General features: G+C 36.5%; 2 protein-coding genes across 7 annotated transcripts in view; one reads left to right on the top strand and one right to left on the bottom strand.

Annotated features, from left to right (window-relative positions):
- Nucleotides 1-2277: 2277 nt before the first annotated feature.
- LOC121493255 (microsomal triglyceride transfer protein) lies at nucleotides 2278-47167 on the bottom strand. The gene is made up of 18 exons (XM_041759021.1): nucleotides 47011-47167; nucleotides 41471-41658; nucleotides 40026-40169; nucleotides 34210-34317; nucleotides 32888-33004; nucleotides 32435-32574; nucleotides 30314-30464; nucleotides 28037-28194; nucleotides 24075-24243; nucleotides 23142-23249; nucleotides 18089-18298; nucleotides 16322-16533; nucleotides 13959-14056; nucleotides 13720-13841; nucleotides 12101-12328; nucleotides 7292-7416; nucleotides 5107-5277; nucleotides 2278-3603 (listed from the first exon to the last, which is right to left on the bottom strand). Exons 1-18 carry the CDS (start codon nucleotides 47069-47071, stop codon nucleotides 3432-3434), a joined length of 2682 nt encoding a protein of 893 aa, XP_041614955.1. The 5' UTR covers nucleotides 47072-47167; the 3' UTR covers nucleotides 2278-3431.
- An 11784-nt stretch (nucleotides 47168-58951) lies between these two features.
- TRMT10A (tRNA methyltransferase 10A) overlaps nucleotides 58952-61380 on the top strand; it is a 16950-nt gene continuing 14521 nt past the window's right edge. Inside the window, exons 1-2 of one of the 6 annotated variants that reach the window (XM_041759964.1) lie at nucleotides 59370-59480; nucleotides 60022-60111. In XM_041759964.1, the coding sequence (XP_041615898.1) occupies nucleotides 59472-59480; nucleotides 60022-60111 (99 nt within the window). In that variant the 5' untranslated portion in view covers nucleotides 59370-59471. The other 5 variants (XM_041759963.1, XM_041759967.1, XM_041759966.1 and 2 more) reach the window with 5 other exon arrangements.

Below are 61380 nucleotides of genomic sequence, written 5' to 3'. Positions count from 1 at the left end.
TTGATACGTAGGTTCAACACAATCCCTATCAGATTCCTTGCTAGCTTTGTAGAAATTGACAAGCTGATCCTAAAATCCATATGGAAACTCAAAGGACTCACAATACCCCAAACAATCTTGAAAAAGAACAAAGTAGGTGAACGCACACTTCCCAAATTCAAAACTTACTACGAAGTAACAGTAATTAAGACAGTGATGTATTGGCATAAAGAGACATATAGATCAATGGAATAAAACTGACATCCGGAAATGATTGTTTATAGTTAGTTGATTTTAAGCAAGGGTGTTAAAACAATTCAATGGGAAAGAACCATCTTCCAATAAATGCTGCTGGGACAATTGGATATCCATATACAAAGGAATAAATTTGGACCCCCTACTACACACAATAAACACAAATTAACTCAAAACTGATCAAATACCTAAATTTAAAGCTAAAACTGTATACTCTTCATGGAGGGAGCATTACTTGGCAAAGAATAGAAACAAAGGTCTCTGAGTGGGTAAGGACTTCTGGTACTATCAGAGAAAGAGACATAAGAGCCATAGAGAAAGGACACTGGCTCTGGAACTTTGTAATAAGGCTTAAAGCCTTATAGATGCTGTCCCATGTTTGCCATTTTCCTAACTACTGTCTGGATTCTTCTAGCAGCAAATTTTTTTAAACCAAAAGACTCTGGAAAGTATAGTATAGTGAATTCAGAGAGCAGGTTCTGGGAAAGACCACTTATATTTGAATCCTAGTTTCACCATTTTCTAACTGAGAAAATGTCTTCTGTGGGGTAAATTAAATGTCTTCTATGCCCCAATTTCTCCATCTATAATTGTCCTGTCCAATTCAGTAACCACTAACCACAAATGGTTATCGACTACTTGAAACGTGGCTAATCCGAATTGAGATGTGCTATACAGCATATACAAATTATATATCACGTTTCAAAGATCTAAGCCTCCCCCCCAAACTATTTAATACTTTATATATATATTACTTGTTGATATAATACTTTGCACATATTGGATTAAAATATATTATTAAAATTCATTTCACTTGTTTCTGCTTATTTTTTTAAAGTCACTACTATAAATTTAAAATTACTTATGTGGCTCACATTACAGTTCTATTGGACAGTGCTGATCTTTAACATGTAAATAATGATGCTATCGTTTAGATGTAGTTATTGTGAGAATTAAATAATTTGATACATATACAATGCTTAAAATACCTGCCATATAACAAGTACTGAATACGGTATTTTTGAAGGTGGTCGGGTTCAGTGAGGCAGGGAGCAACTTGTCATGGGCAGAAATCTAATGAGATACAGGAAATGCCAGGAGCACTTCACAGAAGAAAAGCAGCCAGGCTAAATCCTTAAGGTTTGCAGAAAGGGCAGAGGACTCATGTCTGAGGGCTGAGCACTTCTCCGGCAGACATGTTTTCAGAGGACAAAGCTGTCTGAACACTGATGTTTGAAACAGTGAAGTGGTGAGAATTAGAGATTATATATATATATATATATATATATATATATATATATATATAGTTATATTTCTGGCTCCAACACGTCAGAAATAGTGCTGCAAAACATGGACTATCACTCCAGCCCTCTTACATTTCTACCTTGTTCATCCAGACAGAAGTCAGTGCTTGTCCTAAGTTTCAGGTTTCTTGTTTCTTTGGAGGAAGTGAGAGTTGCTAAGTACGATCTATTCTCCAAATGGGTGGCAGTGTTTGACTTGGCCAGGCAGACACGCAGTTGGGAAGTAGCATAACACTCATGTCCAGGACACCACAGTCATCACTCCTGAGTAAATTATTTTGTACTTTCCAGAAGCAGTTGTGATTTGTTAAGCATCACATGGCTGAGCTTCCTTGGCCCATGACATATTTGGCTTAGGCCCTACACCAACTTACTTTCGCTGTAGCATGAGTAACTTTACAGAGTGCTTCTTCCAAGGTCAATGCCACCACCCATGACACACCACCCCTTTCTAGTTTTTGATTCCTGTCTCTCTTCCTGGTATCATGACAATAAAGGCGCCAGTCCAAAGCCTTATGAAAACTGGAATTAGAACTCATTTTCAAGTTTACAGATCCTGAAGAGGTTCTCACTGTTGGTATTCTGTGGCTCATATTTCCAAGGGCTCTGACATCTTATTAGAGAATCTGGCTTGTTCTATAGAGTGATAGAGGATTAGTTGTATATGTATCTGGGCTCCAAAAGTGGCAGAAACAGAGAAATATGGTGTTTGAAGTAATAGAAGACAAAGGCAACTCAATAGGATGTCCATATATTTATTCCATCACACATTATTTAAAATTTACAACCAGTGGTGGGCTAGCTGAACTTCCATTGTGCACCCGTGCACATGTGCGTGTGTGTGTTTAATGGACAAATGAGTACCTATAATCTGTTTTGAGTTTATCACTGTCAACACATACATCTGGTTTATTAATGGATATTTAAAAATGTTTAACATAGCTCTTTTACTTTGTACAAATAAAGACCATCTTTTCTTGATTTCTTATTTTAGAAGTCCAAATCCATCAGTATGAAATTCTCTTGGCCATTCTGGTTTTTGTACAGACTGTAGTCAAGCAGACTAGATCCCCCACCACAAAACACTTGAATGAAAGAAAAAATAATGAATATATGAAGATGTCCCTTATAAAGGACAGTGTTCCACATTATAGTCTCAAAGAGACACAGCACAAGTAAAATCAAATGGAGTTTCTGAAATTCATATTTCTAACTCTTACATGCTAAGTACAATATTCTTGCAGAGCAGAAGGCAGAGGGCAAAATGGCTTCCTTCTAGCAATCTGACCACATGGTCAGCAGAAAGATGATGCTGTTTTAATTCTTCATGCCTTCTACCTCAATGTTTAGTAAAACAAATGAAAAAAGAGATAAATATTCCCTCTTGAAGCTGTGACAAAAGTCTTTAAAAAATCTTATTCCCTCCCTCTACATCCTCTCAAAATAAAACAGTCTGGGTTTTTTTTTTCCCTGATTGGGCAATATATTTGGTAGAAACAAGCCATGCAGAAAGTCTTCAAACATACTGATTGAAAATCGTTGAAACAAAATTGGGTTCTCCTGAGTGTACACGTATTTTGTATTGTATTTTATAAACAATTGTTTCTTCTAAGAACAATACTCTTCTCACTGTACCAAATGGGATTTGATAGAGGTACCAGAACACCAGGAATGTTTCTGGAAGTGTCACATATGTTGGCTCAAAATGACACTAAAGGTAGTATACTGAATAGGCCCAAATTTAATCATTTGAGGTTTTTTCAGAGCTTTTTACAAAAATCTTAAATACGGGTAAATATGTAAACACCGTGCTCTCAGAGAGCAAGTACATAGGCATGTCACATCATATCCCTTCTGGGAAGACAGATTCAAGTGAAACCCCACCAATAAGTTTCAAAACCAACCACTAGAAGCACTCTCTGGTTCAGGGGCAAACACCACGTTGCACATCTCAGAGTTCTCTTGGTGCAGCGGGAATTCAGATCCTGCTATGAGACTTTCTTTTCTTCTCCGAGAGATGTAACCTCTGCCTGTGGACAGCCTTTCATACTTGGTCTCAAATTGCCTACATAACAACAGCAACAATAACAAAATTACACACATAATTAAAGTTACCCCACACCCCTTAGAGCCAAGCTACTGAATGTAGTACACTTGAAGCTTCTGTTTCAAAGCAATTTGAGAAAGGATGAGAGTGCCAAATACTACCAGTTTCCATTCCCATGAATGGGCTGATTGTTTTCTTCCCATTTCTTTCTACACCAACAGATATACTTCAAATGCCTGGAATATAGGAGTCCTGCCATACATTTTTCTAGAATGAAGGACCAAATTCCTCTCAGCTTTTTGGAGATGCTGTTAAGCTTTCCAGGCTTTGCTATGTCTCCCACCCCTCATTCCAGGAGCCCCACCTTAGGAGCACTCCCCTCTTGAGTAAGTAGTAGGTCCAACTGGGTTTAGGCTGAGAATGCTGACAGGCAAACATTCCTAGAGCTCTGGGCCAAATGGAATGTGGAACCATTCCAGTTAGCCTGGTGAGCCTGGCGAGCCTGGCTTGGTGGTCACTGCATTTTGACTATTGGAAAGTTGATTTTTTTAAAATTCATTAATCGAGGTTTAATTCTAAACTAAGTTAATATAAATTGAGAATGGCTTAATATTCTGATTATAATCCACTTTTATTCTTTAAAAATATAACATACTCATATTTGTACTTCTATCATCATGTATACATTTCTTATATGGATCATGAAATGTCAGTACAATAAAGAAAGTGCTCAACTTTGGTCTACTTATCAAAGGAGATGATGTAAGATATGCTTGCCATTTTGAATATATAAATCACCTTCATGGTTAATAATGTGTGTCAGGGAGACCCCCTACAACTAATAGAAGAATCAGTGCTAGTTAGCATTCTACTTCCATGTGGTAGTATTATTATAAATCACCATTATAAGATTCAAAGGACACAGGGTAAATGAGAAGATGTAAGGTAGAAGAGGTGCTAGGTTGCTTACTTGAACACATATTTGGCATTTGAGACACTAAGAATTCTACTGAAAGCATTTTTTTTTAATTCAAAATCCCAAACTCTCAAGCTTGAGCCAAAACTTGAACAAGTTGCTGTTGTAGGATTACCTAAAAATTGTGAATTAATTGGAGCTCTTAAACCATGGTAAATGATTGTCGGGTGTTTTGTTTTGAATGTTCTGTACAGGAGACAGTTGTGAAGTTAACTGATAGCAAGCACACACCCACTATTTTTGCTGAAACTACATGGCAACTCTAACAGAAAATCAAATCCCTTTGTTACTTTGATAAATTCTTTCTGGACTAGAATATAATATTATCCCCAGAATCAAATGAACTAGTCCTCATATTTTCTTGGTATCCTAAAAACTGACTTTTTTTAGCCTTATCAATTATTCTCTTATTTAAAGGAAATTTACGTTTCACTCTCTTCTTACCATTTCTTTTTAAATTTCTGAAACTAAATGCTCAAAACTGAGTGTAAGCTCCTGGAGAACTGGGGACTACCCAGGAACAGGTCATGAGGACTGCTTCTTACCTGAATGGAACTCCATCCTTGTCCATCTGCATGCAAACCAAGAAGGGGTACTGCGAAAACTGTACGGTGGAAATAAACTCCAGACCCGTTTCTGTTTCTGCACTGATTTCCAGGCCAGCTTTCACAAAAGAGGAGTCCACAGTCATGCTGCCAATTATTGCCAGAGCCACCCTAAAGATTTAGGCAAAAAAAAAAAACAAAAACAAAAACAAAAAACCCTGTTAATATCACACTTAACTAATCTGGAACAATAGCTATAATTTCACAGGGTCTGAATTCATGAATGGAAAGAAATGTGTAATAGACTACTATATGACCTAAATGCACATGGAGTTCTGTTGGTCACCAGGGGTTGGTTAGTCCCAGGGATGAGATAGTGAAGGTCTGCCCTTGTCCCGAGCCCTCCCATAGCCTTCAATCTAGATGAGGGAATGTAGAGTCTATCAGGTACTACTGTTTGATAGGGGCATACCAAGAGCTGAGGGCAAAATGTGTCTAGAACCCAATCCTTTCAGGGAGCCGGAAATACATGAGCTAGCTTAAAACAATGTCTAAACTCACAAAGACAGCTAGCTGACGTTCATAACAATTTTCTTGGTAAATATCTCTCCGTGGGCTTCTGCATTGCTATTTCAATTCCATTTCATTACTTTCTCCAAAAGGTCTCCAGAGACATAAGTCTATGGTTGCCAAGATATTTGAAAAAATACTGTGCCCACCAAAAGCTATTCCTACAGTGGGGCACGTACCATGCATGCCCAGAAGGGACAAATATGGTGGGTTCTCCAACAGTCGCCTAGAGAAATTAGGCAGATTGGGTTGACTAGGGAACATGGCTTGGATGATTATGAGGAGCATAAACAATCCCAGTAGAAGGCTTACCTCTAGGATCACTCTAATTTAATTGTAGACTTTAAATGAAACTGTGGGAAATTACTCCCCCAATTAAGTCTGAGTTCTATGCCCAGGCTTTTCTGATAGAAGGATACTATCAAAGTTTGCTGTGCAAATTAAAGTCCCTGCTGTTGTTGTCAGTATAAAAGTAGGTCAGAGGTGATATCATGTAAATCCTTGAATCCCTTACATACCTTCTAATATCTTACACTCAACAAAGGCTTAAGAGATATTTTTTAAATGAACAAATGAAAAATTGAAGATAGATTGGCTACAATGTGGATACCAGTAGATTCTTAGGGATACTGTGTCCTTTTTAAAAATCCAGATAATTTTTGATGCGGCTCTAGATGATTTCTTTCTGAAAAGAATTCATTTCCATTTAATTTGGGGAAATGTCTATCTAGAAAATACTTCAGAAAAGGAAAAAGAAGACCAGTTCACCGGGAAATCCTAAATTATACTCCTGATCTCTCTGATGGCCTATCCTATTTCTCATTCTTTGGTTCCTTTTAGTAACACTGTGAGTCACCTTTCACATTAAAATGATGTGTTTAAATTCTGATTTCTCAATTCCTTTGCCACAGGTTAATAGAAATCAAAACTTTAATTTTATCACTCCAATCTCACTTCTGTCCCACCATAGTTTTAAATATCAAAAGGTAAAAATTCATTGCACTTCCATTTCCTTTTCTTCAATTCCATGACAAACAGAAGAATAATTCTTTTGATTATCACACTGGTTTAGAAACATTGTCTTATGCTCAAAATAAAACACTCCATTTGATTGGACATGAACGTTACAAAAACTAAAGGAGAAAATTTTGTTTAGAAAAATGAACGCTAATGAAAAAACTTAAGGACTCCTAATGTTTAAGACTACGATTCTTCACAAAAGTGACCACTTTTTTATTTTTCTCCACTGAAGACAGCAAAGGAGGAAAGATTTAAAATCTCAACAAGAGTGATAAACTAAAAAGTTTACTTTGGAGTCATATTTTCTGACAGTATTGTCAACTACTGAAGTGGAATACCAAGAAAGGATGAATTTCTCATCCACAGGGCATGCTGGCTGTGGATGTCTTTAAAAGCGTGATAATTCTTGGCTGAGTTGATCAGATAACTGGCCCTCTCAAGAGAAGCTATGGAAAGAATGACTTCCCATGGTTTCTTCCTACCCTGTGATTTAATGATTACAAATAGAAGACATAGGTTTTGAAAAGTCAGAGAGCTAAACAATTCCAGAAGCATCTCTGCAGTTCATTGCATCGAATATTATACACATGCTTACCGATTTTTCACCCGGGTTTTAGACTCACGATACCACAGGCTAAACTCCATTGCACCTGAAATGTCAATAGCTAGACCACCCTGGACATCCATATTGGCCTTTAGTCCAGATTGCAACTGAAGCTCCTAGAAGCAAAAATACATAACAGTAGTAATAATAAAAACAAATAAATTTAGCCAACTCCTTTCCAAAGGCACATTCAATCTCCTGCTATAGATAATACCATTTGAGTTGTGCTAATGTTGGAGTCTTCCTCTAGGCTTGGAAACACATTGTTCTAACCTTGATTACTGGAAGTAAACTGCTGATTTGCTCAAGTATTTAGTCAATTAAAATACTAGAAAAGCGAAGTGCCAGTTGAGATGGGTGAGATTTTTTTTTCCAATCATTGCCTCTCTTTGAGAGAGGCAAAGGTTTTCAGAGTATAGTCCCCTTTGGAACAACATCAACATACTAGGAACTTGTTAGAAATTCAAGTCTCCTACCTACTGCATTACAAACTCAGAGAATGGGGCCCAGCAATCTGTGTTTTAACAAGCCCTCATGTGATTCTGATGTACCTAAATTTGAGAACCACCTGACTGGGGAAACTGAAGGCATCTTCACCAGAAATCCAGCTGTGGCTCTGGGATGGGGGGGAGGAATTGGGCTGGATGATCTCTCGTGTCCTTCAGCACTTCTCTGGTTATGTGCTGTGTCAAATATAGGCAACTGCATCCTGCTGGCAAATGAAAGGCAGAATAAAAACTGCCGGTGTACTATACAAGTTCTAGGGATTGCCTAGATAAAGCTAGGAAGGGAAGGTACAACAATTTAACTCAGCCTTTACACCTTGCTGTTTGACATTTGGAATGACATCCAAATAAACAAACAAGTCCAACGTGAAATCAACAGTATTTTCCAGAGGGACTCATTTACAAACATAGTCTATCTTGAGCCATTTTGCAATTATCCAAAACCCATTGTTTTGTGTTGTCTGTCAGCAGTTAGCCTTTAAGTCTTGCATTTTCTGAGTGCATTAGCTGGGGTGATGTTGGCTGAAAAGTTCTTCAGTTGGATTGCAATCAGATTACCTGGGGACGGTGTTGGAAATGATAATGGCTCTGGGGGAAAAAAAAAGGCTTTCTATCCTTAATTTTGATATCCCTTCAAAGATCTTAGGTTCATGATAAGTGGCAGCATGACTAACTCCCTTATATAACTGCCCTACTCAGACCAAACAAGCCATGCTTTCACCAACTATAAATGCCATGATTTTGCTTTCTAGAAAGGATCATATTGATCTCCCTGAATTCTCTCCACTTTCCAAAATATGTGGCAAGAAATCTCAGTCAAAGGCCTTGGTTTATCACCAAGTATACCAAAAAAGTCTCACTGTGGCATAAAGCAACTTTCAGTCTAAAAGGCACTTGAATGAAAGCATGAGATTCTTGTAACAGAGCTCAGGACACAGTAGGAGAGAGCCCTAAGAATACTTACAGCTGCATTTAGTCTAGAACTAAATGTGATTGTAGTAGGACACAAGGGTGTCTTGTGCAATGTAACTAATATGAAGGAACACAAATTATCCTCAGAAAGCCAGAATAACTATGCTCAAATTTTAACCTATGCCTATGAATTACAGAACCAAGATTTCAGCATTCTATATTTGTACCATAATTGTGATTTTTCCTAAATGAATCCTACTGTGTACCTTATCGCAGAGGTATTTCCTTCTGGGGCACCTGGGTGGCCCAGTCAGTCAAGCATCCAACTCTTGATTTTAGCTCATGATCTCAGTGTCATGAGCTTGAGCTCTGCACTGAGTGTGGAGCCTGCTTAAGATTCTCTCTCTCCCTCTCCCCCTCTACCCGCTCAACCTCACACATTCTCACTCACATGTGTATGTGTGCACTTGTCTCTCTCTCTCTCCCTCCCTCTCTAAAAAAAAAAAAAAAAAAAAAGAAGTATTCCTTTCTTTGGAATTTCTCCTCTCTTCTCAATTTGAAAACTATAATCCCATTAGTCTACCCAACCAAAAAAGGGTCTTTGATGTAAACTTTGGCTTTCCCACTGGCCATACGATAGGTAGAAGTCAAAACACACCAGGTGCCATGAAAAAGAGTTATTTCACAGCTTTTAGATAATGTGCCTTTTGTGGGGAGAGAGCATTTTCATTGCAGTCTGGGTTTTAAGGAGTGCCTTGGTTTTCTGGGAAGATTCCATTTCTGTCATGCAAAGGGACCATGGAAGAACTCTTATGTATAATCACAGAGGAATTTTCTTGAGCTCTCATAGAAGGACAGAGCACTGACCCTTGTAAGAGGACAGACCACTCTTCCTTGTGAAAGGGACTAAGCAAGGGATGCTTGGGTGGCTCAGCAGTTGACCATCTGCCTTCAGCACAGAGCGCGTGATCCTTGGGTTCCAGGAACAAGTCCCACATTGGGCTCCCCTCTAGGAGCCTGCTTCACCCTCTCTCTCTGTGTCCCTCATGAACAAATAAATAAAATCTTAAAAAAAAAAAAACAAGAAAGGGACTAAGCCACATAGTGCAGTGGTTCTAATTTTTAAGGGTATAAAATAAGTGGAACTAAGAGTTTGATTACCTACTGTGTCTCCAAAGCTCGACATTTGGTATCTCTTTCAATTCCCATACTAAATCTTCCATGGTAAGCATTATATCTGAAGATTGAAAAGGAAATCAGGCCTGGTAGCCACACATGGAGACAGAATGAATACCCAGCTGTCTCTAGGGAGGATACTTTTCTATTACCACACATGACTATCACAAATCATAACTGTCTTTTGTCTCCTGGTGTGCAAGAAAGCATGTTCTGAGAAATATCATAAAAAAGATCATAGGCTTATGTCCTTGCTTGACCCAGATGCATATTTATTTAAACTATTACCTATGACCTACAGGAACAAGATACTAAAGCTTTACATTTGTAGCTAGTGTGACCTCTTGATCTTGTACCTTTGATCCCAAAGGTGTCTCTTATAGTTCAAACACGGATATTTTGACAAATTATCCCATTGCTTCCATTCAGGAGAATATGTTCTTTGCTGGCTAAAGAGGATCTCCCTTTTAAGCTGACTTTATCAGACATCCTTCTCTGAAGAGTAATCCAATTAGCCGAAAAGAGAGAGCGAGAGTAGGCACCGAGTAATTCCATCTGCCTTGGTGGCTGTGACAGGCTATCCACTGCCAAAATTTCCTTCAATGTCAGCACTTGACCTAGAGTGGTATGTGCCTCTGAAGCTGGGATGGCATTACTGGGTTGCTCTGCAGAACCAGGGAGCCTCAAGCAGCTTATTTGTATAGTAACCCCTGATCTGCCAAATGTTCCAATAGGAAACACACAAACATCGGGTTAAGTTTTAATAGCCATGGGGTGATCTTTGCCTTAGAGTACATCTTAGATGCCCTCTCTTAATGAAAAGAACTTTACAAGATAATATAGATCAGGGGTTGGCAAACTATGAGCCTTCAGGCTAATCTGACCTGCTTGCTGGACAGAGTAGGAGAGAGCCCTAAGAATAAAATGTTGGAGAACGGCCACTTTCATTTGCTAATATACTGCTGAGAGCTGTTTTCACTCTATAGTGGCAGAGTTGAGTAGTTGCAATAGAGACCATATGTCCCACAAAACCTAAAATATTTGCTTTCTGCCCTTTACATAAAAAGTCTGAAGAGCCTGATCTAGATTACTGTGTTTTCATGAAGATTTACAGCCCAATTCTGACCATCAGAGATTGCTCATAGGTAGCTGAGCACACACAGGTGGAGTTGAACCATCATTATTCCCATGTCTTAAAATGTAGATCACTTCCTCAGCACTCTATGGCTTCTTCAGAGATGTTTTTCATTAAGAATTCATCTCCCCTTAGGGGTGCCAGAGTGGGCTCAGTCTATTAAGAGCCCAACTCTTGATTTCAGCTCAGGTCATGATCTCAGGGTTGTGGGATTGAGCCCACATCAGCCTCTGGGCATGGAGCCTGCTTAGGCTTCTTTCTTCCTCTCCCTCTGCGCCAACCCCACACCACATGCACCCGTGGACTCTCTCTCTCTCTCTCAAAAAAAAAAAATCATCTCCTTAAAGTTAATACTGCAATGGATATATGCAATGCAAAATTCTTATATAATTTACTATTTTTTCATATGTGACTTTGAGGATTAAAGGATATGACACGTACAACTGGTTGTCCTTGTCTTCATTCATACTAACTGAAACACAGGCTTATTCAGGGTGACACGGCACCCATTGAAAAACTACGTTTACCAGTTTTCCTTGCACCTAGAGATATCCATATGACACAGTTTTGATGAACAACAAAAGGGCTTAGGTTATTTTCTCCGTAATTTCTTGTTTGTGTTAGCATTAGTCTCTTCTCTTCTCTTCTTTCTCTTCTCCTCTTCTCTTCTCTTCTCTTCTCTTCTCTTCTCTTCTCTTCTCTTCTCTTCTTCTCTTCTCTTCTCTCTCTCTTCTTTTCTCTTCTCTTCTCTTCTCTTCTTTCTCTTCTCTCTCTTCTCTCAGTTTTATTGAAATACATATAATCTTATTACTCATATTATATTGACAATTTTCTCTTTTGCCTCAATGTGAGGAGGTGACTTCACCAGCTAACAAAGATGAAAGAAAACTCTGCTTGCCTATAACAAAGGAGAGAAGGAGAAAGGCCAGCAATACCAACTGGGCGAGTGCTTAGAATGTGACCTGTAGATGGGTGGAACCTTGTCCTGTATCCTCCAAGCATTGGGCACATTTCAAATGTGCCTGGAACACGTTAGGGATTCAATAAATACCTGCAGAATGAATAGATTACCTGAGAATGATCTGTCAGCAGAATGAGTCCCTTCACCACACTAACAGGGTCACCAGATGCTGACAGCATTTTGGACATCAAATCACTGTATCCATTGAAAAAAGTGACAGGTCTGAGCTGAACATCAAAGAGGATGGCTGACATGCCAGCATAGGAGTCAAGGTTCTCCTCCCCCTCATCAGGAGTAGCTGCAATCAAGCCCTCCAGACCTTGTGCTTCAATGACCACCTGTGAAAAAATGGAGATGACAGTCATGACAGAAGCTCCCTGCCTGTTCTGTCAGTGATGGTGAGGCTTCTGAACTATTGCTAGAACTTTCCTCAGGGTCAAAAAGTCAGATATCTGCAGCAGCTAGGCAAACAAAAACAAAACAAAAATAGGAAACCAACTCTATGCCTGAACAGAAGGTGAATTTATTTTCTTCATTTAATCCTTAAAACCTTTTATCTATTTTGTAGTGAGGCAAAACCAAAAACCAAAAAACTCAAATGGCCAAGGCAGAACTCAAGCCCCTTCTGTCTGACTACCATGGCCAAGAGCTTTCCATTGTATGATGTCACTCTCGAGACCCTTAATCCCTCTAGGACTGTCACACATAATGAATCAGCTGTCCTTCAGAGCCCCTAAAAGGAGATGGAGAAATATTGGGATAGTGGCCATAAGGCGGCTGCTACAAGAAGGCGTGGAACATGCTAAGCCGTGACTCAACACCTTTCCTGTCAAACTTTTCTCTCAAGCTGAAAGAAGAGATGATGGGGGCTCACATCAAGATCTCTCCCATAAATAGGAATCCTATATATTCTCTGTCCTCCATACCCAGCCCTGTAACCACTGGGTGTTTGACATTTCGGAGTGCATATCAGCAAACAGATGGTGATTCCTCAGGCAGAAGGACATAGTATTCTGACTGGAGTCTCATCATAGGGAATAGTAATATGATATTGATAAGAATTCAAGTTTGTGTAGTATTGGATCATTTTTAAAGCTAAATGAGCTTAATGAGAAGGTTATAATCTGAAATGCATAAAAACTAAAAATAAAGTATGTTTTGTAATTAGGAAGTCATTATAGACTATAACGAAATTTTGGATAAAAATAAAGAGATGTAATTCAGCCAGTTGTCAAATGCCTCCACTTTATTCTTTTCTCTCCTATTGGTACTTAAAAATGTAGATGGACTCTTTAGAGAGTCAAAGTTTTTATTATGAGGAATCAACCCCCTTTTCCTAGAAACATCTAGAGAAGGAAAATATATTCCAGGGTTAGGTAAGTGGAGCCTGAAGGAATATATCTATGAATAAAAATAAAATATTTTTAAAGCATAAGTAAAATATATTAGCACAATTTCAATTTTGTGAATAGGTTTGCCTTTGAAATGACAAATAGATATTTGGCAAGTCCACTAAATCAAATCACTTAGGTTTCAGGTACATACTTGAAACTCTCTGGGGTTATAAACCATATATAGCACCCTGCAGATGATGGAATCATGAGCAACTTAAAATAGAAGCTACCATTAGCTTACACATTCTATAGTGTTACCATCAGTATGTATTTTATTCTCTTTGGACTAATTTTTTATATACTTCATTAAGCAAAACTAATGGAAAATGAGTTACCTGGCTACTGTGAAGATGAGACTTCCCAATGTACTGAAAGATGTTCAGGTTACTTCTCCTTAGAATGCCAGAACCAGAGTAAAGAATGTCAAGGCTGTAAGTAGATGCCAAATGGGGAGCACCTAATGACAAAGCAAAACAAAATAAAACAAACCCCCCATGTGATTTAGTAACAGTTCTAGCAATACCAACTTGGGGAAGGGCAGAGTCCAGGGAGAACCCCTTTCTGGGTGACATACGTGTTATGTAGCCAGTATAGGCAGAAGAGGATCCACTCTTGGAGAAACGGTCATAATTATGAGCAAGCATATCCTTCAGAACTCGACGGACCATTTTGCTGTAACACAGAAAAGGAAGAAGCTGCACATTCATTGTAATGGCTGCTTCCCATATCAGATTTGGAAAAAAAACAAATCCTCACTGGAAAAAAGAGGGGGCCAAATTTTCCTCATGCCGCTCCAAGACCGGGGAGGTGCCAGCTGGAGTACCAGCATTAGGATTAGGGCTTTCCCTTTCATTCCTCAGATATTTGAAATTCGGGTTGGTATCAAAATGACAGCAAGGCGAGGACACCCAGCTATGAATGGCTTAAACCAACTGATGACACACCTCAGGAGTGGAAAACACATGTTCTATGAATCATCATGGTTCTATTGTTAAATAGTATATACTTTCAAGGAAAACTGTACCAAACTGGGGGGGAGGGGTTGCCCAATGTTTCTTTAAACATTTTCCTATGCCTTCTAATGTTATCATTGGCTGGTGATATGTTATAGTTCATTTCCAGGAATTTTTTCTACTTAATTAATTAAAGAGATATCTCAGTAAAACACATATATGAAAGATTATCTCAGTAAAACACATATATGAAAGATTATCTCCTCTAAAGTAAGTCCTCAACCTTACCCCATGCCTCTGTCTTGCCTGCCATCTAAGGAGTGTTGTAATCTTTCCAATCTTGACTATTTAACACTAATCATATCAGTAACAATAACATTATGATAATACCACAAAACATATCCAAATAATCAACTAAAGAAATCTGGATCTAAATCTGAGGTAGAAAATTATTGAGGGGAGGGAATGGTTACCCTATTGGTACCCCCCAACGCAATATGACTAAGTTATATTAGCCTGAAGAAAAAAGGATAAGGAGGTCATGATCGCTATCTTCAAATATTCAAAGGGCCTGCATATGGATGAATGATTAGACCTGCTCAGTCTGTTCCAGAGATTGGGGCAAATAGGGCCAGAAGGAAGTTTTCAGTTACACAAAGAAGAACTAAGTGATAGTCTCTGAATAATGATACAAATTCCCTCAGAAGAGGTGAACCCCACACCCCTGGACAGGTGGAAGCAAAAATTAGACTCCACTTGCCAGAAGACTAGACCCCCCGACACTGAAGAGAGAGATACCAAGCAAAGTGGCCTGTAATGTCCTTTCCAACTCTAACCATTCTGGCCCTGAGACTCTGACTTGCAGTGTTTGTGACGGCTTGCTTGCCTTTCCCTCGTTGCTCTCTACCCCACTGCCTCCTCTTTTACTGTCCCCTACATCATTCGGTTCACAAGACAAAGGCAGCAGACTGGTCCAGGGTCTCCTCCACAGAGTGTCATAAAAGCAAACAAAAAGATAGAAGTCAAATTCATTCTACTTGGAATACATGTCTACTGGCAGACTTTGCTTCTTCCTCCCTCACTCATCTGTTCCTTCTTCATCTGTCCTGCTCTTTTCTACCTGTCTCAGTCTTCCCACACCCTCTTCTTCCACTGCCTTTAATTTTTTTCCCCTTTCTCTTCATCTATTTTCCAACCTCCCCCATGTCTGTTTTCCTTTTCAACCAGAAACACTCAAATTGGACCTTTCCTGGGGATCCTGCTGTGCAAGGATCAGTAACTTGACTGATAACTCGGAAGGGGTGGGTGGGTAGAAATTTCTTTTCCAGCCCTCTCATTTAGGTAAGGAAGTACAGAGAGCTCTGGGGAAACCTCACTTTGAAGGGAGACATCAGTGAATTCAGAAGAAGAAACCTGGGGACTGGAAGGAAGATGAATCCAGTAAGAGTTCTGAGAGCGATGAAGTCTGCTGATCCCGCTCTTCATACCTTGCATAGGCCCAAAATGTGAGCCATGCCTGAGGTTTTTAACTTAAATGGTAGATTCATTTGATCTGTGATAGACAAGGCTTCAATGTCAGATCACTAACATTTGAAAAGCTAACAGTGAAGACCATTTGGTGAGAATTTACATCACTTTGCTGTGCTATTGATAAAAATCATCCTATTAAAAATGTAGCTGGGTTTTAGAACACTACAAACAAAATATATATTGGCAATATATATTTATCAGACTAAATAGGAGACGTAAAGTAAAAATCATACCCTGGGTTTCAAATCATAGTGCCAAAGTGAAGTATCTGGCCTGCTAAATAGTTCTCATGGGAGATTTGGCAAACTCTGGTTTTATGTAATATAACCTAGCATAATGACCACATCATTATTATTAGCTACATGTGTGCTACACCAATATACAAACAAGCTTGAGCAAATAAAATAAAAAAGCTTGCTTAAATAAACAGAAAGGCAGGTGCACTCTATCATACCTTGCAGGAGTTTCAAAACGTAGGATGTCCTGAACAACAGCGAGCATGTATTTATTCATTTCTTTGGGAAGCTCCCCAATAGAGAGCAGAATGTTTTTGACTTCCATGTAGGACGGATTGTTATTTAAAATGATAGTGGCTGCAGTCGTGCGTACAGTCTTTTCATGAACTTTACGATTCTGGTGGTATATCCTGTTCAAAGTCTTCTTTACCTGTTCAAAAGATGTCCAAACATAGTGCACATCTAGATGTTTTAAATTGGTATTGGGAGGACTAGTTTGTGCTCTAAAAAAATATGTGTGTGTTCTTATATTTTCCAAGGTTCTTTACAATTAGTTTGGGGCCAAAATTCTGGCCAATGGGCCATGAACAGAATTGCTGTGGGTAACTTCTTGTGGGACCAAGACGCTTAAGAGCTGCTTCTCCCTCTCTTTTTACTACAACGGTAGTAAACTTAGAGCCACATTTCCCATTACCTACATGAGGCATGGCATGAATGGGAAACAAATTTCTAATAAGCTGAGATTTTTTTAAGCTCACTTGTTATTGCAGCATATCATCATGTTACCTAACTAATAATGATTTTTAAAGAGAATACTGCCACATGTCAATGGGGCTCTGGGGAGAGTAGGCTATATTAAGTGATATTTCCTTCCATGAAGTCCTTCATGGTCTTCCTTTACCCTTTTTTTTATTAATAAATCTGATTTTGTTTTGTTTTGTTTTGTTTTGTTTTTATAAATCTGATTTTTAGGGCACTTTTAGGCTCACAGCAAAACTGAGCTGAAAGTACAGAGAGTTCCTATATGTCCCTTGCTTCCAGACTCCCCCCTGCCCAACACACATGCAACCTCCCCCTCTAGCAACATCCTGCAGCACAGTGGTACATTTGTTACATTTGATAAACCTATACTGACACACCATTGTCACCCAAAGTCCACAGGCTACATTGGGGAATGCTTTTAACAAAATATTGACACCAAAGAAAATCTGCCAAAATAATTTCTGGGGACTGGAAGGACTGGAATTTTGTTGGCTACTAGCCTTGCCTAACAATATGTGGTATGGGGGGTTCTGACCTAGGCATTTATAAGCAGTCCTTTCAATTCCACTTCCCTCTTCTCTTTTCTATCTCCCCCAAATGTTGGCCTTGTTCTCGAGTATATAGAAGTTAAATAACTCACCTGAGCACAAACAACTGGGAAAAAAATAGACAGAATTTATATGTAGGTCTGTCTGTCTGTCTCAAAAGCCCTGACCCTCGCCATGATGCTTTGCAGCCCACCAACTTTAACACAAAAGTAGTGGGAAGGTGCTCAGATGCAAACTGGAAATATTCTCAGCAGGCAGCTTATCTTGAGATTTATAAACTTTTCTGCTCTAACAGAAGTTTAACTTAGATGGCTTCCTGAAAATGTAGCTATAGGAAACAACACACATACTTAAGCCAGGATGTTTCAGTGTTAAAAAATTTAAGAGCATCTTAAAGCTTACAGAAGTAAAGGTATTTCTGGAAAGAATTTGTTTCTTAAAATAAGAGGATGTGCTTCAATATTTTGCTTCGGGATATAGGACATTATCTATTCAAATGTAAGGCTGCTTCAGAATAGCCTTAAATTCAATTTAAGAGTTATTTCTAAACAGGAAAGAGAGATGGTTCATTTGGGGAAAAAAATAGGGTGACTTCAGAGAACTTTGCATTTAACTCAAGTTTAGACATGCTTCTTTTCCTTTTGTGAATGTTGCAAATACTCTTGGGGCACTTACCTCATCAGTTATGAAATGCACATCGTATCTCTGGAGAGTGGTGGTAGCGAGGTGGCTGACAGGCCCTTCTGCCTCTGCATATTTCAGAAGGAGTGGGATGCCTTCCGGAAGCAGAGCATTCTTCAGTGCCAGCAGGTACATCATGGTGTCCTCTTTTTTCTCTGTTCTTTCAAGTCCTCCCAGGATTAACTTCTTGGCTTCTATCACTGCCTAAAAGAATCACACACTACCTCAGACATACATATAATAATACATTAAATAAGGCTTGGACAATACTGGCTTCACTGTTGGGGCCAAGAAAACAACCTAAATTCTTAGAAAGTTTTGCAGTGGTTGACTGACTGAGATACACAATGAAAATGAACAAGTATACTTGATAAAGGTGTTTTTTCAAAAATCCATATATAAACATATTCTTAAGGAACAATGAGTGCAATTAATAAGATACATTTTCTTTTGAACACATTCTGAATGTATAAAATTATTTTTAAAATTCTCTTGTAATTGATTACTCATTGAACTGCCCACTCATTGAATTTCTAAAGCAAAAATTAGATGGCACCTTTGTGACACCACACACTTTTTCTTAAGTAACAATTTGATGAAAGTACTTAGACCTTGACCATACGGTCTTGTTCTAAATGTTTAAATTTGGAATCAAGTGCTTGTTTCCGCTTAAATCCAAATTTGATTAATGCTGCCATACAGTTCAGGAAATATTTCTTAAATGCCTTCTATGTGACAGATATTTTGATAGGTACTTTTCAAATATGCTCTTTAATCAAAAAGGCCCCCTTTTCTGGCCTAGAATAAAAAAAGATTTGAGCATAAGTTAACAGTTTAATGGAAAAGCAAATTATAAAATAGGGACACCTGGATTCTGGTCTTTGCTACTACATCTTTTTAGGGGCTTCAGTTTCATCTTCAAAGATTCCTAAGATCTGATTCATTTATAGGATTTGCAAATTCTGAAATTAGGCAGCAGGTACACACACACACACACACACACACACACACATACATAGTAGAGGGAGAGAGAAAGATAGGAGTGGGGGAAGATATAAAAGGTCTCCAATAGAAGGAAAGATACTAAATTTCATCGGTAACCAGAGAAATGCCATTTTACAACTATCAGACTGATTAAAAGATTCAGAAATTTGATAATATACTTTCCCACTGAGGCGATGGGGAAATAGGCATTCTCATGCGTTATTGGTGAAAACATAAAATGGTACAATTCCTAAAGAAGATAATTTGGCAAAAGCTGACATATCTGCATTTTGTTCCAGCAACCCTAGCCCTGAGGTTCCATCTCCAACAATAAGAAAAAATATGCCTAAGATTATTCATCTCAGCATTATTTGTAATTGTAAAATGGCAGAAATCACCTCGTGACCATATGCAAGAGATGCTTGAATACACTGGTATATAGTACCAGTATATATATAGTGTATATAGAATGCTGTATTTTATGAAAGAAAAAAGAAACAAAAATATGTGTGTACATCTGCTTACTGTCGCAAGAAGAAACACAGGAAGGAGAAACCAAAAACTAAGGACATCAAGTATGTGGAGGAGGCAGGTGAGAATGGGTAGAAGGGCTAGGAAAGGAAATAGGATCCCTTTGAGAATGCTTTTAAAAGGTAGTTTTGACTTTTGAACCATGTTATTATTTCACATATTCAAGAAATAAAATTAAATCAACAAGGATGGAAGATTGCCAAAATTGAATTCAAACAGAAACAAACATAAGTGTATATCAAACTGCTAACATCATTAAACAGAAGAGAATAACAAAGACTTGATGCAAGAGACTTCTGAATATAGAGCTCTGGCTGTACCCATTTGGTGGATTATTCTAAGAACAAAAAGAACTGTGATGGTCTTAAACTTTATTTAGTCTGACTTTTGTAGCAATACTGGTATAGCAATTCCCAAACTATTTCATGTGTGTTATAGGAATGAGCAGATGAATCAATATATTGATGTTCTTGAACACCAAGGTTCTCGCTGTAGAAGGAAGACAAACATATGGAATGGAAGGAAAGAAGCTTGTCGCATTGGGTTGGAATTAAAGATAGCAGTATGAGCTCGCCACATAATAAATATAGATATATATATTTTGTCCACCATAAGGGCCTAGATGTAATAGAACTCAAGTAATGTGAAGTAAAAGGGATTAAGGGATAAAATGCCAGATGTCTCCAACCCACTCTCACCTGGTTCAGTCAAAATACAAATAAAATGAGATAAAACAGAATGAGATACTAGAAATATGCAAGATGTTAAAAATTGGCAAACCTAGGTGAAGGATACATAGAGTTTCAAGGAATTATGCTATTTTTACCACTTTTCTGAAGGTTTGAATTTTTTCAAATACAAATTTGAGGAAAAATGAAATTAAGGTGGAAGGAGGTCAAAATGTAGGCAAAAAACTAATAAGAAAAAGAAATAGGAGGCTTTGTATTCAGTGAGTAAACTTGTCTGGCTGTCACAGGGCAGGTGAGAGTTTTCACATTAGTAAATGCTGAAAAATTTCAGCAATCGACAGGATAGCAGATAACTTCGGGGCAGTAAAAGTAGTGTATGTCCTGTAGATACCCTAAATTTTTCCTGAGAGGCAAGATAGATAGATAGATAGATAGATGATAGACAGATAGATATTTCATCACAGAAAGTTGAAAAGCAAACGTCAACATTTACAACAGTCATCACGTGGCTAATTATCTTCAAAGATACATTTTTTAAAAAGTTGCCCCAAAACATTAACAACTTGAATGACAGTGGTAGTGGATAGTTTTAAGCTACCTATAAGATAACTTTTAAGATTTGATGAGAACTTGGCTATTCCAATTTCAGCAAAACTTTACCTTTAATCCTTTGTTTGGTATCCTTCTCATGCTACATTCTATTCTCTCCCAAGGTTGCAGCCACTCTGTTCCTGGCCCTAACTCCTCTTCTGGGCTGCAGGGTGCTATGGCCATCTGTCTTTTGGACATCTCAACTTGGCAGCCCAGAGGATTTCAAACTTAAACATGGCCAAATCCATAGTTCCACCTTCCTCCCACCCCCAAACTAAGTTCTATAAACTGTTTAAGTGGATAACATCACCACACCTAGTATCCTACCCTGGAAGCATATTAGTCACCCAACTTAGCCTCTTTCATACTCCGCCCCCCTCCCTAGCCCATCAGTCACTGTGTAGTATTAACTCTACCTCCTTAATGACTCTTGAATCTGTCTCATTCTCTCAACCCTACTGCTTCTCTGTTAATTCAGACCTTTACTAATTATTGCCCATTTGTTGCAAATGTTTCCAATCAGTTCTCACTGGCTCTAATTTGGTCAACAGCCAGTCCATACACTCTGTTTCTTTACAAATAAAAAAATATCTGAGCATCTCATTCATCTGCCTAAAAACTAACTGTTTTCCTCTCCTTCTACGGAATGAAGGCCAGACTTGTGAGCTTCTCATTAATAAAGATCCAACTTCTTTTCTCTTTTCTCTCTTCCCTTCTTTCTTGCAGCTATACTCTCACCTATCTGACTCACAAATATGAATATTGTGCTCCAGCTCCACAGAATTTCTCACTGCTCTCAGCATACCAGACCTATTTTGACTTTGGACCTTTTCATGCATTGTTGTATTTCTCCTACAATGTCCTTCATTCCATACTATCATCTCTTTACCTAAAAAATTCTTCTAGGCCAAGCTCAAATATCCCTATTTTGGTGAAACCTTCCCCAGTACCTCCAAACAGAATAGTTTGCTATATGTCCTGTATTCTCAGAGCACTTTGCTTTATTTCAATATGATTTTTGTTTGTATTTGATACATGGACTGGGAGTTTTTTGAGGATGGTTTTTTAATGCATCTTTATCTTATGCATTTTATGCATCTTTATATTAAAGGATTAATATACCTAGCACAAAGTAGATGCTCATTAAATATTGCTGAATGGATATTTTCATATATGAGTTTTGTCTTTAGCCAAAATATTTGACATATGATTACTGAAATAAATTGGCTACTCAAATAATTATGGAAATTGAAAAATATGAGAAGTCATATGACTTTGATGTCATAGAAATAGTACAAATTTGATCTCTGCCAGAACTCACTAGGATGATATTCAAACATTTTCATTGCCATTTCTTTTTTTAGTGTTCTTTTTCATACTTAGTTTACATTCTAGTTATGGGTTGCCTCTTTCAGCACTATTTCAAGAATGTTCTCCCTGTTATTTTTAAGGGCAAGCACTCAGCAGGAAAAATAATATAGTGGTGTCCTTTTTGAGAGAGAAGAAAAATGCTGACTAGAAGCTGGCTGTGTAATAAATGTGGGCCAGAAAAAAAAAAGACTTTTTATATATTCAGTATCTTTAACTTATTTGCATTATAGAAAGATAGGCTTTGTTGGATATTAATCCATTTGGGTTTCCTATATCTAGTTAAGCTTACAAAGTGAGTTTTTGGTTTTTTATGAGAAAAATGTTAAAATTGATAGTCCACTCAAGCAAATGGAGAAGCTTCGAGCAAATAAAATTAAAAACAAAATGTAAAGTTCTGTGTAATGAGAAATTCCCTCCATCAAAACTCAAAACTGCAAACCACACTTCTTATAAAGTTGTTCTCAGGGCGCCTCAATTGGTTAAACACCTGACTCTTGGTCTGCTCAGTTCATGATCTCAGGGTTGGGAGATCTAGCCTTGCATAGGAAACTGAGCTCGGTGAAGAGTCTGCTTGAGATTCTCTCTCCTCCCTTTGCACCCCCTGCTCATGCTCTCTTTCTCTCTAAAATAAATAAATAAACCTTAAAAAATCTTCTTCTCTAGGAGATAGTCCTAGAGTCTAATATTTTTCTTAAAAAAATGAAATAAAAGGAAAAATGAATAACTGAATTATAAAGTATGTTAGATGACAATAATTGCTAGGAAATAGGGAAAGTGGAGTAGGGTAAGGGAGATTAGGAGTGCCAATGATAGGCAGCTCAGTGTGTATGACATAAAATGATCTGGAACTATATAATACATGAGATTGGATTTGCACTTACTTTGAGTTTGCAACCTTCATTCTGACACAGCTTCCTGACGAGGGCCCCAATGATGATCATAACAGTTTCTCTGATGTCATTGCTCCCAAAGGAACCTTTGAACTTACTCTATTAGCCAAACAGAGATAAAAGAGATTATCAAAACATTTAAACATTTCCAATGGACATTTTAAGAAATGTTTTTTAAGAAACAAAATAACCAATGTCTAAGAAAAATGTTTTTATGTTCCTAGATAGCAAATTCAAAATTTTGATTTGGGGACACTTAAAAATTCACTTTCTAACTTTGAATTAAAGAGTTATTAGAATCTCTCCTTTCCAGATCTCCTTAACATAGGTCTATGAACTTCTGAGAGGTTTATGGATTGGGCTCACTGTGTCAGTGAACCAAAAAAAAATAAAAAATCCGTAAAATTTTGCATATGGGTAAAGAGAAGCTTCATTGCTTTTATCAGGTCCTCAAATGGTTTCATTTTCCAAAAATATTATTATGAGTTATTCCATTAGTTCATAAGGGGATAAGTGCACATTTTGTTTTTTAAATCTTGAACCCAAGAGAAGTCTAGCTTTTATTTCCAATATAAATTTTTTATATTGGAAGATTGTATCTCTTCAATGCATTGTATATTCAATGCCAATAAAGACTTTTGAAATCAAAACAAATCCTCAAAAAATCAATTGTTGAGAATAATCAAGATTCACTTCCTCTGAAATTTTGTTCTATGTTATATTGTATGATAAGTGAATATAATCTTTTTAATTTTCTTACAATACAGTTTATGTTATTTTAAAGGAATTGCAAAGAAGACACTGTGAAATAGTTTACTACAGTTAAGATTAATGAATAGATAATAATCTAATTACTGCTTAGACTCTTAATGAACTTTTTAGCAGCTGAGAGCCTTTATTTTTCCCAGTGTTCATTTGACTTACAATGAGGGCTCTCAGGAGTTCTTCATCAGGATGGGAGGCAAATCCACAGGCATAGAGAAACCTTTCCTGGAGGACAATGCTACTGTCACTTTTGAAATCCAAAAAGTCCAAAATGGCATCTAATGAGTCTGAAGTCTGAGCAGAGGTGACGGCATCTACCAGTTGAGGTCTAAGAAAAAGGGAGTCATGGATATCAATGTTTAGTCCACTTAGGAATTATTTAAATCTCTACTATTCACAGACTCTCCATTGATTTGAGTTTCCTAAAGAAGTGAAATTTTTTTATATAAACAAAAGAAAAATTAATAACTTCCTCAAAAAGACCTCCCTACTTTATTTTAAACCTCTCCTTTAATGTTTCTCTCTGTAACTCAACATATACTTAGAATATACAAACTAATTTTCCTGTAATAGCCTAAGCCAAACATAACTTGGAAATTTATATGCCAAAATTATACACATAAAATTATAAATTAGGTTCAAATTCTTTTCTGTATGAGTAATACATCAGATTTATGGTCTCAAATGTTGATTCTCTTTCTCTAATTAGCTTTGCAAATGTACACATTTCTCAAATGCCTAATTTAACTCAGGCGGTATTACTTAAAGAAAAGATGGGAAATCCTTTTAACTTTAATTTATATCCAAGAGAGAAGATTTTGTTCATTTTTTTTCTAAAAATAAAAAGTACCATGGTATATAGTTCAATGTTCAACCATAATGACTATGTGTGGACAGAGTAGCGCTCCTATAGGCAAGTTCATTTCTAATTATATATACCAGTCATTAGGAATCTAGTTGGGTCTAGGATGGTAAAATTTCTGAAACTAGTTGTCGTACTAATGAATATATTATGTATGTAAGTTTATTCCGCATTGTATAAACACACTATACATGTGGTTAGTGCTTTATACTTAAAAAAAGGGATATGCTTGCACTATATCATTTTGTTCCTAGCAAAAACCTAGTGAATGAAGAAACTGAGAGAGAATACTTACTAGGTACCTATTATGCAAGTACTGCACCAGAAATTTTAGGTGTGCAACTTCTCTTTTACCTTCATTTCTTTGTCTATAAGACAGGACTAAAAATAGTGGTTACCTTAGTATTGTTGGGAGGAATAGATTACATAACCTATGTAGAGCACTTAGAATAGTGCTGGACACGTGGTAAACACTCAATTAATATATATTGTTATTAATACAATTACTTCATTTAATCCATGAAACATCTCTGTCAGTTTAATACTAATATTTCCCCTTATTTATGAGGAAGCAGACTCAGAGATGTTCAAGGCCCCATAGCTGTTAAGTGTATAGCTGGGGTTGGAACTCAGGTTTTTCTGACTCTGGTATCCATGATCTTTTAAATATATTGGTGTTTCCCAAAGTGTTTTTTTCCGTGTGATTCTAGATCTATGAAATGTTGTAAGGAAAGGGCTCTTCGAGGTTATTTAAGCCTAGCAAATGTTTAAGGAAACTTATACATAATAATTTACGACTAAAGATGAAAATTTCTGCAGCCAAGAAAACTATTTGATTTGGTTTCACCCAGCATTTTTCCAACTCAGTTGCTCACAGATTTCTTTCCTCTTGGCATACTGTTAAAATTCTTCAAATTACAGGATACACACAATGGACACTTTGGGAAATATTACATTCCACCATCCTGCCTTTTACTATGCTATAATAATTAGAAGGAATTATTCTCTGTATTTTACAGATGTTGAAAGTGAGGCTTGCAGAGGCTAAATGTAAATAATTTGCCCAAAGGATGGACGCTGTTGGAGGTCAAAATTAAAAACCAGGCCTTCCAGGGGCGCCTGGGTGGCTCAGTTGGTTAGGTATTAACTCTTGATTTCAGCTCAGTTCATGATCTCAGAGTCCTGGGAATGAGCCCTGTTTAGGGCTCCCTGCCCAGTAGGGAATGTGCTTGAGATTCTCTCCCTCTGCCCCTCCCCCTGCTCTCTCTCTCTCTCTCTCTCTCTGTCTCAAATAAATAAATCTTAAAAAAAAAAAAACCAAGTCTTCTAATTTTAGTTCATCCCAGTATCCTTTCTATTACATTATACTACATGTGGGTTGCATATTATATGGTACAATATTACATAAATGCAAGTATCCCCCGCTTTTCCGAAGTTTATGTTAGGCTACTTTGCTTTTACAAAAGACCTACATTAGTACCTGTTTTTGCTAACTAAAAGAGATCTGAAGAAGATTTTCACTTTTACAAAAAAAGGGGGGGTAGTTAAAAGTAAAATAGTATTCAATGTGCTTTGCAGCAAGCCTGTTATAGAGGCAGCCATGCACCGTGAGCAGGAAGAGTGGCTCCACCAAGCCTCTTCCCAAGGAACTATACTCAGGATCTCAGCATCAGGCCACCATAGCTTAGAACTGTGTCTATGAGCATCTGGGCTTTATCTCAATGTATTCTGTGTATGCATTTGCAAGATGTGTCCCAAGGTATCAGAAAACCCTGACAGGTTATTATTATTATTTTTTTTGGTTTGAAAATACTCAAAAATTCTCCACGTAAATTAATGACAATTCTTTGCTTTAAACTATTTTAGGTTATAAAAGGTTTCATAGGGAGGTTCTACTTTTGGGTAGCAGGAGAAACCTGTAATCTGATTTAGGAAATACATCATGAAATAATCCAAATAATTACTATCTTAAGGCTTTTAGGACACAAATAAGGTTAAAGTTTAATGCAATCTCCATTCTAAACTAATGGCCAATTTTTAAACTTTTCTTGTCAGTACCCTTGCCTTTTCTATAAAGACAAATCTCTCTACAAATATATTTCAAAGTTTTATGATTAAAACAGGAGTCTGAGAATTTCTGACTTGTGTATCTTTCAACTTCTAGTTCAAATATTTATTTTTGAAGAGGCCAACCAACTCTGGTTAGTCATATGGAATTCCTATCAATTTTTTAAAATGTCCTCAAAGCAAGTAAATAACAAATAGAATAAAGAATAAACAGACTTTTTGAAAAAAAGCTAAATTCTTTTCTTTGTAGAATTGAGTCCTTTGAACTCAGTGACTACTGCTACTGCTACTGTGTGTGTGTGTATAAGTTGGCCAATTTCCATTATTTACTATGGTAATGGCTAGTTTTGGCTGTTAAATTAATTGAACCATCTTCTGTATCATTGGGGTAATTAGTATCATACAGGTGAGTTTATATTTACAAATCTTTATTATAGACAAAAAAACACTTGTATTTACAAAGTAAATTTGAGAATTAAGTCAACTATCTTTACTCTGTATGTCAATGAATCACACTTCCACCAAACATTCAAATAATGTTCAGATTTCTTTTTTTCTAGATTCTCTTTGACTATATACCTTAGTTCTCAATTCTCTGAATAAAAAAAACGGCTTCGATGGGTATGGCCACTGGATCTTTAATAAAATCATAGTTGGATTAATTGGGTAATGGGGATTAAGGAGGGCACATGATATGAGGAACATTGGGTATTATATGCAACTGATAAATTATTGAATATTATATCTGAAACAAAAGATGTACTATATATTGGTAATTAAATTTAAAATAAAAAAGTCATACCCCTTTTTTTTGTTTTTATAATCAACTTTGGAATATTTTCAAATGTAAATTAATAGGTCCAAACACAGGGGGCAGGACATGCATCCATATCAGGATGAAGTCCTACCCCTTCCTTATCTACTTGCCAATGTGGACCTGATTTAAACTCATAAACACTCAAAAAATGTTCATTCTGAGTCACTGCTAAAACCTTTTGTTGGCACATTTCTGGGCAAGTAATGGTTAAGTTACTGTATTGTGGCATAGCTGTTTGATGAAAATGCAAAACAACGCAGTAATTAATTTGGAAGTTGGCCAGTTGATTAAAAAGGATCTTTCTTGCTTAAAAAGAAACCAATAACCTGGAAATGCTTGTCTACAGACAACCCCACACAAGATTTGGGAACTTACAATACTTCCTTGTTTTCAGCCTTTAGGATTTGGAGGATCTCTTCTCTTTTTGCAGTCCTGAGGTGCTGAATGAAGGCCAGGAAGTTTCTGGCAGCCTCAGCCTTGGAGAGGTTGTCAGGCTGCAGGTGTTTTCTGATGGACTGCCAGTGCTCCGCGAGCTGCAAAGAAACACTGCTGCAGGCTCACATGCCATTTGTGTGCCTCTGGGCATCCACATTGAAAAGGGATGTTATCCCCAGAAATAAATGTTTCCTTGTAACTGAAAGCAGAAGCTTTTTTGTATCTTACCTCAATATACCTGATTGTCACTTGCCCCTCTCACATTTCTGTGACTCTCAGAGACAAATATAGAGGCCTGCTGACCCTGTGTGCAAGTCCTCTGCGGGAGGACCACTTTTGTCTATTAGTACTTAGCTCCAAAGAACTCAGGCTCCTGGGCCAATAAGGTCATTACATAGTTACACCAAGGGAATTATATCTAAGGCCAGGCTTTGACTACCATCTTGCAACTATGCAGAATTTTCCTTAACAGCAGGATATGTTGGAGGGGGAAAAAATTAAAACTGCTAAATTATTGTGCCAGTTTTCTTGTGTACTAGGACCTCACTGAAAATCAGTCTCTGTAATAACTGAACTCCCAAGTCTATCTCTTTATTTTATTGTTTTTATAAAGTTCAATGTTTAATTATGCTGAGGTCTGAACTGTTCATTACTTATATGTTGAGTAGTATCTAGATAAAGGTAATTCTCATACTATTGTTATTCTCTTGTGGTTTTAACAATAGTAAGTAAATAATTCTAATTGGTGACATTCTGGCTTTGAAATAAGCTAAGTAACTGATTTTTCATAGTTTACCACTTTTCCCCTAGTTGTAAATAATGTGTTTAATCCCATTAGTGACCTCCAGCTCTCTTATTCTGGAATAATCAGCATGCTACCAATATTTAAATTACTCCTTCTAATAAGCAATAGACATATATTTTCTCTTTTTTAAATCTATCTTGGTTATCTAAACTTAAGAGGATATTCCAAAGCAAAACTCCAGCTATCCTTAAATAAATATCTACTGGGTCATTTCTGAGGACAGAGAGCACACCAGTGTGAATTCAGATTTTCTTTTCTTTAAAGGGTTGCAATGATGACAATGTACTGAAATTGGAAAAGCAATTCCTCAAAGACATCATCCTTCCTACAATAAGGAAGAAGTAATTATCAAAAATCTAAAATGGTTTATAATATCTAATAACCATGGGGAGAGAAATAAGTAGCTCACAGCATTATAAAAGATGACTGGTTTCATCAGCCACTTTCTTAAATAATTTCCACCTTCATAGCACACATTAGAAAAATTACACTGAAATATAAACTGATATATGGAAGAAAAACAAATAAAAAAAATAAGATTTAAGAATGATAATTCTTCTTCCTTTTTGTTTTTTCCCTTAGTTCAATTTTGATAAATTTGAGAAATTAGCAAGGAACTAATGTCTTATACTTTAAGCAAACTATATATTAGTACTTGATAATTCTACTTCTCTGAACACCAATCATATCCAAGGGAACGGCATCTTCCGGTAGCTACCAACAGAGCATGAAGCCACGGGTTTGCTCTCCTGACAAGAGGTTAAGTATTAGGAAATGTTAGACAGAAAATTTCTGTCTGTGGGCATCGTCACAGGTGACTTATGCAATAAATGAAATTTCTCGTTGTTGGATTGAAAATGTTAACGATGATCAATACTTTGCCTTGGAGATGTGCTATCTCATTTCTGGCCACAATTGTAGGGGCGTTTGGGGTGTGGTAAAGAAGTGTTTTCTAATTTAGTAGAGAGCTTGGTATCCTTTTTTTTGTTCTCACAGCAATACTCGGAACACTGAGCTCAGAGCTCAGTAAAATATTAACCTGAGGACTCACTGCTACTCAGCGGCAGAACTTTCAGGATTCAGATCCCTGTCCATGCTCTTGACACTATATGCTTTCCTCTAATTTCATTAAGCCCTCTATCCCCTCCTGCATACTATTCAGAAGCTGCCCTTAAGTCATAACATTTTAAATTTGGGATGAGTGGATGGTAATTATTTGTTAATCATTGTTGGATTACACATCATCTCGGGTGCATATTGTTAAGTGCTGATGCCATTATAATTCAGTGGTGGTTGGTAGCTCTTTATAAACTTTTTTTGAAAGAATTGACTGAAGCTTCCACTGGAGACAAAAGGAAAACAGAATTTTAAGCCATGATTATGCCCCTATCTGACCAGTTATTCACACTTACAGAAGGGCATCCTTTACACTCGCTCTGGAAGTTCTGTCCCATAATGGGAAGGGCTCTGTACTCTGAATTAACTGCTTTAATTATAGCTGCAACCTGCTTTCCAGGCATCAGTCTTGGGCCTGCTTCAGTGGTCTTCAGCTCTAATTTCTGCCTGTACAACCAAGGAAAAGAAATATCACATTAACAGCTTTCTTTTGAATGAACAAGCTATGATTGTCATTCTTCTGACAAACCAGATACTAATTTATTCATGCTACGTAGGTCCGTGTCTTTCAAACTGCAAATCTCAGTAACAGAAACCTCAAGATAATTATGAAATCTTTCTGGAGCAACAAATTTACTCAAAGCTTTGAAAAATTGAGTCTGGATTTAACAGAATACAGGGAAGAAAACTTGCCCAGATGCTGAGCAAGATGTGATGTTACTACTTCTGAATTTAGCCCTGCTTTCTGAAAATGATGTCATCAATACAACCACACATCACTTATTAACTAAGACAATTAAGAAATATTATTTACTAAATATTGTTTCAATGATATTTTTGCCTATTGTGCTCTTTCAGAATCTTGTCTCTTTCCCATCAAGAGGTAGAGTCTGTATCCCTATCCTTGATCCTGGGCAGGACTCTGTGACTTCCCCAACTAAGAGAGGGACAACTACATGACTTCTAAGGCCAAATCTTAAAAGGAAATTCAGCCTTCATCTGGAATGCCAGAAGTGCATGTCCCTTCAGAGCCTTGAGCTGCTATGTACAAAGTCTGGCTCCTAAAGCCGCCATTTTGAGAGGCCACATGTTGATAAAGAGGCTCATGTTTGTGAACCTCAGTAGTTTGAGTTTTTCCAGTCCAGATAATAAATAGATGAAGAAATAACCTTTGAACCAGCTCTGGTCGGTGACTACAACTACAGAACAGACCCGAGAAGGCATGCCTTGCTGAGCCAAGGCAAGATACAGAATTCTGAGAGAGAATAATAAAATGACTGCTGCTTTTTGCACCACTAAATTGGGAGTGTTTTGCTGTAGAGCAATGGAACCTGACAGACCTGGTAAGTAATTTAAAATATTTATTTTATATGAATATATATGAAAACAATATGGTGCAAAGTAAAATGAAAAATTCTATCCAGATGAGACTTCAAAAAATTTCAAGCATTTATGGTTTGAGGCACATCTCCAAAGACTTTGCATCCACTCTCCTCTGATATTAGAGCTACTTCAGAGAAAGTATTTGACAGAAATGGCATATGATAGAATATATTTAATGCTAGGACACTTCTATATTAAAATACAAAAACAACATATACTCTTAGATTTGAAAATTCTAGTTCTTAAGCCCATGAGGACTTCTTACTAGAGAAATTTTCTCACATTGAAACAACAGGCTTGAATATGGTTAAGTACTACAAATCAAAAATACAAAAATTCTGCCATATGACTTTACTATGGAACTTTTTATGTATTTCTTAACAACAATAACAACAAAAATTTCAAGGAGAGAATATACAAATGCCACCACTTTTCAACCTTACCATTGGAAACATCTAACAGAGAAATTAGAAAATAAACTAGAGTGAATCAGGTAGTTTGTCTTTTTTAAATGTAAATTTTATTCAATAAATGACTGGTACAATTTTAAATGAAATTCTATTAAAAAACAGCAAGTACTTAATATATGCCAGACAGTGGGATCCCTGGGTGGCTCAACAGTTGAGCACCTTGCCTTCAGCCCAGGGCATGATCCCGGAGTCCCAGAATCAAGTCCCACATCAGGCTCTCTGCATAGAGCCTGCTTTTCCCTCTGCCTTTATCTCTGCCTCTTTCTCTCTCTCTGTCTCTCATGAATAAATAAATAAAATCTTTTAAAAATGCCATATAGTACTGTAGATGATGTTAAAAATAAAGGTGAACGAGATATAATCACAGTTTTCAAGAAGCTAATAGTCAAAATGAGGAAGCACTATATATCTATATCTATCTATATATATTATATATAATGATATATATATATATATATATATAACATACCTACATTTAACATTTGTAACATGTATATTTAGAAACCAAACATAACAATATAACAAAGAATAGGAAGGAAAATTTAAATTTCATCATTATCTTACTTTGATACTATATTGCCTGCAATGGTTGGTAGGAAATTCATCCGAAAAGCATGTATCTCTTCTGCAAACACAGCTATAACAAAGCTGTCTTCTATCTTATAGGTAGTAACAGCTGTGCCTTTTGAAGTGACACCCAAGACCTAAATAAATACATACATACATAAATACATATTTGTAGTTGTAACAATCAGCTTTTTATCTTTAAATCAAGTCAAATAGCAAACTCTTTTTTAAATCTTCAAACGAACTTCCCCTTAATACCTTCCCTTCACTGCCCAAACTTACAATATACGAAAATAAACCTTTTCATTTAATATTGTGTGAAACAATAACCTAAACTAAAAATTATAAACGTTCCCAAATTATACTGTTACCTTATTGTTCTATTATTTTAAATTAACTCTACAAAATGTAATTATTTGGATGCCTTAAAGAGAGTAATATCAACCATACCTGATTTGAGGTTGTAAATCCAGGCCTCTCTATTTTGCATGAATCCAAGGCCTTAATTTTGGTCACTTTGTCTTGATGAGCCTGGTATGTCACCTTACAATCCCCAGAGATATCTACCTAAAAAGAAAAGTAAAAATACAATGTTTGGGATTCTCACATGGACCATTTAAATTCCAGTGGGAAGTGGCCTGAAAATTGAGTTTCCTGATATTGCCATGGGGGGCTGACTTTTGACTCATTTTGCCCAGGCTGGCGAGACAGAAAGACAAGTAGAATTCAGTGTTTCCTGAAGCATATGGATTCTTTTCCATCCTCTTTTTTTTTAGTCTTCCCACCATCCTCTTATTGCCCCAGTTATAATAAAGGATTTCCTACTTCTCTCTAACATCTAGTAAGAATTGGACAAATGGCCTGGTCATAATCAAAACCTCTGGTAAATGGGTAATTATGTGGGAAGACAATCTGACTTTTAATTCTGTATCTAGATGTGAATATGTGTGCGCATGAACATGTGTACACATGCTCTTTGACTAGCTGAATATAATTAGAAACCCTTAAAAACCTGTGGGATTAATTCAACTCATTATAAGTCACATTAACAATATGAGTGTGGGCAAATGTAGCCAGTATGGACTGTTTAGCTTCTCTGAGCCTTCCCTCATGTCTCGGCCAGCACCACATCTAGCCTTTATTCTAGCAAACTACCCATATTCCCTTAGCTCAGCCCTGCCATTAGATTTTCTCACCCACTCGTAGGTTGGCTGAATTCAGAAGAGGAAATTCAGACTCATTTCTGCCTTTGACTCAAAGTGTGATACTGGAGAAGCCACTTAACTTCTCTAGTCTAACCTTAGTTTCTTTGTCTGTAAGATGAAGGAGGCTGGTATAGACCACTGGTTCCCCAAACTGACAATGTCTCCAAACTATCTGAGAAAATTGTTATAATACAGATGCTCAGGTCCTGATCTACTGACAGAATCTCTGCGGTGAATCTAGGGAATCCATATCATAAATAAGGTCCCCATAGGATAGTGACGCACAGTGATGCCACTGAGAGGCTCCCCAATGTTTTCTGCATCTTTGTCATTCATTCTATAAGTATCCTTAGTATAATGGATTCTAATTTCTTTCACTCTGTATTTGAGTACAAATTGGGATAAATGGTAATTAGTTTCAAATGTAAATGAGACTTAACCACCCTACTCACCTTTTCTGAGCATTACCACAGTAGTAACTTTTTCACTCAATTTCTACAAATAGAAATCCATATGAGCAATTTTGGTAAGTAAATAATATTCTGGATCCTTAATCTTAGTAAGTACCTCATTGGTGGTTCCAGAGCTTAACTGCATCTGAAACAGACTAGCCAGGCCTCTCTTGAGATTTTCTATGGCCACTGGCTCATTCGGATATGAGTAGAACTCTTTGACCTAGTGGGGGAAAAACAGACAAACATAAATGAAGCAAAAAGGCATTATGTATCAATAGCAGTATCTATCAGTCTGGGAGATAGAGACCTGTTACTTCAAAGCTAGGATTTCTTTTTTTGTGAAGAGAAGCTATTTAAGTTTCTAAGAAGCTAAACTCTGAGAATATGAAATTTTGGGAAATGGATAATTAAGTCTCTGAACATAATGGGCATAGCCTAGGGAAAGAAAGGGTAAACTGATTTAGACTGGGATTTCTGTGAAAGCAAGGATTGCTGAAGGAAGAGAAATCAGGAATATTTTCTTTGAACATATCAATATGTTCCCTTCCTGTCACTCTGTTTGAAACAAAAATGAACCAGTGTTTAAAATAACAAAGAAATCAGTTAGTTCTTGGAAGAGATTGGCAATCATCACACTTGACACTCATAAGCTAGCACAGTCTCTAAGGATTATGATGAGCACCAAAACATGGCCATTGTGCCCATGGACAAACTTCCACAGAGGTGACTTTTGCTGGCCTTCCCAGAGTATTCATGTTGACCCTGAGTATAAGGAGATAGAGAAGGTTGGAGGATTTGAGGTTGAAATTGCTATCATTGCATGGCCTGTCACAGGCACTGCTTTGACTCCCTTCAGAAGGCAGGAAATGAGGTTGAAATGAAGAGGATGACTGTGATTTGTCTGTAATAGTCAATAGCTTAGCTTTGTTTTACCCTTGCTATCTGTAGGCCCAGGGGTGATAACAATCTCTCATACCAATTTGATAATTTAGGTCATGTTTAAGAAACAAGAATAAAAATACAAAGATAATTTTCTGGAAGTTCTGCCACTCTTCACCCTGTATTAACTCCAAACACATCACATAATTTAGAAATAGAGAATGGATATAACTTCCTTGTAAAAATCCCCAAGGTCTCTGGTAATTATAGCTGAGCATTCCTACTGGAAATATCCTGAATGCCTTCTTATTCTCTCTAAAACCAACTATGATTTTTCAAGTAAAATAGAAAGTTCAGAAATTATGCAATGAATTCAGTTAATACCAAGCTCAACAATTCAACCTATATGAAAACCCTCTCACACCTTAGAAGAGAATATTTTGCCTGAATTAGCCAAACCAGTACCTCAAATCTCTATTTTTATTTTCTACATGTACTCTGCCTAGTGACAAACTTACTAGGTACTTTAGCCAGCAATCAATTTTAGTCATTATACTGAGCAAACCTATAAATGTTGGAATTGTGTTTGTCCAGGTTAAAAAGGAACTGGAATGGTGACCTCAGTGTCTGAAAATCCATGGTATCATATTCTCAAAGAAATCACTGGCAATTTCTCAGACCCAAGGCTGTTTCTGATGTTCTATTTTGTACACTGGGTCTTTTTTCCCTCTCAGAATTACAGTGTAACTTCCTTTTCAAATTTCTGGGAGTGTATCTCCAGATATCAGGACTACTAAAGGTTCATAGGTGGATTGCTTAAACCCAGGTACACCCAGAAGGACTCTCTTACTGGCAATATGCATATGCCTATGGCCTGTGACTTTTGTGACCTGAGTTTTAAGTACTTCAGGAGGCAAAAAAATGAGTTTTTAAGTGGTGAAATTACTTGTACAATCATCAGTATCCTCACTTTCCTTCCAGGCTATAAAATGATGCCTGGAATATTTATATCAAGTTTTACTTGAAATTTCAGGAAACCTAGTTCTTTGATTTAATTTTTGGGCTATACAAAAGATTAAACACTCTTTTATCAGTAGCCCATGCCTATGGATCAAGTTTTGCTCTTGACTGCTAGGTCTCTAAGAAAACGGTATTAGCAACTTTATTTCTTAAACAGATGGAACAATGTAAACTGGAAGACAAAAAGAGATTTTTTTTCATTCTTCTATTGGTTTTTATTGGCTCCCTAAACTAGAAAAGTGGACAAATATGTTCTCCTCACTTGTACGACTGCTATCTTTGGGGCCTAAATTCTGTTCTTTTAGTGTAGACCAATGAGATCCAAAGTGAAAACAGCTCTGGTATCCATTTTAGCTAAATGTCAAAATGCTTAGAAGTAAGCAGGCTCTCATAATTAAAAAAAAAAAAGTCAGAACTTTGCAGTTCAATCCATGTGGCTGTCACAGCAATAATCTTAAATTCATTATTTTGTAACAGGAATCAAATAAGTTTTATTATATTCAGGCCATAAAACTGATTTACTTCATTCAGTTCTGAAATGAACTCTGAATATCTGAAAGCACAGGACTCTTATCTGAATTCACAGTGCCCACAGCTTCTGGAAAGCAACAGTGACACCATCTAGTTATACAAACTAAGTCTTTAAACCAAGGAAACCAAAAACAGAGGAAGATGGGTGAGCTGAGGAGAAGGAGATGCAGTGCCTCTTTTTATCAAATTTTGAGGGCCAATTTTAACTTGGAATCAGTCAGGATTCATTGTATTTTTTCCTTAGGAAAAAAAATGTTTCTATATATCCCCTTAATTAATATATTCTTTAAGAATAAGAGAAACAGCCAAAAGAAGCAAAAAGAATCCCAGCAAACAGACTAATCATTTTATTTAATCTACTTAGCTGGGGCTATGTCTCTAAATATATCTTTGATATATATCTAACTGTATAGCTAGGGAATGACACATTGGAAAGCAGACAAGTAAAGATATATCTGAACAACCGAAGGATTTCAGGGTGTCACATTTCTTATGGAGGTTCAATGTGTATAAAGGAGCCATACTGCCAGATTCAGAGAACAAATCAATACCTAGAAACAACCCAAAATAAAGGGCCAACTAAGCAGCCATGAGGTTATTTTAATCAATACTGACAGTGAAAACCAAAAATGGAAATCTGGTAATTATCCAGTTAATTGGATTAGCATTTTAGGCCCAAAAAAGAATCCATGCTGTAACTGGAGGCATCTTTTGCTTGTCAGTGTTAATCAACATAACCAGGTAACTGTCATGTTTCCAACTTCACTTATGATTTGTAGACAAAACTAAAGCCATGCCCAAACATGTATGTGGGGAAGGTGAGTGGACATGGAAAAAAGATGATATGCAACAAATAATGCATCTGAGTGTTTTAATGAGTTCTCGCTTATAATGTAAATATAAGAGCTTAAAACGGGGGCTCCGACAGGACAAAAAAATACATGCTGCTGAGCATCCTTGAAGTCACAGAAATTTCAGGAGGTAAAACTTAATTTGAGCCTGAGGTAGAACATATTTTTTAATAAAACTGCCAATCAGCAGCTCAGCCTTTCCTTTCATAATCCTCTCATAGAAAAAAAAAAAAAATCCTCTAGAAAAAAAAAAAAAATCCTCTCATAGTAGGCTGAAGTGATCCTTTAAATAATGATCTTTCTGACAGTGATGTGGCTGAAAATTCCACATGGCTTCTTAGTCTCCAGGGTCATATTTTTTTTTCCAATGAGTACTTTATCATATCATTGATAGATACCACAGTGCACTTTAACCTGAGGCTATCGTAAATCATTGCAATCACAGCTCATGTAGAATTGGCATGTTGGAGTCACTGAAATAATGATGTGGCAGCTTCATCCCAGCCTTTGAACAGTGAGGGCACTGAGTCCTTTTGTGTGTGTAACAAAAGACTTTGTACTCAACTGCTATCCAAGAGGCTATAAAATGGTAGGTTGTTATTAAGATTATAAATGAAACTAATATTTTATGGGCTCAAGTGTCTTTCCACACTGGAAGGCAAGAGAGGAAAAAAATGGTATTTCATGTTTGTTGTGTCATATGAAAATCAGGTGAGTTAATAGATACATTGGAGGATAAAACAGGTCAACCAAAGAGGTGGTGCTTCCCAAATCCTTATAGCTGAAGACAATATAATGTGGAGGTTTCCAGTCTAGCCCCTGAAATCAGACCTTCTGTTTCAATCCCATCTGCACTACTTGCCAGTTGTGTGACCCTAGGCAAATTTCTTTACTGCTCTTAACTTTGGTTTCCTCATCTATTACGAGAGGATAATAAAGCAGCACCTGCTTCCCAGAGGTGTTCATGAGGATAAAAAAGATAATTCATGCAATGTCTTTGGCTTCCGGTGCACAGTAAGTGCTCAGTACAATTTAGCTATTATTAAGCAAGCAATAACCAAAGTCTTTCTCAAAGTTCAACTCATTTTAGCCCCATATACCCTTATAGATTCATTCCTTTAGTTTACATTCATTGAGTCCCTACTATGAGCAGGCACTGAATATACAGTTAAAGACACAATTGCCGCCCAATGCTGACTGCAGACAAATAAAGAGAGGATTTCAACATGCTGTGATAAACACTTGAATATAAATAAGTCTAGGAAAGTATGGAGTTTGGGAGAATATTGGGAAAGTCTCCTGGAACACTAGGTTGGTGCAAGGCACGGTTCTGGGTGCTTTGGGGAGGAAGAGAGTAGAAGGTCATGAAGGAGAGAGGGGGGAGCTGGAATATACATAGGAATGGGAATTTTCTCTACTGAAACTCATAATCTAGCAATGAACACAAATGACCAAAAGAACAGTGATAGGGCCACAAGCAAGCTACAAGGTGTTAAGAGGGTTCTAAAGAGGAGTGGTTATTTCCAACTGGTTAGAAGGACATAAACTTTATAAAAGAAAAGGCCTGTGAGCAAACTGTTAGGCATGGTAAGTATTTTGACAAGGAGAAAAGAAGCAGCCTTGAGATGGGGATTCATATTTGGTTGTAGAAGTAACAACACAAGAATCCCTTTTCGGTGCCTTATATAAAAATGTACATCATGATTAGCAATATATCACATGTCTGAAATTTATAATTTAATGTATTTGTTTTCACCTTTATTTGAATCTAGAAAATGTGAATCTAGAGACATTTTAGAGACATGTAGCACTTTAGCTCTGAAGATCCCTTACTGTTTTTCTCCTTTGGTACCTAAAATCGAGCTTTTATCTTTACAGATACATTTTTATGTATATCAATATAATATCTATACTTTTCAAAAGCCCACATATGTAATGCCTAGTAATTCACTGATCACAATTTTGTCTCAATTTCAAACATTTAATGACCAGTTTAATAGACTACAATCAAATCATAAGTTATGCACATTCTACAGAATTCTCTGAGCAAACTTTCAAATGGATATTATAGTGTTCATTAAGTACTTTAATATATAAAATGCTTTTCAAAGTCATAGTTTTAAAATAAGCTCTAAGTGCTTCTTTGAAAAAATCAACTCTACCTTAGGAATGCCATGCCCTTTAAAATGCTATGCCTTTTCCATTTTGTACATTAGCCAGATACTGATATTCTCATGAGCTAATATCACTAATTCAAGTTAGATCATTTCAATCTCATAATTTGTCTACTTTCCTAAATGATGTACACAATCACCTGTGATGACCTAGTGTTTTAATACCTTTCTAATCCTTCCTAATTTAAGAAGGAATATACCTTTTAATAATGCATCTCAATAAACAAATACTTGATTCCACTATAAAGATTTTCATAAAAATAGGAAACAAGTGGCTAAAAACATAAGTGAATTCAATGCCTTGATTTACATCTGAAGCATTTAATTTGCAATCTCTGCTTATTTGTTCTTGAAAAATTTCCATTTACTATGAAAGTAATGATATTATGATTACCTCAAAATAATAACTACTGAAAGGAAGAAAAATTTAAAGTAGAAGAAAAAAGATGGAACACCCCCAAAATCACTTATACCTTTCCATGGATTAGATGAAGGAGTACAGGTCTTTGTAAAGCTTCCAAATTTTTCTTTCTTATGATTTTGGGTGGGTTTTTTCCTTTGAAAATGCTCTTCTCTCCTCTCTGCTCATTCACATTTTCAACATTTACATCTTTCATCTGGAATCATGGAAATATACCTGTTAGAAAAATTTGCTATGTCTATTTCCATCACAGTCTCTTAGAAAATAAAATAGGGTAAAGCAATAAACAGCATTGGCCATAATGTATTCTGTTGTTTTTCAATTCATGATTTATAGGACTTAGCCATTAACTTTAAAAGAATGGAGAAGGCATCCAAAAATTAGGTTTTTGAGTTAGGTAAAAATACTGATACTTAAATCTGTGAATTCAGGTTTACAATAATTATAACTGGAAAGTGGCTCTTTTTTTTGTCACTATCACTCTCAATCATGTTGACTGTTGCTGTCTTCTGGGTCTCTTCACTTTCTTTACCATTTTTTGAAAGGGATTATAACCCATTATACTTCACTTATATATGCAAAATTAAAGATAAACAGTCTGATTACTGAACAAGGAAGTGCATAATGTTTTCTGCAAAGTACTTTACCATTCTATTGAGAAATGGCTTACAGAAGTGGATGATGAAGTTTTGATCCAACTTGGAAGACACAACAGCTATTAGAGTCATCCAAAGAAGCAAAGATCACTTGACATATGTATTACAATGACACCTCATTAGGAAGTTTATCAACAACTACTTATCAGTTACAAAGGAACAAATCTTGGTCCTGTGTACCTGTTTCACACTAACATGTGGAAGAATAACTGACTTTACTAGAGAAATCTATTGCCTTTAGACCCTTGAAAACAAATATGGAATCATTATATATTAAAAATGAAAGTTCAAGGCCTCAGTGGCCATCTAATTTAAACTCCTTTCTCAACACATAAATCTAAACTATCATAACTGACCAAATACTGCCATGCCAGACAGCACCTGGTTCTTACCTCAGGAAGAATATAGAATAGGTTCACTTCCTCATTGGTAATTCTATCTGTTATACGAAAGAATTCAGCAAAATTGAGAGCTCCCAATTTATCTCTTCTTTCAGTTAGAGTGATCTTAATTGTGTTTCACATGATATGGGTTCTAGACTTCTTCTCACTCCTAGAACATCTCAAATGGATTCTAATTTAATGCATATATTAATGTGAAATATAGAACTGGATATCATGCTATAGTTACTCACCAACATATGCCTTCTTTTGCTTATTCAACAACTTGGAAAGACTAGATCACTTTTGATTAGCAAGAACTTCTAAACTGTAGATCTATTTATTTCAGTGATAGATAATAAACTAAATGGATATATAACCAAGAGCACAAAACAAGTGCTGTCCAATGATACACTTCACAAAGACATGTAATCTTTGCATCTCTGATAGAAAATACCTACAGTGATTTGGATCAGTTGGTCATCATCTCCATCAGGATTCCTCCACAGTAAGACGACGTCCACATTAGACGAAATTCGGTAGCCTACACTGTCTTGTTGTTTTCCTTTGCCCCGATCAAGAAAAACTTCAGTGGAATATGTGAGTTTGTACAGCCGGTCATTATTTAATGAGAGACCAGTTGTGTGACCTGCATAAAGATCGTGACACAGTCAAGGTTCAGTTGTAAGGTACCTGTCAGGCAAGGGACTGTACTTTCTTGCTATCAATGCATTCCTCATTTAGCAAAGCGGTGCCTAGTAGGAGCTTGGTAATATTTGCTAAATGAAAGATGGTTCTATTCTCCAACTGCTGAAATATAGACTTGAACAACAACAAAAAGAACAACTAATAAACAAACAAGCTTCCATTTCAGAAAACTTTAGTTTGTATTCCTAATTGATAATTAGATAACCTAAATATTGCCCTGGCTGATATTTCCTTTTTTTAAGGAGATATCATATTGCTTTTAATTATATGGATATGATTTCTCTTCTCCCCCTAGCTTTATTGAGGTATATTGGATATGATTCCAAGTAAAGATTTAGCCAGGAATCATTTTACAAAATTAATAAAAAAACATTTGTAATTAACATATCATTTCAGTGCAACAGATCAATGTTGAGGTAATTTTAAGGGTTAGAAGGCAGTTCCTTATTGGGTATTTAAAGACTATCCCCTGAAATGTAATTTGCGCTACTAATTATAATAAATATATTACAGTTTATTTAACCTTAGTAAACTTTTAGTACAAAGGTACATTTCAAGGCTACACTATGTAAATTTAAATTAGCTGCTCCTGAATAAAGTAATGTTTTACTACGTAAAATCTTAGTACAGGTTTTAATATGGCAGAGGCAGTTAAATGTCAAATAGTATAGTGAGCCAAAATAATTGATATATGGAGCAGCTCACGCATTCTCTAATTCAGCTTAACTTAACCCAAAGAAATGTGAAGGAGTAGGATCAAATATTTTGAATCTGATGGGGTAGATACCATTATTAGTCTCCTTTTATAGATAAGAAAAATGGAAAGGCAGAGATTATGCATTTTACCCAAGGTTACCCAGTCAGTTAGTGATAGAGTCAGGATTTGAACCCAGGCTGTTTGGCTCTAGAGACAATGCTCTTCCTTTACCACACACATCTAAACCTTTAGGTTGAACTCTTTCATTCCTAGGGAGTGAGTTAGGAATTTGCTCATATATTCAACAAGGAGGTATTTAACACCTACTGGGTGGTAGGCACTTTCCTAGGTTCTGGAGTGATACCAGTTAATAAGCAGACAAAATGTCTGCCTTTGTGGAGTTTACATTGAATGAGGAGGAGATGGGCAATAAAAAAGATTATGAGGAAATTATAAAGTATTAGAAATGCTAATGAAGGGAAATGAAACAGGAAAGATAATGGGAATGCTGAGGGAAAGACCATCCTGAGAAGGTAATATTATGGGCAAAGGCTTTTAGGCTAGCCAAGGGATATCTGTGGAAGGAAGAGCCTCCTCCCCACTATCCCCACACTTTTACCTACTCCTCCACCACCCCTTTCCCACCTCCCTCACACACACATAGAGGTAATAGCAAGTTTAAAGGCCCTGAGAAGAGCTCAGTGCAGGTGTAATGGAGGAGTAGCAGGAAGGCCAAAGAGATTGGGATTAAGTGAAAGACACTACAAGAGATGAGGTCAAATAGATGCCTATGGGTGACAGGGAGATTTGCAGGGACATGAGTTAGAATTGGACTCTGAGTGAGATGGAAAGCCCCTGGAAAGTTTTGGGTGGTGAAATTGTGTTCTAACAAACCTTCAAAGAAAAGAGATAAGGAGACAAGAAATAGGAATCTAAAAAGGCCAGGAGAAGGAAGCATGGGAGGCAGGTATCTAAGAGTATACGTACAAAATCAGACTGTGTCCAAGCATCAAATCACTCAGAACCACAGATATAAGATACAGAAGACCAAAAACGTCAGGAAAAACCTTGAAGGAGACAAAGTCTATGACTACCTCTTGCTTCTTCTACCTCCAACTCTTCTACATTTTAACTGGTGATACTGCTACACGTTCAAATGTTAGCTTTCTGGCCAGGAAAGACATTTTGACCAGATAGGCCTTCTTTTTATGATGCCTATCAAATTCCACAGAGGGCATAAAGGAAATATACGTCTTATCTAATCCTCACAGCAGTTCTGAAAGGTAAGCATTATATCACAAGCTGAGAAAAGCTGACTCTGCTTTCAATCCAACATAGCAGATAAAATGCAGAATCTGATGTTTAAATTACTGAGATCCAAGTTTTGTGGACTACACAAAGATGTCTGTTTGTTAAAATAACTACAAAAAGTTTATAAGAAGATAGCCCCTCTTAAATTCCAAAGATTTCCAAAGTATCATGTTGATCTTTTTTCCCTTTTACTTTACCAGTCCAATGAATGTGAAAACAGACAATACATTATAGATCAGTTCTTGACTCTGATTTGTAAGTGATCAAAAAAAATAGGCCTCATTTTAGATCTTTTTCCTACTTTGTTTTTTATTTTTATTTTGTTTGATTTATTTATTTATTTATTTATTTATTTATTTATTTATTTATTTATTTTTAGAGAGAAAGTGTGGGTTAGGGCAGAGGGAGAGACAGAATCTTAAGCAGGCTCCACATTCCGCGCAGAGCCCAACATGGAGCTCGATCTCATGACCCTGAGATCATGACCTGAGCTAAAACAAAGAGATGCTTAACTGACTGAGCCACAGTGGTGTCCCTTTCCTTTCTCTTTTAATTGTAGATAAAGCCTAAAAGGATTAAAATAAGTGGAGTGTGCTGTAATATTGTCCCTGTTATCCTTTCCTCTTTAATAAGTAATTCTCTGTTTATGTTATTCAGAGATCTGGCAACACTGGACAACAGAAGCATATTTTATTTATTCTGTTCATTTATTTCTTTCTTAGGATGTTGCTCTACAGAGTATGCAAAACGGTACTTTTGTAACTGAGATTAGATAAAACCTCTTCAACGTGCCCCTTCAAATCCATTTTAAAATTTAAATGACTTAAAAACAACAAAACTCTCAGTTTTAGTCTGTTAAGAAATATCTTAAAATATGCATTTATCAAAACTAGGTAAATTCAAGGTGAGATATAAGACACATGCAATAGTGATAAGGATAGGTAATGGGATTTAGGATTCCAACAGAAAACTATAAGGCAAAAAGTAAGAGTAGGATGAAGGATAAGGGGGAAAAGATTGGAAGATGATTAATGAGAATGAACTGAAAAGTGAAGGTCAGGCTAGGGACTGAGAGAAAGACAGTAAGTGAAGGGACAGTTCCGGTTTAGAGGTAAAAAGATTGAATAGAAAGCTCATGCCTGGGTTAGCAAAAGTAAAAGTACTATAAAGGAAACACGAGGAAAGCACTGAAAATAGATCCACCATGACAAAATATGATTGAAAAAAAAAGTAAGGAAAACTTGAGTCTTTAGGACATTCACGAACTCAGCCTATTCTCTTCTAAAGGAACCCTAGTCCCTACTAATCCCACCCCTCCTTCTTTTCAGTACAACCTGCACTCAACATCCACCCAGACCTGGGGATTTGCTAAACAGTTGCATTTATAATTAAGTTTGTGATGGAACAGTTAAAAAGTAAAAATAAATAATTTTTTTAAAGTTTGAGATAGATTGTGAGGTGATACATGAAATCCCAAAACTTACAATGGCCTGATTTAAAAATGGACGATTACAAGTAGTTTGTTTCTTAAGTGTCAATCATTACAAAGGGTAAGGAATCTATAATGAAGTCATGGTAACATAATACAAAAAGTTATTACATCCAGGTAGAGAGAGCTGTCAAGTCCTGTACTTTTTATTTATAACATTTGACATAAGTAGCTTGTAGCATGAAGCCAATGGTGCTTAAACTTTGGGGCCTTCACTTGGCCAAGCTCCTTCCAAGATCTTGGAAGAGAACTCTTGCCGTATCTTTTCTTGCAGTAACATTTGCAAAAGTAAGATATTTTTGCAATCTTTTCTCGAAGATGGCCCCTAAATTGTATAAGCTTCAGGTTATAAAACTCCGGAGTTACCATTGAGCTTGTACACAACAAACTAGCTATCTGTCATCTTCTAAACTGTAATTCCTGTATGTCATTGTCATGTATGTGCCTGGATGTGTGTGCGTGTGTCTTAGAGTCTCTATATGTGCATGTGTTGGAAAACATCAAGTTATCCAATTTTCTCCTTTATAGAGTGGGAAAAGATAGAAGTGTACAATAACTACTATAGTTCAATTATTTTTCTCAAAATAATAAGGGTATAAGATTTGCTATTATAGTATATAAATCTTTCATATTTCAAATGCTCAAAAATTTACTTAGCAGATAATACCAAATAAGGACTATATTTTTAAATAATAAACACTTTAGAAACTGATGAAAAATATTATCTTTAGTTCCAGAGCCTAAAGTATGATTTGCTTAACTGAAATAATTTAAATTTAGCCCTGCCTTTATTTCTTCAATAACAAAGATTGTCTCTCAAGAGAAATCTTGAGACAAATTTCACTTTATGATCAAGAACTAGTTATCCCAAAAGTGTTTTAGAAGTTTGCAAGTGAATTGTTTTATGTCACTTAGAGTACACAGTTATTAAAACTGGATCCTATCATGCTAAGTTATGTGTTAGATTAACTGGTTTTTACAGTGTGTCCTCTTAAGAGACTCTAAAAGTGATTAGTTTGCATCAGGGGCCACACTTAGAAATCCAAGGAGTTTGTTTATGTTCTAGCTGATTTAAAACAAGATTCCATATTAATACATTTCCTTCAGCTTGCACTAACCATCCCTTATAAAATATGTTTGTTCTAAAAGGTATCAATTCATATGTTTTTTAAAACCAACTTCATTTTAAAGTAGAAACTATAACTAGTAACACTATTAATCCAAAGATAATAAGTCTTATTCCTTAAATCTACACCATGTAGCTTTATTTTCTTTAATTCACTAAGTATGATAATTCTCACTTTTGAAAGGTAATTAAATGCATGCTTTACCATTTCATTCATAATTCTTTGGCAAATCAAATGCCTTTTTCATTGGGTCTAATTCTTCTTGATGTCACATTGCTAAGCAACTACAAGGAAATTTAAAACTGGATTTTCAAAATCCTCTTTTACAATTCAAATGAAGGAGCTGCATTCACTGAGTGACCAACAGCAGCAGGTAACAATAGTTGGCATTTCTTTTCTCCCTTTTAAAAATAGACCATGAATGAGAAATTGAAGCAAGGAGCACATTAGTCTATGGAACTGAAACTAAAAGGAACCTCTGTTTTCTTAATGTATGTAGGAATTTGCATTTGGTTTTCATTCCAATCCAGGCATGCCTTCACGAGTATTCCAAAGTTATGTAGTTTTGAAGAGGGTTTAGTTAGGAACTCTTTCACTATTTCTCTCTCTCTCTCTTTCATGCACACACTGATTAAAATTAAAGTTTAGCAAAAGGCAACACAAACTTACCTTTAACAGATGCTGAATATGAAGAAATGAAGCAGAGAAAAAGCACAGCGAGGAGAATCATATTGACTAGCTACCCTCTAATGCATCCAGTTCCCAGCCAGGAGTCACTGAGAAGTGGACTCTTCTGATGGCAGCCAGGAAGTGACCCTCCTCAGAACCTGCAACAAGCATGTTTATCTTTGGGGAAAGGTCAGATTCCAAACTCCAAAATGAGGACCTAAGTTCACCAAAGAACTCACTATTAATGATTAAACTTAGGTGGGCTGTAGGTCTTGGTGTCTCATTCCATTTAATTTTTTTTTAACTCAAGAAGGAAAATCAAGAAAAATTTCACTTTTGAGATCTAAACCAGTCTGCCTTCCTATAAATTCAGAAGTGCTGAAGGACATTTGAGAAAAACTGGTGGCAATACTTCTCTATTCAATACACAGTATCATTGTCCTATATTAGGTACTTATCTGTATATTTTGCCACTTTATGTGGGAGGGTGGTGAGGATTCTCAACTAAGTTAAATCTTAATTGAATTTTATTATGTCTTTTTGGCCAACTTGGAATTTTTTTTAATACTGTGTGGATGCTATTATTTAAGAATCACTCTGAATTTTAGGATTTATTTTTAAATTTTTAGGTTGTACTACCACCAACTACTTCAAAATAATGTTATAGCAGATAGAGGTTTCCACTTTGAAAATTAGATGGTTCTCTTTATGTGTGAAACTAATAGGGTTGTAGCAAATCAGCATTATCTATCATTAATATGCTAGCAGGCCAATTGAGGATATTATAGTAGACCTCTAGCTCTTTCTATGACAGGAAACACTTGTCTGAGTCCTCGGGCTGGCTGGTTGGAGTCCCCTATGCTTTCTGAATCCCATTTCTAGGAAAAGATTCAGAGGTAGAATTATAGCCCTTAGCACTTTTGCTACAGAAAATTAATCAGGAAATTCTCTAGAATTAAAGTGAATATACTAGTATGGCTAAGACTATGCTAACCGAAACAACACTTGTCCTTGAAAACTCCTGCAAGGGAAACCTGCTCTGAACAAAACCTACTAAAATGAGATGGTTTGGGGAGAAGGTGGGGATGTTTTGGCAGGGAATAAAGTACTGGTAAAGGGCTATTTGAATGAACTTGAAAATACAGCCATGTTCAAGTATAAAACGAGTTCTTAAATCTTCCTTCCTCTTTCTCAAAACCTTTTCTAGAATCCTAACCTTAAGCTTATATCTTTTAGACAACCCAAGTAAAAGAAAGCCAATAGGGTCACGAAGTGAAGTATAAAATTTTAAAATCTCTAGAGTTAAGCCTATTACCTCTTGAAATATATTTTTGTATAAAGAACTGAAAGATGAAAATTGTTTATCTTTATCATCTACTGAGATTAGAACCTTATTTGCTATCCTAAGTTTCATATACAATCATGGTTGAAGCACCTATACAAAAATAAAATGTCTGGCTGTGAGTACCACTGTAAAAGTATAAATAATACGCTTTTCTGGGCTAAACAGAAAAGGCCATTCTTAAAAAATGTTTGTTGAGGAAATGTAAGTTTTTATGAATAGCAGGAATTACAAATACAAGGTAATGTGAAAGTGCTTTGCTGCTTTACATTTGAATGGATTACTACGTGTTCCATGATATCTGCATTACACACATTGTGATATGAAGCCATTAGAGGCACCTAAACTTTACGTGCTTATTTATTTAAATTAAAGACTGGTTTGAGTCATATGTGATTCTATGAAAACTGTCTTTTGTATTTCCATTTGAGGCTCACAGTCACATAGACCTTTAATGTTTGTGGTTAGATTATGCGATTCATGATACGTGTCTCTTTGGGTAAAGTACCATTTGTTGTCAAGCGTCTACCAGAGTCCAACCAATAAAAACCACATCAGTATTGCCTAATAAAATAAGGTCTTTCATTGAGCATTTGCTTTGGACTAGAAAGCTTCTGTGAATCACAGTATTAAACAGTCATTTTAGCATGGGATGTTCAAAGAAGCCTGTTTCTGTTAGTAATAAATAACATCATCCTTTTATATTTTGCTTATAACTTTTACTTCGTACAAAGATATTTGAAAGACTTAAGATTGTTTTACCAGAAATGAAATAAGAATGCCAAATTCTTTCCATATTCAGTGAATTCTGTGTACCATGGAAGAGGCATTCTCCTCTGTTGCTCAGCTGATCAAGTAGAGCAAATGTGGTATAACATATTTGGAAGATATCTCCCCAAATTCATAACCTATTTCACATGGCATGTGAAACAGAACAGAAGCACAGCACAGTATAAAAATAACAAGAGCTATCATCTATGAAGTGATTACTATGTACAATACACTATGCTAATAAGCACTTTAGATTTTTTATAATATATTCTAACAATTTACATATTAGAAAAATGAGGCTTGGATTAATTTAGTAAAAATGACTACGAAATATAGAAAAGCAAACCTTAAAATCTAATCACTCTTCTCCTTTACTTAAAAAATATTAGAGATAGAAAGTGGAAAAATTGATTTATTAACGATGACAGAGGAATATTAACTGGGACTGTCACTAACTTTAATAAGTCTTTCACAATTTGTACAGAAGCTAACAGAGCACTTACTGTTGTGTTTAGATGTTCATACAGGCTGAACATACAGGGGGGAAAATTGATCCATGCTAACCAGGTCAAAATCAAATAATAGATTTTAAAACAATTCTATTGAAATGAAATTCTATTGGTAGTACATGACACTGTGGAGTATCTGCTATACAATTATTTGGCAGTGATAAATAAGAGACTATGACATAAAGATGAGTGACTAATTCCAAAGTGCAGGCATGTTTCTGTTAAGTATCAGAGGTTATTAGAAGTTAACTCATTTTCCAAGATTGGAAGACAAATGAACTTCACCCATGAGGAGCTGGAAGGAAATGCATTACCTTACCAGATATCGATATAGTAAGTCAGGCTATATGATAGAGAAAAAAAAGTATTTATATCATTAGAACACCTTACTGTGTTCTTAGGGGGGGAAATGACATTAATAGGGGAAAAAATTAGAAAGGCACTTCAAGTTACCCTTAAGTGGTCATAATAAAGTCTAATAGCATTTTCAGTTGAATGAAGGAGTTAGAATTTTCGAGAGGTGTTGCGAAAATCATTCTGTTAGGTTGAGAATATTCTTATGATGTAATGATCTCTTTTACACCAAGGCAAAATTATAGACTATATAAACTATTTTAGAAAGTATACTTTAAGAATTCTCTTTGAAAAAATAAAAATCTAAGTGCCTAACACTAAATGCCTTTCCTTAACAAGAATAAACTTGAGACTTAGGTTTGAAACATTTGAAATCTAAGGCTCTCCAAAAAGGATAGTAGTTTTTCCAAAACGAAGTTAATAAACAAACTGTATCTTCACCCCATTTCCACAGACACATATTTGACAACAACAACAAAAAAAACCCTTATGGTTCAATAATAACCCAACAGCTCCCTAAGAGGAGTCCAACTTTACATTATCTTTGACCACAAAATAACTGATTTTTCAGCATTTAAAGGAGAGAAATGATGACTGTCTTTCAGTAAACTACTGTAAAGAAAATAAAATTTAGATTTAGATCAGATTGATTTTAATTACTAAGGTAGCCTAGAGATTTCCTATATAGCCTGCATCTAGTTATTCCTCTTAGTATCTTACATTATTTGCAAGATTTATTTTTGGTTTTTTAAATTAACAAACCACTATTGGTACATTATTATTAACTAAGATACAAGCATATGTTATTTTTTTGCACTTTATTGTGCTTTGCAGATCAAATTGTGCCATTTTTCCAACAACATTTGCCCATTTTATGACTGTCACATTTTGGTAATTCTTACAATATTTCAAATTTTTTTCTCATTATTATATTTGTTATATTGATCTGTGATCAGTGACCTTTGATGTTACTATTGTAATTGTTTTAGGGCACCACAAACCACATCCATATAAGATGGAGAATTTAATAAATAAATGTGTGTGTTCTGAGTGCTCCACTAGCCAGCTGTTCCCCCATCTCTCTCCATCGCCATAGGTCTCCTATCCCCTGAGACACAATATTGAAATTAGGCTAACTGATAACCCTACAATGGCATCTATATGTTTAAGTGGAAGGAATAATCACATGTCTCTTACTTTAAATAAAAAGCTAGAAATGATTAAATTTAGTGAGAAAGGCATATCAAAAGCCATGATAGGCCAAAAGCTAGGCCTTTGGTACTAAACAATTAGCCAACTTGTGAATGCAAAGTTCTTAAAGGAAATGTTAGTCCACTGAACACATGAATGGTAAGATGAAACAGCCGTCTTGCATATATGAAGAAAGTTTGAGTGGTCTGGAAAGAAGATCAAACCAGCCACAACATTCCCTCAAGCTAAAGCTTAATCCATGGCAATGCCCTAACTCTCAATTCTCTGAAGGGTGAGAGAGGTGAGGAAGCTGTAGAGTTTGAGGCTAACAGAAAAGTTTGAAGCTATCAGGGGTTGGTTCATGAGGTTTAAAGAAAGGAGTCATCTCCATAACATAAAAGTGCAAGGTGAAGCAGCAAGTGCTGATGTAGAAGATGCAGCAAGTTATCCCAAAGATCTAGCTAAGATTCATGAAGGTGGCTACACTAAATAATAGATTTTCAATATAGAACAGAAAAAGATGCCACCTAGGACTTTTATAGCTAGAGAGAAGTCAATGCCTGGCTTCAAATCATCAAAGCCAAGCCGACTTGTGACTTTAGGTTGAAACCAATGCTCATTTGCCATTCAGAAAATTCTAGGGCCCTAAGAATCACACTAAATCTACTCTGCCTGTGTCCTATCAACGAAACAATAAAGCCTGGATGATAACACATCTATTTATAAACAGTTTACTAATATTTTAATCCTACTGCTGAGACCTACTGCTCAGAAAAGACTTCCTTTCAAAATATTATTGCTTACTGACAATGCACCTGATCACCCAAGAGCTTTCATGGGTGTGTGCAATGAGATTCATGTTGTTTTCATGCCCATTAACACAATATCCATTCTGCAGCCTATGGATCAAGGAGTAATTTTGACTTTAAAGTCTTATTATTTAAGAAATACATTTCATAAGGCTATAGCTGCCATAGATAATCACCTCCTATGATAAATCTGAGGAAGGTCAATTAAAAACCTTCTGGAAAAAAAACCTTCTGAAAAGAATTCACCAATCTAGATGCCAACAAGAACATTTGTGATTCATGGGAAAAGATCAATACATCAACTTTAACACGAGTTCAGAAGAAGTCAATTCCAACCCTTATGAAGTACTCTAAGGGGCTTAAGACTTCAGTGGAGGAAGTAACTAGAGATATGATGGGAATAGAGAACTAGAATTAGAAGAGGAGCCTAAAGATGAGACTGGATTGTTGCAATCTCATGAAAAAACTTTAACAGGTGAAAAGCTGCATCTTGTGGATGACCAAAGAAAGTGGTTTCTTGAGATGGAATCTAATACTGGTGAAGATTCTGTGAAGATTGTTGAAATGACAACAAAGGATTTATAATATTACATAAACTTAGCTGGTGAAGCAGCAACAGCAGCAGCAGCAACAGCAGGGTTTGAGAGGATCGAGTCCAATTTTGAAAGAAGTACTACCTAAGGTAAAAATGCTATCAAACAGCACTTTTGCATATGAGGTGTAAAGTAACAATCCATTTGTTTGGGTTTTCCTTTTCCTGATTAGTGATGTTGAGCATCTTCTCATGTGTCTGCTGGCCATCTGAATGTTTTCTTGGGAAAGAATGTCTACACAAGTCCTCTGCCCATTTATTAAAAGATTTTACTTATTTATTCATGAGAGATGCACAGAGAGGCAGAGACATAGGCAGAAGGAGAAGCAGGCTCCCCTCGAGAAGTCCAATGTGGGACTCCATTCCAGGACTCCGGAATAACACCCTGAGCTGAAGGCAGATGCTCAACCACTGAGCCACCCAGGTATACATCTCTGCTCATTTTTTAATTGTTTTTTTAAATATGAATTTGTCTATGTACTTTACATATTTTGGATATTTACCCCTTATTGGATATATGACTTGCAAATACCTTCTCCCATTCAGTAGGTTGCCTTTTTATTTTGTTGATGGTTTCCTTCACTGTGCAAAAGATTTCTAGTTCACTATAATCCCATTTGGGATTTATTTTTTTTAATTAATTAATTTATTTATTTATGATAGTCACAGAGAGAGAGAGAGAGAGAGAGAGAGAGAGAGAGAGACAGGCAGAGGGAGAAGCAGGCTCCATGCACCGGGAGCCCGATGTGGGATTCGATCCCCGGTCTCCAGGATCGCATCCTGGGCCAAAGGCAGGTGCTAAACCGCTGCGCCACACAGGGATCCCCTTGGGATTTATTTTTTAATTATGTTTTTTTCTTTTGTTGCCCTTGGACCAGGAGACTGATTCCAAAAAAAACATTGCTAAGACTGATGTACAAAAGCTTACTGCCTATGTATTCTTTTAGGAGTTTTATGGTTCCGGGGCTTATATTCAGAATCACCCAAGAGCTTTCATGGGTGTGTGCAATGAGATTTATTTTGTATATCGTGTAAGACAGTGTCCAGTTTCATTCTTTTGCGTATAGCTGTCCAGTTTTCCCAACACCATTTATGCAAGAGACTGTCTTTTCCCCCATTAAATATTTGTTATAAATTAATTGACTATAAAACAAAAATAAAATAAATTAATTGACTCTAAATTCATGAGTTTATCTCTGGACTATATATTCAGTTCCATTGATTTTTGTGTCTGTTTTCATGCCACTACCATACTGTTTTGAATACTGTAGGTTCGTAGTAACTATCAGGTAGTGTGATACCTCTGGCTTTGTTCTCCTTCTCAAGATTGCTTTGGCTATTCAGAATCTTTTGCGGTTCCATACAAATGTAAGGATTATTTGTTCTAGTTCTATACAAAATGCCCTCAGTATTTCTGTTGGGATTACAATGAATCTGTAAGTTGCTTTGGGTAGCAAGGGAATTTTCATGATATTAATTCTTCCAATCCATAAGCATGGTACATATATTTATCTGCATCATCTTCAGTTCCTTTCATCAATGTCTTACAGTGTTCAGAATACAGGTCTTTCACCTCCTTGGTTAAATTTATTCCTAGATATCTTATTTTTTGATGCAATAATGCATGGCATTGTCTTAATTTCTCAGATAGTTATTGGTGTACAAAATGCAACAGGTTTCTATAAATTATCCTGCAAATTACTGAAGTCACTTATTAGTTCTAATAGATTTTTCAGTAAATAAAACCTTTAGGGTTTCTATACAAAGTATCATGATATCTGCAAGTCGTGACACTTTTACTTTTTCAAGATGCCTTTTATTTCTTTTTGTCTTATTGTCATGGCTAGGACTTCCAGTACAATGTTGAGTAAAAGTCTTGAGAGTGGTCATCCTTATCTTGTTCCTGATCATAGAGGGAAAATTTTCAGTTGTTTGGGTTTTTTTTACATTAAGTATGATGTTAGCTGTGAGTTTGTCATATGTGGCCATTTTTATATTGAGGCATTTTCTTCTATTCCTGCTTTGGTAGTTTTTATTGTAAATTAATGTTGAATTTTGTCAATCTCTGCATCTATTATGATGATTATATGATTTTATCTTTTGTTTTGTTAATGTGGTGTATCACATTATTTGTAGATGTTGAATTATCCTTGCATCCCTAGAATATATCCCACTTGATCCTGACTTATGATCCTTTAAATGTATTGTTGAATTCATTTTACTAATAATTTGTTGAGAATTTTTGCATCTGCATTCATGAGGAATATTGATGGGTCTTTGGTTTTGGTACCAAAACAATGCTGACGTCATAGGATGAGTTTGTAAGTGTTCCTTCCTCTTCAATATTTTTGGAATAATTTAGGTTAGGTACTAACTCTTCTTTAAATGTTTGATGGAATTCACCTGTGAAGTTGTCTGGTCCTGGACTTTTGTTTTTTGAAGAGCTTTTAAAATTACTGATTCAATTTCATTACTTGTAATTGGTCTATTCAGATTTTCTATTTCTTCATGATTCAGTCTTAGAAGGCTGTTTCTATGAATTTATCAATTTATTCTAGGTCTTTCAACTTGTTGGCATACATTGTTCTAGTAGTCTCTAAGAAAACTATTTCCTTTTCCTGTCTTATTGCACTAGCTAAGACTCCCAGTTAAGATAATCAAATATATATGTGTACTTTCTATATTTTGTATTCTTCTCTGAGTTCTGTTGCTCTTCTTCAAATTTTCTTTTTTCCAATCGCTTTATTCCTGAGGGGGTTTTGTTTATTTTATGTTGTTCTGTCTTCTATCATTAAAAATTTTCTCTTGGTTTAAAATACTGGATTATAGTTTTTATACGCTTTTTTTCTATTTCATATTTTCTTATTATAACAACTTAAGAAATATTCAACAATAATCCTTTTTGTGGTAAAGTTTTAAGCTAAATAAGTCATTGTTTACTTTCAAGAGGGAAGGGTGGGTACAATAGCTAATTTTAGCCTCATAGTTCTAGAGCTTCCTTTTCTCATATTTTCTTAAAATGACACCTATGTAACCTTATCATTTCTGAGCTCTGTCTCCTCTCCCACTTTTATTTGAACTGCATTTTCTTTGCCTCTCTTGTTCCTGTCCTGTTCAATTTGGATTCTACTTCCAGAAATTTCTCCTTATTCATGGGCTTTGTCCAAGAAGGGAGCTCAGAATTATTAAATTTTATGAGTTCATAATCTCCATATCTCTCCAGCACTTTCAGACCTTCTCGCAATTCCCTTTGTACTTACCCTGAAATTACAATCATCCAGTTTTGCTCCTGATCTCATATTGGTCTTGCTTTTCAGGGAACACCTGTTGGCAGTTTGGGGTCCTCTCATTCTCATGGCGTTCAGATGCTCTCTTGTCTTTCTGCTATTTCCTCCTACACAGATACTGATACTAAGTTGAGTTTGTTCTCATCTGCTTGTATTTTGAGCTTTATGTGGATTCTTTTTCGCTTAGTTATGTTATAGTCATGATCTGTATTTGTTGTTGTTATTATTATTGCTTTGCTATCCAAGATGTTCTACCTGTTTTTATGAGGAGATTCAGACTACAATGCCTCCATAGTCATCTTCATAGAGCTTCAATATTCATGTCTTACTTGGGGGCCACGGGTAAGTTATGGTTTTTCAAGTTTTAAATGTTTCCTATATTTTTTAAATCAATCAAAATGCAAGTTGAAATGGTCATAATAGGTTAATTTTGCCTTGTAGATAACTTTAAAGTAATTTAAAATAAAAATTAATTTGTTTTCTTTCTTAGCCTGAAATTGACGTACACACAGTGTTACTCTATTCCCACATCCTCCCACTCCCAAGTTGCTGAAGGATACTTTTAGACTTAATGAAATAACAGAACTAGGCTTAAAATAATGGTATTTGTGATGACTGCCCAATGTTTTCAAGCCAAACATTTGGAGGATCTCATAACTGTATTTATTACTATTTTGTTGTTGTTGCTGCAAAATTCTGCTTCTATCTAAGCCCCTTTTCTCACTCTACAAATGACAGTCCAACTTAACAAACTGGCTGCCAATTATCTAATTGTGGTCCATGTGTTTTGTTTAGCCTGCTCACTACTTTAAAAACAAACAAAATAGTTGCCAACACTTAAAAACAAGATTTCATAAAAATCCAGTTTCCTGGCTGCTCTTTAAAAATTGAGATCTAGTATAATGAAACTCATATTCCTACTTGGTATTTGTGCCCTGACTAAACAGAAAATACTCTCTCTCAGGTTTGTGGCACTTTTCTCCCAGATAGTTTCTCGCATTTCTTACCTTCTAGTCCTCATAGGCTTATAGGTTTGCAACCCTAGAACTAGTATCTCTTTTATTTCAAACTCTTATTTTGGCTTAAACCACCATATATGTGCTGATGATTTCTAAATCTCTATTTCTACTTAAATATCCTGCATACTCCCTAGGACCCATGTATTCAGTATCAAATTATTATTTTTTAATAAACCTAATTTTCTTCCACTATTCTCTAAATGACCCAGTTTAACATAATTACATTCCTACAGTTGTCCAAATTTTTAAATACCCTTAGGGTTCTTCTTTCTTCCTTTTTTTCTCATCCTACCCACAGCTTTTCAATCATGTGTCAAATTATGACATGTCTTTGCTTTTACAGCTCTCAATATTTTGAATACCTTTCTCTTCTTGATATCTCAAAAACCACTTGCTTTCCAAGATGAAGCAAAATTAATTTCTAAAACTAAATCTCCTGTCTCCAAGAGCAGTTAGTTTCTCCTTTCCATGTATAGGCATCTCAAGCACACTGTACATTGTAAGGGTATTTATTTACAGCTGGCTCTCTCACCAGTTGATGGATTCTTACAAGGACAGAGATTATGATTTAGTTATCTTTGCATCAACAGTACTAAGACAAAAACATGAACTCAATGAATGTGTCTCATGAACAAATACATGAAGTTATACAATTCAATGAAAATAAGATTAGTTCCTATCATGAGTTTACTTCCAAGTACAGTCTATATTATACTTCAATTTCTGATTAAATCTCCCCCCTCTTCTTGCTGGCACTTTTCTTGGTGCTTGCTTTGTACTGATAGTAGAACCACTTAAATATTTGTACCTGTAAAAGTTAGACTGTAAAGTTAAAGTGGCTGTATCAAAAGAAAACTTATTGGCTCCACGATGACAATATGAATTTTTAAGGTAACTTCAAAAATTCTGCTTTAAATATATAAGGATGCCAAATATTAACACTGAAAAATATGTAATTACTCATAATCAGAATCCTGAGAGGCACTGAACAGCTGCTGAAAAATATGGCATGTCACTATGCCAGCTTGAGTTTAATGACCTACATGTGAAGGGCTACATATCCAATTACTAATCCTCCCTCAGCTACTCTTTAGCCTGATATAGAGGCAGCTGAAAAAAAGATGCCCTACTAACATCAGAAATGGATCCAGACTTTGTTGTCAATGTTTAGTCAGGAGATCTTTTAGATTTAAGACGAGGAAGAAATAGGGAGTGACCCACAACAATGTTATAGCTGACACAGCTTTTCAAGTAAAAATTGAGGGTTTAAAGCAAAAATGATTTCAGTTTTCTGACTAGAGAACTCAAATCCTGCATTTAATTTTCTGTTTATTAAAACCTTTAAACAGGCTCAAATAGGTTTTCAAATATCAAGAGTAATTTACTTCGCAATTCTTCCCGTACCAATGTGGCAGTCTTCTAATTCATCCACTCAAATCTCATTCTTATCTTCAAATTCTGTAGTAATTACCTATTAGAAGTGGGCCAAAACAAAAGCTAAATAGAAAACGACAGTCTACTAGATTATGTTTCAGTTGTCCCTCAGTTGACTTGGTCTATATATAGCGAAAAGATCATATAAGGTCATGTATTATGAACAATGAAATGTCACATGATGTTTTGCAAAATAGCACAGGAAAAATAGTTCAAGGAATGAATGGCTAATAAGATTTAGGACTATAATTTAAATAAAAACGTTTAAGCAGTCTAGATTTAAGTGCATCTTATTGGGAGTTTGACTCCTTCTTAAAATTCGATTTTTCATTTGAGTCGCGTGAAACCGTGTGATACCGAGAACTTTCTTCTGCACACATTATAGTTTAGGCATAGCTATGCTTTCCCTTCATCTTCGGTAGAGAATTAAAGAGCCCTCCACCGTTGACTCGAGTAAGTATGTCTTAACACCGCCCTCATCCCCAAAGGAAGATATAAATGAACGCATGCCTGCAAGTACACCCTTGCTTGGAGGTGGAAAAACAGACATCACTGCAACTGCCCCTCACCCCCACTCCGAAAACTCCAACTCCGCCCAACATGAACTCCCTCCCCTTTCTTCCACTGCGGGTCCAAACGTGGCGCAGTTCGATGACGTAACGGCGTAAGCGTCGGCGTCTCCTACGCGTAGCTACCGTCCCTGCCTCTGGGAGTTGAAGTTTCCTAGGGAAGATTCGTGAGCTGTAGCAAGACCACTAGGAGAAGGCTCTGTGTTGGTGCTCTCGGTTCCCTGACAACTCCTCAGCTCGGTAAGTCACCTGGCACTGCCGCTGGCGTTTGCCTACTCTCTGGTCTTCTCTGGCCGCCAAAGAGGCTCTTGCAAGTGCCAGCCTCGACTAGCAACACGGCTTCCGGGGGACAGGGGAGTGGGGCTGTGGAAGCGGCGCGACCCAGTTCGCAAAGGAAGTGATGTCAGATGGAGCGCGTCCCCGGCGCCAAGCAGCTCCCTGATTGGCTGGCTGCGGTTTAATCCCTCCTCCAGTGCGTCCGTAGGCGGGTGCCTGGAGGGGAGAGTGAGGCGAGGCCCAACCACCCGCTGTGGGGGCGCCTCCGGTCGACGTTTGTTTGGGGGTCGGGATCCGGTCCCTAGTGTATGAAGAGTGTGAGTTTCCAAATAATGAAGGGAGAGGGAAATCTAGACTCTGAGAGGCTGGAAAACGAGCTGTGGTTCTGCCACTTGGTGGCGAGAGACCGTGAGCAGCCGCCTTAGGTTTTCCCATCGGCCTCCTCTCCTTTCTCCGACGAGGGGCTGGCTGGGCGCTGTGCACGCAGAGGCCAGCCGAAAGGTGCTGCAGGTGCTGTAGGCCCCGTGCTGGTGAGCCGAGGATAGTTTCTGAGGAGGACTGAGGCGTTGGTTTCAGTGAAATGTTTAAAGTGTTAAAATTCGGCAGTTTTTCTAGAGCTCTACAGAGGATAGCAACAGACGACTTTCTCCCTTTTTGTTTTGGTTGTTTTTCATTCTTCCCCATCTCCCCAGCCCAGCCCAGTCCTCCCACGGGGCCTGACGGCTGAATCAGGCGCTTCCGATACTGCAGGACTGGGCCGGCGCCTTTTAAAAAGGTTTTAGGTTTTTGGTTTTTGGTTTTGTTTTTGTTTTCTTTCTTTCCCTTAATTAAGTCAGGTCACTTAATTCCATTTTGCAGTTATTCCAGCATTCGTTTGCATCTTTCAGGAAGGGAGGCTCTGTCATAAATTATGAAGACTGTTTATTTAGCCCAACCCAAATCATAAAAGTTGAGTTTTTTGTTTTGTTTTGTTTTGGCTATTCACTGATGTATGTGTGTGTTCCCTGCTGGAAGCTGTGCTGAGAACTGCAAATACAGGGGAGATTGAGATGCCTCTTTTTTTTTTTTTTTTTTAAAACTTGTCTCACACCAAATGACCTTAGTCGCCTTTATTGGTTTTATCAGACCACCTGATAGCCTGTTTCTGTGACGAAATTGACCAACCTTGCAAAAAATTCTGTGTTAAATTTCATAACAAATATTTCTATAATTGCTACAAAATATTGTTCTTAAGTGTTTGCTGAACACGGTTGAGTAAGTGAAAATGGACCGTGTCACTGCATGTGAGGGAGGAACACAAAACCGTTGCGGAGTTTACACCGTGGCAAAAACTTTAAAAAGCAAAGTATACCTAGTGAAAGAGAATGCCACATTTTGCTTCAGGTAATCTGAACAAGCTAGTGAAATGCTTGTTGAATGGTATAGCAAGTGGGAGTTGGTACATATCTTTTGTATGTAAAGTGTGATGTAAGCAGTAATATATTGGCTCTCAGGCTAGTATCTAGCTTATCAGAGCTTAAAAAATTCACTTGCTGCAGGGCATTTTCTTAATTGGAAATAGCTTTTAAAATAATGAAAATGTCAGCTAGCTCATGACCTTTCCTTGTATTTGATAGGCTGTTTAAAAACATTAGTATGCAGTGCTAAGCCAAGTTAAATTTGACTTAGACTTTTTAGATAGGAAAGGCCAAAGCTCCCCCTGGTGTACACGAGTTGTAAAATATTTCTATATTGCTTTTTTTTTTTTTTTTTTTTATAATTTTGTGATTATAGAGCCAATCAACACTGGAAGTTTTTTAAGAATAAAGAACTAGCAAAATACGATGCCACTGATGAACGGAAGTGTTCCCTTTTGGAATATTAGGCGTTGTTTTATGAAGACAGCGTTTTTTTGTTTCCTGTGAATTTTAATTGTGCTTTTAAGTTTACACACTTAGCGTGGTAAATAGGCTTAACTTGTTTTCTCTCCCATGTACTGTTTTGCATATATGCATTGCTGACTTCTATTTAATGTTCTATGTATGTAAAGGAAGTAAAATAAAAGTGATTTTTTTTTTTTTTTAAGATTTTATTCGGGAGAGACAGAGAGAGAGGCAGAGACAGAGGCAGAGGGAGAAGCAGGCTCCATGCAGGGAGCCCAATGTGGGACTCGATCCCGGGACTCCAGGATCACACCCTGGGCTGAAGGCAGGCGCAATACCGCTGAGCCATCCAAGT

The sequence above is a fragment of the Vulpes lagopus genome, chromosome 6, assembly GCF_018345385.1.
Source record: "Vulpes lagopus strain Blue_001 chromosome 6, ASM1834538v1, whole genome shotgun sequence".
Classification (NCBI taxonomy): Eukaryota; Metazoa; Chordata; class Mammalia; order Carnivora; family Canidae; genus Vulpes; species Vulpes lagopus.
This window is presented reverse-complemented; position numbering and strand designations above follow the sequence as displayed.

Coding starts and splice junctions, on each gene's coding strand:
- LOC121493255 (XM_041759021.1), bottom strand. CDS start 47,071: ATGATTCTCCTCGCTGTGCTTTTTCTCTGCTTCATTTCTTCATATTCA. Junction 41,659..47,010: donor ATATTCAGCATCTGTTAAAG/GTAAGTTTGTGT, acceptor ATCTTTATGCAG/GTCACACAACTGGTCTCTCA. Junction 40,170..41,470: donor ACCAACTGATCCAAATCACT/GTAGGTATTTTC, acceptor CCATGATTCCAG/ATGAAAGATGTAAATGTTGA.